Here is a 72,089-nt window from a genome sequence, read left to right as displayed (position 1 = left end):
ATTATGCATTTTCTACTCATTGTTTTCTCTATTTTTATGCCACTATAATCCAAGGTGATTGAGACTTTTGTTGGCACCCATTAAATAAATGAAACACATTTTTGTCTTGGTCTTTGTGGATAAAGTAAAAGTATAGATTTTTTTTTTTTTAATTTTCTAACAGGAAAACTTGTTGGCAGCCAGCCTCCCTTGCCAACTTGTTTCTTTTTTTTCTTTCTTTTTTTCTTTACTTTTTAAATGTTACATTAAAAAAATATGAGGTCCCCATATACCTCTCAGCGCCCTCACCCCACTCCTCCCTTATCAACAATCATGGGGCATTCATTGCATTTGGTGAATTTATTTTTGAGCACTGCTGTACCACATGGATAATGGTTTACATTTTGTTTACACTTTCTCTCAGTCCACACAGTGGGCCATGGCAGGACATACAATTTCCAGCAACTGTCCCTGCAGTACCACCCAGGACAACTCCAAATCCTGAAAATACCCCCATATCATATCTCCTCTCACCTCTGCCTACCCTCAGCAGCTACTGTGGTCACTTTCTCCACATCAATGCCACATTTTCTTCCATTACTAATCACAATAGTTCCAGAGTAGAATATCAGTAAGTTCACTCTAACCCATACTCTATTCCTCCATCCTGTGGACCCTGGGATGGTTATGTTCACTCCATCTTTATATCAAGAGAGGGCTTAGATTCCACATGGATGATGGATGCAATTCTCCTGCTTGCAGTTGTAGGCACTCTTGGATCCCTGGTGTGGTGGCTGACCTTCTTCACCTCCCTGTTAGCTGGCCAGGGTAAGTCCAATAAACAAGATGTTAGGACTTGCAAGTCTGTTGAGGCTCAGGGCCTGGCTATCACATGGACAGGCCAGAGATCCAGATCCCCTGAGTATACACCAAACTGCAATGCCAACCACAGGTCTGGTAAAAGTAACAGGAGAGGCTTGTGAACAAGGATCACATCTGAGTCCAACTCCATCACACTCAGGAACACTAACTCCAAAGTGGGTCCAATGGACATGGCACTGAACTCCATCTGCCATGACCATAAAAATATAGATTTAATGTTTTTTTTTTCCCTCAAACTGTGAAGAGTAGATTTTTATTTCTTGTCAGTCCATATAAAAGACACTGAAGATAGCCTTTGAAGAGCATCTATCATTCAATATATTTTCATTGTTTCTGGCCCAGTTTTGTCATTGAATTGAAAGACCTTTCATATAAACGGCATTAGTTCTCTTTCCCACTGAGTGCTGGCAGGTCACATAGGAATAGCATCTAGAAAGTTTTCTATCAAATTTTGATTAGTTTTATATAAGAATTGTAAATGAAGTTCACTATGAATTAACCTTAAGGTCTGAGAGTAATACATCAAATTAAGTACAGATATAATAATAAAAAAATAGGCAAAGAATTAGAATTATTTGGATTTCTTTCAATATTTTTAAAATATAAGATTTATGGTATGAGTAAACATTTATTTAAATTAAGTAAATTTACATTGTACTTTGAATGAATAAATCACAGCAACACATGTTTCTAGTAACAAAAGCTTTATACAATATTACACATGACATAAGAATTCTTCCCATGCCAGAGCAGTAGACCCTCCTTAGAGGCAAGAAGGTTGACAGTACTTTTTGATCCTTTCGAAGATACTGGTAAAAGCATACCTAACAATGGATTTGAGTGTGTTTATGCACCTATTTTTAATACAGAGGAAATAACAATGCATGCTATTTTAACTTTGACCTTTTTACTTAAGATTGTGATTATAATTGTTGTAGTTGATCTATTACCTCATCATCCCTTGTAAAGATGTCCCACAAGGATTTAGGAGTTGCCCATTATGATTTAAGCATTGGAATGCTGCTTTCAACTCAAGATTTATGTATTTTTCTTCCTTTTAGAATTGGAAAAATAGTATGGAAGGCAAAGTTACTGGAAAATCTTTGGAAAGAAGTTCAACACTTAGCCTTAGTTGAATTTCAAACATGAATTTCATTATATGGTGCTATTCTCAAAAAACAAAGGATCATGCAGTTTGTTTATAGGTCATTGTCACACAGAGAATGTTTTGGTGACTGACAGTCACTTTAACTTCTACTTCTAGAGAAGAACATTCAAAACCAAAGCTGGAAGACAATAAACTACAACCTCAATGAATTTCATCATGAAATTCATCCATGTCTACTTGTGCTTCTGTGGAAGTCTCAACCACCCAAGTCATCCACACTCACCTTCCCTCTAAAATAATCACAAATCAGTTATTTCCTCTCTAACCTCAATCACATTTATGAATTGGCTGTTCTTTTTATTGTTAAATTCCTATCTGATAACCATTTATTTTGCTAACTTCAGCAATTCAATCATGGTTATACTGTAAATCTTATCATCAAATAAAGTGAACTATCTATCTCTACTAGCACAGCATGACATATCTCACGCTTTGTACATATTTCTTATTTTTTTCAGATCACTTTATCAAAATTGCAGTACTAGACCTCAGCAGAATCAATAATTATTCAATGGCTCCAGCGCTTCTTACAACCATTAGCATTATTTTTTTTCCTCCATGGCCAGACTAAATTCCCTGACTTATAATAACGGAGTTGTAAATTATGTGAATGCCTTTGTTCCTATTTTATTCCAGATAAAGCCCACAATCTCCAGCTGATCATTAAAAAAAAAAGTACACAAAATAATCTAACTTATTTAAATTCAAAATTTCATACTTAAAACTTGGACTGGGTGTTTTCCTGAAATTTTGGTGGGAAACAATTCTCCCTATTTGCATGTTTCTGCATGACCAAGATTATCTGAGCAAAGGATTTGGGAAAGCTTGGTTAAAATGTTGGTTAAATAGAAGACATTCCCTTGAAGCTAGAGATTGTGTATTTCTTTGGAGAGATATATAGATTTATCATCCCAGGAACCGGTATTTTGTTACCCAGTGCTGTAAAGTTAGACACCTATTCTCTCTGGATAAGGATTTATTTACATTCAAAAGTGAACATGAAATGTTGGTAACTTCTTATCCTATTGCATGCTGTGGAATAACATTTTCTCATTTCCTACAGGTGGAAAAATATATTTATATCAAATGCAATGGGATAGACAATATCCATTCACATCTTTAAGGTTTGTTTCCTGGTATCAAGTAACAGGAAATACTGTATCAATGTGATTCTAGCTAGACTCAGAATTAATTACAGACATTTTAAGTATTAAGGGAATTACAGAATAGCATAATCATTAAAGCTCTAGGGTAGTGAAAAGTGAAATCCTGAAGTTCAGAGTGCAGAAATTGCTGTATCTCACAATTGAATGATTGAAATGAATTATTTAAAATGTACCCAACCAGAAACTGCTACTTTTTTTTTTTTTTATTCTTACTTTGGTACTAAACATCTGCTCACAACTGTAGGTGGAAAATAATGTCCTACACTCTGTCTTCCAAATTCTGCCCCATACTTCTCAAGCTTATCTGGATCTTTGGCAGCAAGGAATTCTGGGGAATATAGTTGCCAGACATTTCCTCTGTGATACAAGATAGTGTAAAAAAAAGAGGGAATACAATGAAGGTAGCACACTCTGCTTTTGTTGTTGTTGTTGTTGTTGTTGTTGTTGTTGTTGTTCCTTTGCCAAAAGGATTCAGAGCACTCAGTATTTTTAATGTCCAATCTTATGCATGAAATATAGTTGAATTTAAGTTTTGAGATGTGTCATTACCTTAAAGACAGGTGCTCTGCTTGCCTTTTTCCGTGAAATACAACCATAACCATCCCCACTATACTTCTTTTTTATTTTTCCTAAGATTTATTTTTTATTTATTTCTCTCCCCTTCCCCCGCCCACCCCCACCCCAGTTGTCTGCTCTCTGTGTCCATTTGCTGTGTGTTCTTCTGTGACTGCTTCTATCATTATCAGCAGCATCAGGAATCTGTGTTTCTTTTTGTTGTGTCATCTTGTTGTGTCAGCTCTCTGTGTGTTCTTGGGCAGGCTGCACTTTCTTTCATGCTGGGTGGCTCTCCGGGCCTCCTTGACCCTGTGCAGCTGGCTCATGAGCAGTGCTGATGTGCACAAGGAGTGCCCTGCCAAGGCGGGGAGTTCCCCGCATAGGGGAGCCCCACTATACTTCTTTAACATGCTGTGTGAATGTCAGTATTAAGTCCTTCCTTAGCTACTGTTGTTTAGAGATTACCATGTCTTTTAGCATCATGAAAAATACCATATACATCATACTATACTCTCATAATTTTGGGGGTAATAGTGATTGCTAAGAGCTGAAAGGAAAACTGCAAATTTGTATTGACACAGTAGAAATATGCCCTGATTTTTTGGTTCAAAAATAATATTGATGTTCCACTGAATACCTGATCTAGCCTCAATCTAGTTATCCAGTTGTAATTTTGCTTGAACCATTATCCTCCATGTAAACGTTTTCCAGAATACTCTATTTACTCCCACTTAATGGTTCTGCCTATTATATCTGAAACATATTTTGTTTGGGGTCTGTTATAATTTCCATTAACATTCCATGTTCTTTGTTCTCAACACAAAAATAACCTTGGGTTTTTTTTTTTAATAGTGCAACTCAGTAAATGCCAGGTTTGTTTTATGCAATACTTAACCAGTACAAATGGGGTTGGAGTAGTGGGTTTTAAGTTCTCCTCTATGTTTTTCTCTTGCTTTATTAGTGTGTGAAATTTTGGTCACTTTCAATCTCATCCAAATTATATCCATCAACAATCATTAAAATTATCTACATTTGGATGTATAGCTAACCAATTTTCCAGAGAATTTCATTTAATAATTTTTAATTTAAATTACTATTTATCATCTCCATAATTATTGGAGGAGTGGCTAAACATTATCTAAAGTTGTCCAGTTTGAAATATAAATATACTAAATCATTTTTACAACTTTAACAGCATTGCATCACTTTTATTCCCCATGCCTGAACTTCTCTCATTCCTCAAGTTTATATTACTATAATTCTGAACATTATCAGTATAGCCAGCTACTATAATTTCTCCTCAGTTTTCCTTCTGTCCTTAGTCAATATCACCTCACTATGTATTTTTCAGCTATCTATTCATTTGTCATGCAACATTTTTTGCAAAGTTTTATTCAGAATAGTAAGCCTACAAACATCCTATGACTAGTAGCATTCAAGCCATTCAATTTGGAATAGGAAATCCCTCTGTAGAGCATTATTACTGTAGACATATCCTTTTAGAGAACTTTTTACCACTTTTCTACCCTTCACTCTTTTCCCTCCATCATGTGTGCTGCTGGAACTATTTAATTGAATGGTTATTTTTTCTAAGGCCAAATTTGTTTCCATTTTTGGTCAGTTTCTACAATCAATCCCAGACTTAAAGTCAAATTTCAAATTTATTTTCTCATCATAGTATTATTATTTATGTAGGTCTTGTTTTAATTTCATTTTATCAGTGAATTTAAAAACACTTCAACAGCTATGACAAGAAGATTGAAATAGCATGGCAGTTTAAATTACTGCATCATTCTCCATTCCTTCTCAATAAAAACAATGTTTTCCCATGTACCTCACATTTCCTAACACCAAGGATGATGACTAGATACCATTGCTCAGTAAATTCTGGACTTCACCTAATTTCTGGACCTAACTGTCTCACATGCCATAGTAGAGCTATTTAAGACACAGTAATTTGCTTTTATGTAACATGGCTCATCTAGACTTCTCCAAGGAGAACCAATCAGTGTTGCTTCTGTCCCATCCCAAATAATGACACTATGGAGAATCATAATTTCCCTCTTAGTCTTTGATACCTGGAAGGTCAAAGAACAATGACAAAGTCCAAGCCATCCCATGATGTTCTGCCATAATTTAAACTAATCATAAGTTTCCCACAAATTTATTTATTGGGTCTAACCCTCAAGAACACTACAGTTCCTGACCTTCAAAGATACTGAATTCCATATTTCCTGCAATATTCAATACCATTTTTGGGTGATAAAGTGACCATGCTTATAGCATTGTTGATAAATATGATGTTTCATTACAGGCATTATTTGATTAGTCCATTCAAAGGGAACTTTCTCTCTCTCTTTCTCTCTTTCTCTTTCTTTCTTTTTTTCTCTCCAAGCTAAAATTTTGCCAGGAAGAGTGTCCTGGAAAGGAATTTTCTCTAAAATCCATATTTGAGTTAGTAATTATTTTTTTTTTTAGCCAGTAATGTTATCATAAATCTCAAGACCAGCCCCTAACATTCCCATAGAACATCTGGAACAGAGAAGCCAGAGTTGTTAAAACCACCACATGTGCTGTTATCATTAAATATTGATGAAATTGTATAGTTTTGGAAATGGTCTGAACCCAAAAATGTGGTTTATGCCATGGATCTTTCAATTGTTTATATTCTACCCACAAATATTTATCTGTTTGAAAGTGATACAGACTTCCCATAATCAGCCTTCATGTTAACTATAATGTCATAACCCATCTCTCTTGCGGTTGTTCAGGAACTTGTTTTTATTTTTGCTAAATAAACTCTATCACCATCCTCAGTTTACATATTCAGAGAATACTTAACTGTGACTAACTGGGAATACAGCCACCATCTACTTTCCTTCAAACCCAGGCATCTTGATTGACAGCTATACAGAATTCTGGAATTCTACCATTCAAGTTCAACATTCAAAACCCTAGTCAATTCACTGGTAAAACTTGATACTGGTAATCTGGAAAACAACAAGAACAACAAGAACAACAACAACAAACAATGACAACAACAAATTGAATGCTTAAAATAGCTTACAAACTACACACCAATGATAACTGTGGTCAGCTCTCCATAGGTGAGCCATTCGTGTAGTGCTGGATTAGGACTTTTCTCCAGGTTATTCAGGCAGGGTGTATATGGATTATGCATATATCAGCAAGAGACCATTATTTTTCCAAAGAACAGGCCTGCATGTTATTTATAATTCATGCCTTTAGTGAGCATCAGATCCGAAAGATATTATTGAGCATTATTTTTTACCCTGATGTTCTTAGAGGAAGTATGTTTACAACCCAACCTGGATTGATACCTGTTTATGAGCACTTACGTTATTGACTGTACTCTCCAACTGTTTCCATTTATGACCCGTTGATTATAGTGGCATGAGGTAGATTTCCTCTTTTTTTTTAATAACTATTTTTTGAAGATTTATTTATTATTTATTTCTCTCCCCTTCCCTGCCTCGACCCCTCCCCACCCCAGTTGTCTGCTCTCTATGTCCATTTGCTGTGTGTTCTTCTGTCTGCTTGTGTCAGTGGCACCCGGAATCTGTGTCTCATTTTGTTGCGTCATCTTGCTGGGTCAGCTCTCCGTGTGTGTGGTGCCATTCCTGGGCAGGCTGCACTTTTTTTCATACTGGGCAGCTCTCCTTACGGGGTGCACTCCTTGCCCGTGGGGCTCCCCTATGTGGGGGACACACCTGTGTGGCATGGTACACTTTGTGCACATCAGAACTGTGCATGGGCCAGCTCATCACACGAGTCAGGAGGCCCTGGGTTTGAAGCTTGGACCTCCCAATGGGTAGGCAGACACCTATCCATTGGGCCAAATCTGCTTCCTCTTATTTCTTTTGCTTGGGATTCTTTGAGTTCTTGGACGTACAGGTTGACAGTATTTTTCCAAATTTGGAAAATATTGTGCTATCATTTCTTCATTTTTTCTGTCCCACCTCCTCTCCTTTGCAGATTTCAATGAGATATATATTAGGCCTCTTACATTGTTTCACAGCTTACTGATGGTTCTGAACATTTTTTTTCCTGTCTTTTTCTCCCTTAGTATTTCATTTTGGATAGTTTCTAATGCTTTGTTTTCAAATTTGTTCATCTTTTCTGCTATTAATGCCATCCATTGTATTTTTTTAATCTCAGACTTGTCCATCCCAGTTCTCGAAGTTCAATTAGATTTTCTTAATATCTTTCATGTTTCTCTTTATCATTGAATTTATTGAATTTGCAGAATACAGACAGAATAACTAGTTTAATACTATTGTTGGAAAATTCTAACATCTGTGTTAACCTTGGGTCAGTTTTCATTTATTTATTTTTCTCCTATTTAAGGAGCATATTTTCCCGCCTTTTTTTTTTTTTTTTTTTTTTGCATGCCTGCTAGTTTTTTATTAGATTCCAACCATTGTGAATTTGTGAATTTTACCATATTGGGTGCTGGTTATTTCTTATTGTCATACATTTTCTTGATCTTTATTCTGGAGTGTAGTTAACTTACAAGAAAACAAGTTATTCCCTTGGGTCTTATAAACTTTGTTAAACAGGACCAGAATAACATTTGTTCTAGGCTGGAGCTAATTATTCTACCCATGAATTATGTGGTATTCACTTCTGGCTATTAGGAAAAGGTCCTATAAACAGCTTATATTTACGATGGTCCTTTCCTTCTCCTTGAGTGGTTTCCTCAAAGCCTGTGCTGATAAGTACTCTACTGAATTTTTGAAGGGGAATCTATAGATGTTCAAAGTTCTCTATCTGTGCAATTCTTTCTTCTCCAGTACTCTGCCCTGTGACCTCTAGTAGCTTTGATCTTCCCAAACTCTCACCTCTTGTCCTCAGTTGTGGAAGTCTGCTGGACCATACCTAGTTTTCTTCTTTCTTTGCATAGCCAGAGAACATTCCAAAGTCTGTAGGCTACGAACAAAAATCACGGGTTCACTTTGTTTATTTTCCATTTCTCAGAGATTGTATTCTTTGTTAACCAGAAACCCGTAGTGTGAAAATGTGGTACTATATATTTTGTTTCAGTTTCTATTTATTTCAGGCAGAAGTGTAAATTCAGTCCTGAAATTCAGTCTTGACTTGAAGTTGTATTCTATACACTTTCAATATGTTGTTTTAGGATTATGACTCAAATATTTCTGTCTCATTTCTTTACTTATTGTCTAAATGTCCTGTGTATCCCAGTAAATTTTAAACATAACTACATGTCTTTATATTTTAATCAATATTTTATTCATATCCAATGCTTAGAAGCAACCTTAACCTGAGCATATTTTTGCTTCTAAAAATGAACAAAATTATGCATAAAAACATAATGAATAAACATTATACAAGTTAAGATATTAAAGAAAACAAAGAAAATGGTTTTATATGCGTGATTTAAAATGTGCTTGAAATTATCCTTGATGTAATTTTTGGAATTAAGGAGAACTCTGCATGAGTTGATAAATAATGAGTTCATTTCCATTTCAAAAGAAATGTCTCCATGCAAGCAAAATTATAAAAAGACAGACTCATACTGACAAAATTGCTTTACAATGTATCATTTCTTAACATAAAAATCAAATGAGCACAGTATGTGACACAGTTATTCCTTAATTTGTCAGTTTCTTTATATGAATAGCATGAAGAGAGTACTGAAAGGACATGCTCATGGAATATTATTTTATAAACAATGGACTCAATTTATTTTTTATTTGTAAATTCATTGGCTCAAATCTACTAAATCAATATCTTAATTCTATAATTTATATAAGCTATTACTTGGGGGGGGAGTAATATTTATTAGGCACTTATATACTAGACACAGGGGATACAGAAATAAATAGCTCCAATCCTGTGTAGTTAGGTAATTTTGGAGATCAGATACATAAATAATAAGGCATATGAACAAAGGATAATAATGAATAGACAAATGACAGTAAATTTATCCTAAAAATGATAGTGTTTGTTTACTTCTTAAACTTCTTTAGACAGTATCACTTCTTAATATGCAAGTTAGTTGAAGTTCAATAAGTTTGTCCTCAGTAATATTTATTTATATAATGAACAAAGTTAACTTTGGCATCAGTACAAAGTTTATTACCGAGTGTCTGTCAAATAATAGGCTAAACATAGTATAATAACACAATAAATATTTAGAAATAAAGTTGTATACATTTGTCTACTAGAATTTTTGTGGAGTTTTAGAAGATTTAATTAATGCAATCAATTACTTAGGGAAGACTATTTTATTTATTGTAAATATACTTGCAGTATTTCTTTTGAAAATATTTTCTTTTTGTTCTTGTAAGTTGAGCTGTTTGTGACAGTCAAAAGGAGGAATGTTGTTAAAACATGTTTATACTAGGCTTTTATTTGATACTGTGCAGTTATTTTATATATGCTTTTTTGATATTGTCACAAGTTACTTCAAGATACTAAGTGCTTTTTTCTTCACACAGGAAATATTTTTTGTCATGGTTTTGATGTTCATCCAAGTGAGAAAAAAATAAACTATTGAAAAAGAGCTAATATATTAGTTAACATGCTCATATTTTTAAAACAGGCAGATTATTTGTATTGAACAACTTGATACTTTTGAACAAGGACTGAAATATTTTAGTGAATAATTAATTTAATAAAAGAACAGTAAGCAAGGGAAAGAAACTAGGCAGTGGGCAAACATCTAATTTCGGATACAGACTATACATAACAAGAAAGTAAAGACATGCCTGAATCATATTGCTCAGGTGGATCTACTTTTCCCACTTGCCTTAACTCCTTTCCAAGTCAATCCACATTCTCAACAATCCCTCCATAATATCTTTCTTTTTCCTACTCGGCTATACATGCAAACCCAGGAGCCATGGGCTCTTTGTGAAAGTGATCCCTCATTAACATCCTTTCACCCTTTTCATGACAGTAATCAAACTTTTCACCTGGAGCAATCACATGTAGCAGCTGGAAGTCTCTCTGTGCCATAAATGAATAGAGTTCAAATAGTTTAGTCCTTATCTATCCTGCAGGATCATTTGTGCTTGCTGATTTAAAAGAAAATCTTAGCGTAGAGAAAGAGAAAATAAGAGAAAGAAACATGCAAAATAATAAACAAAGAATGAAATTAAAAAACACAAAACCAAATCAGATCTCTATATGCTTAAATGTAAACTTAGCATACATATTTATTAATTTTTCACACTTGTTTAATTATCATCAATGCATTTAATTTCACAGATATGGACTGTTTGCCTCTTTTATATTGTTAACTTAATCACACCTACTCAAATTATGGTAACAATAGCTAAAAGTTACTGAAAATTTACTTTTAATTGAAAAAACATTTTATAACCATCAATCAACTGATTCCTTACCAAAAAAAGCATCTATTGTAATATCTATATTATAAATAAGTAGCCAATCAGAAAACTGAAGTAGAGAAGAGATATAAACTAGTTTTAAAGGATCAAATTCTTTAAGAAACTATTTTTCAAATACTGACAAACACACACAATTGTGTTTTTTTCCCACTATTACAAGCTATACATCATCTACACAGTTTGTTATTAATTGCCCTTCCTTAAAAGCCCCTGTTGGTCACTTGTATTTGTTTGAGAATATTTACTGGTGCCTACTATTTACTAGGCACTATGTAACTTTATGAAATTAAAGGAGAATAAAACATCACAATCGTGATCTAAAGAAAGCATATGGTTTACCAAGAAAACAATCACACAGTTGTAAATCTGCCAAGAATCCAGTGAGTAGTGCAAAGTACAAAAAATGCCTATACCAGCAAGCTGGTGTAGTCTGGGTGGCCAATGAGTGGCTCCCCTAGGGAGCAAAATTTTAATTGAAATTAAAGTAGTCATGTAAGTAAGTTGGCAAATAAGGAAAGAAAAATAATTTGACACAGTGTGGGAAGCAAATCCAAATATGCCCTGGTTGGAAAGAGCTTAATATTTTAGGAGTTTGAGGTCTTGCATGTTTGGTACTGAGAATTTATACTAGAAGATAAGAGTACATATTTTTAAAGAAAAAAATGATTAAGGGTTTAGTAAATAGCATGCTGAAATGTTTCTGATTAAGTAATAATATATCTCGGCTGTTTCATTCGCAAAGTAGAATATTTTAACTTTAGATAACAACATTTTAACCTGGGTTGCATTTTTTTAAATGAGATGTGTATAAAAGAGATGTATATAACAAAACTGCAAAGATTTTGCTGAAGTGATTTTTCAAAAACATATTATATAGGAGGTGGAAAAATGTGGCAGCAGAGTAAGGAGCTCCAAGAATCAACTCATCCTACTTGGCAGTTAGCAATCATGCAGAACTATCTAAAGCACCTGTTTGGGGGCCCCAGGAGACCAGAAAAGCATCCTGCATCATCCTTGAAATTACAGAAGGAGGAGACTGCCCATCTGCAGAGAAGATTCACACTGTGGAGGCTGGTGCCCGCTATGCAAGCTGCCTCCTGAGCTATTCCATGGCTGGAGTTAGGAGCTCCATTTCCCCAAAAGAGCAGAAGAAGATACAGTGCGGCACCAATTTCAGTTACAGATTAGTAAATTCAGGGACTAAAGTATAATCCTAAGAACAGTTAAAGTTTAAACCACAGTTGCTGCCATTTTAAATCCACCCTCAGCATGAGAGGAAGCAGGGTTGATGGAAAATCACATTGCTGGTAGTGACTGGCTTCTTTCCACCCAGATCCAATTGCAGCTCTGACCTAAACTCCAGCCCCACCCCAGCAGGAAGGAAGCTGAAGGGAACTGCACCACCTCTCTGGGAAAATGCAAGCCACACCACAGAAGCCATTGCCCACCCTACTTTGGTGGCACAAGCAGCCTCAGGAACTATTCCATGGCTGGAGTCTGAAGCTCTGTTTCCCATAAAAGGGAGAGGAAGAGAAGGTTGGCCACCGACTTCAGCTACTGACTGGTGGGCTTGGCTGGCCAAAATATAATCCTAGGAACAGCTAGGGTTTAAACCTGTCCAAGTTTTCATTTGAGGAATAATGTAAATAAATATAATGTGTTCCCAAACCAAAGACAATGCACATTTTTAAGGCAACATGTAAAAAGAGAGGGTTGTATATCATTACTATATGTGAGAAAAAAACTAAAAACTAATAAATGCAAAGATTAAACAAAATAAAAACTTCACTTTACCTACACTGAGAAGGGTCCATGGCCTAATGTTAGGGATGGTAGGAAAGTTGTGAGGAGGAGAGGTTATATGAGGTGTAGCTTGGAAAGAAAATCCCCCTCCAACAGGCACTTGCACTTCAGATGTTCTTTCTCTTTTCTGCCTTTTCTGAACTTGCACCACAGGTTCTGACACACTCTTTATCCCTTTCACTAAAAACTTATCTAATGAGGATGACTTCCGTCTTCTCTTCAGAATTCCTCAAAAGTATAAAATTGTCGGTTATTCAGTAAATCCACATTTCTGCTTGTCAGAGATTTGGATTGTATTTCTCCACAAAATTTTGCACTTTTGCCCATTTTGTACACATTTCTTTTATCAAGTAACTGGGCACATCTTCCTTTATCTCCTTCTCATCTGAAGAAATCTCTTCAGCCACCTCTTGTTGCTGCTGCTTCTGTAGTTCCTGCAGCTCTTCAGTGCTGAGCTCTTCATGATATTCCTCCACTAACTCCTCAACATCAGCAGCATTGATCTCCAGACCCATGGATTGGCCCCAAAACACAATATCTTGCACAACTATACCCTCTGTGCCTGCAGGCTTGGCAGCAGCCTCAAACTCTTCAAAGTGTCTACAAGTCATAGCTTCTGGCCACAGATTCTTCTATGCCAAATTAATTGTCCTGTAAGAGATTTCATTCCAGGCCTTTTCAATAAGATTAAGGCAGTGCTGGATATTGAAATGCTCCTTCCAGAATTCTGTGAGGGTCAACTGGGTATCAGAGGTGATCTGAAAGCAGCTCTGGAAAAGGGCCTTGAAGTCTGAACTTCAACGTGCTTCAACTTTTTGAAGTTGAAATGACCTCCTGGTCCATGGACTAGATGAGAGAAGTAGTGCTGGGGGGGCAGGAACCTTACAGTGATGAAGCTGAACTTCTCCAGGAAGTCATCCTCCAAGCCTGGAGGGTGGGCAGGCACATTGTCCAAAAGTAGGAGAGCTTTCAGAGGCAAATCTTTCTCCAGCAAATATTTTTTCACTAAGGCACCAAACACTTCATTTATCCACTTGGTGAAAAATTGCCTTATGACCAAGCTTTGCTGTTTGCCCTCCACATCACATGGGGTATGCTTTTTGAAAACTTCTGGGTTTTCACTGTGATAAACTAGTAAAGGCTTGAGTTTTAAGTCCCCACTAGCATTCCTACACAATAGAGTGAGTCTGTCCTTCATTGCTTTGTGGCCTGGTAATGCTTTCTCTTTTGTGATGTAGGTCCAACTCAACATTATTTTCCAAAGAACACCAGTCTCACTACGGTTGAAAATTTGGTAGGGAATAAAACCCTCAGCTTCTATGTAGTTTCAAATTCACTGACAAAGTCATCATCAGCCTTTTTATTAGTACTCACTGCCTCAACTCACACTATAGATGCCAGTTCTATTTTTAAAATCATCAAACCAGCGGTGGGCAGCCTTAAAAACTTCAACACTCTTACCCCTGTGTTCCAGCTTGTTTTGTGACACTTTTGCTTTTTCACTGATCATGGGTTCTGATACACTATCACCCTCTAACTGCTTCTCCTTTACCCAAATTGATAACAGCTTTTCAACTTCCTCGACTGTTTGGGAATGCTGCTTCATTCCTGCTTTAACTCCTTTCACAATGTTAACCTCTTTAATTACTTCTTTATTTTTATAAAGATGCTGGAGACCAGTTGTTCTAGACATACCATATTCCCTAGCAAGATCAGTAAAGCAAATAGCACTCACATATTTACCTATTATTTCTTTTTTTTTGCTCAATGGTGGTGCAGTATTTTTCTTTTTTGCTCAGCGTTATCACTGTTCATTTTCTTAGGATCCATAATGAGGGGAAAAATGAAAAAATACACACACTGACCACAGAAGCTAAGATAAGACCTAGATGGGATATGCACAGGACAAGACATACAATGTGACTAATGCGTGATCCTTCGTTTCAGCTGGAAAGGGTAGTGAGTCATGAGGCAACAACCAAAACCAAAAAGTCCTGGCTTGTACATTGAGTGCCAATCAAAAGATGAGTACCTGGACAAAGTTTTTGCAACAAAATGTGTTGTGTACCAAATTCAACAAGTTTCAAAGCAGTCAAGTACCAAAGTATGACTGTTGAAATAGTTTGATGATGCTCTTGCATAGATTGTAACAAAAGTATCACAGCAATGCAAGGTGTTCATGGAGCGGTGAGCTGTGGGATCCCTGTATAATGTTATGTATGTTTGTTTTATAGGTTCACAATGTTTGCTACATACTTACTATTTATGTATGTTCATGTATGAGTGATATATTTCAATAAAACATAATTGAAAAAATCTCAATAAAATATTATTTATGTTTATTTTTCAATAATTTTGGGGTGTAGAGGAGTAATCTATGAGTATAAATAAATTGCCATATATATGTGCAAAGTGAATAGAGATAAACATATTTTTTTCTGGAGTACACAGCCCTGTTCTCAAATGTTCTGTGATAGAGTGATTCAGATGGTTTTGTCTGGGGATGATTGAATTGCATCTAAATATCACTGTTATTGTTTCTTCCCATGAGTTATTTTTGACACCTTCTCTTAAATTAATTTTACTTTTGAACATCAAGATTACTAAATGTTGCACATCTTCATCTCAATGAGATGACAAAATACTAGTGAAAAGTTTTAAAAAGTAGAAAGGGAGAATTCTTTGTAACTTCTAGCACCTGGGTTTTAAATAGAAGGCATAGAGTCACAGAAGGAGTATTAAGAAAGTGATTTTAAACAATTTACTTAAGGTCTAAGAGCATCATTTACCTCATCTGAAAAAGCCAGGATGAAAAAATACCCTCTCCACAGGCATGTTATAAGAATAAAATGATAAACTATGAATAAAAACACCTAGGGCATGCCTGAGTCACATTATTGTAATCTGTTCAAAATCTGAATCTAAACATTATTATTTAAATAATATAATAAATAATATTAGAAAAATATATTCTAGAAGTGAAAAAATATAACCTTCAGAATGTTCTGAAAATTACATTGAAGAGATATTAACTATGTGTGCCTGCATGCGTGCATGTGTATATATATATTTACTTTCATGTATTTGTGAATGAGTTCTGTCTCCAATGAGTGAGAGAAAATGAGAAGCAGAGCCCTCTTTGACACAGTAAAAGTGATTATAGCCAAATTTCTTTTCCCAGAAGAAAATGACAGAGTATTTGAGAATATTCCCAGGAGTAATGCCAGCATTTTCTATTCAATACTAATGCAGGTCTTCTATGTTTACTCTTTAAGCCCTTACCTCCTCCACACTCACAATTTTCTGATCTCTGTGGGAAATTAAGCCATATTTTTCTTATAATTCATGGAATACTTGAAGAGGTTTTGCATGTTCCTGAAAAAGAGTGATTGTCTTCTTATTGTGATAACTACCCCGCAGTTGGGCTGGCATCAGCTAGGTAATTTGCTTCTAACAAAAGTACTTGTTTATAAAAGGCTTTTCTTTATGTAGTGCAACGTAATACAAGAGTCCAAAGTTGAATTGCTTCATGGTGTCACTCTATTCAATTAAGAGAACCGAAACTCTGTCTTGCAAGTAAAAGGCCTTGATTATGACATTCTCATATAATTGTAACAAATGTACACCACCAGTGTAAGGTGTTAATGATAGGGTGGTATATGGGAATCCTGTATTATATGCATGCTTGTTCTGTAAATTCATACCTTCTCTAATAAAAAATAAAATCAATAAATGAAATGGAAAGCCACTTCCGGTTTCTGGTTTTAAAAACTGGAAGATAATAAATTGGTGTTGTTTAAGCCGTCCAAAATTTGTGGAAATGTTTCAGGTACAAATTTCAGGAACTGATACAAAGGATTTTACATAATATCAAATCCTAAACTTTCTTTATTTACTTGAAGAAGAAAGATAAGGGAGAGAAATGTAACCCAATGCCTGAACGCTCCTGTTGTCAAAGCAGAAACAGAACCCTGACCTCTGCATTGGTGCATCTTTTGCATTACACTACACTTCCTCTTTCTACTCATAAAAAGATGAACAACAATTTTGGATCACACACACTCATTTCAAACTGCCCACAGTGCCCACCTTGGGGAAAATGTTATATTAAGAAACAAACTCTGCCATGAGGAGGCGTCTCTAGGCTATGTCCCTGAAAGGAACTCATAAAAGGCCTAACATATTCATTCTTTGGGAAGAAATTAGGTGTGTTGGCCCCATGAAACCAAAAAAAAGTGCCAAACTACTCTGGGAAATACTTATTAGTGTTGTTTTAGCTAGTTCCAAAGCTGTACTGTGCCCTGCTTTCCCTCTAACCTCCTTGAAATTTTTACTTCTTGCTGTGCTCTTTTTCTCACTGCTTCTAGTCACCACTTACTTTGCAAATGAGGATGTACAATCTCTAAGAAACATGTCACTCAATTTTTCAACTGTCGAGTCTCCACTCTTCAAATGAAAATAATTTAAAATGATCACACCTTCCCTGAACAAACTGGATAAAAGTATTCCTGTTTCTGGTTCTCAACCTGAATTTCAAATGTTTTCAGTCTTTTCATCATCTTCAATGGCCTGACTTCCAATCTACCACTCTCTTTTCCTATAATCCAGTGCTAGACAACACACCCCTGTATGACTGATTTATTACTTACACAACACAAAGTGTCTAAAAGAGCAGGGAATGATTTATCATCATGGTCAATCCTACAGGGAAAATTGCTTAGGTCAGTGTCCATGGATATCAGCTCTAAACACTAAACATGGGAACTTTGACTGGGAGGAGACCCAAATCTGTGCTGCCTGAGGGCAGGTGAATTTATACTCCCAGCTGGAGGGGCCCCTGCCACTGAGAGTTCCCACCCTGATAAGCAGCTGGATTCTCCTTGTTGCCAGTTTCTGGGTTTAAGTTACCATCAGGCGGCTCCTTTAGACCTGACTCCTATGGCCATGGAATGGATACTTAACTGAAACAGCACACAATAGAAAAGGGGGCAAGGAGAGGACTGGGAGAGATGTTAGGTGTGTCCCTGACTTCCCCAGCACAGACTTAGGAACAGGCTCTGGATCTCACTATTACTTAAAATTGAACTTAAACTCCTAGGGCACCAAGGCCCACCAATTTTTACCTACTTTCTACGTATTTAACCATAGGTCTGCTTATGATTTTCTTATAATTTAGTACATACCATTGCATTAACCATATATTTTCTAGCTCCATTAAATTAATTTGATGCTCCCAGTTGACCAAGTCCCATCTACTCTTCTGTCACTCCTTGATAAATCTAACCCCAATCTATTTACGAATAAACAATCTCGAACTTTTAGGTGTGAAAACTGCATGACTTTCAAATCCAGCCAACAAATCTCACCTTAGCAAATCCCTGCCTCAACCTTCTTTGCTTCCTTTGCAAATTATAATAAAGGATTTTGTCTTGCTCTCACTCTCTCTCTCTGCATTTTGACTGGTCCTGTTGTTTTCCTCATGTGGTCTTCCATGGTGTGCTGTCCTCTTCCCAGGGAACTGTGAGTGTAACAACTCTAAAACTCTTCTGGTTTCTCTCTTGATCTAAATTTGGCTTTACAAGACCTGGAAGAAGATGATATAATCAAATTACACACGCTTATCAAGGATTAAACCAATACTTCTCAAACTTTAGTGTGCTTCAGAATTGCTTAGAAGGCTTGTGAAAAACAATTGTTTGGCTCTATCCTCACAGTAAGTCCAAGCCAAATGTCTCTAGGAAAAGTTTTCTGCCATCTTCTTCGTTTCACATTCACTTCAGCATGTAGCCTGTGTTGACAGGCTGGTCCAACACTACTCTGGGTGGATTATTTCTAACATCACTGATTAACTGCATACTATTAAATCCAATCACTTTTTTAGTCCTCAAATAGTTGAAATTTCACTACTTTTAAAAAGAGTTGGCAACACTCATGCCTGCAGATAATCTCTTTCCTTGGCAGCAGTGACAATGCACACTTATTCTTCCCTTCTCCCTTGGCCTGCCAGGTTTCTATGATAAAATACCATCCAATGCAGTGGCTTAAATGGCAAGCATTTCAGAAGCTGGAAGCCCACAATCATCCAGAAGTCTCTAACATTCTAGTGTTGGCTTGTCTCAATTCTTGGTGTTCCTTGGCTTGCATGACTTCTCCTGCCATATTGCTCTCTCTCTCTCTCCTTGCATCTGCACTTCAGTTTCTGCTGATTCCTAAGACCCTTCTATTTTCTATTTTCTTGATTACTTTTATCAGCATTTCTATTCCATGTGAAATTTGAAATTTTAATTTTGAAATCCCTTGGAGTGCTCTCATGCAAGTGCTTCTCTGTTAATACTCTGATTACTCTTGGAAATACTTTATATATGTATTCAATAATTTAAAATAAGGTAGGAACTTTATGGAAAGAAAATGGAGATTGACATGAAATATTAAAAGTATTTATATTATATACAACAGAGATATAAATTTGCAAATGGACATATCAGAATTTATGCATCTTTTAATAGTACATATTTTATTGTAGCCATATATTTTAAAGAAACACAATTAGAACTAGCACATTCTCCCAAGATGCGCTAGCACTTCTCCTTCCATCTACCTCTGAGATAGTCACTATTCGGTAGCTGTAGTCATACATATGCGTATTTTGTATTTTTACCAAAAAAATGTGGTCATAAAATATATTATTTTGAGTGGTTTAAGTATTCTATAAAAAATATCAAACTCTACAAATCATAGTGAAAAAAGCTCCTTTTATTGAAAATGTTTTTGAAATTTATTTTATGTTTTTAATACACACACTCACTTTTTCTAGAATTACCAAATTGCATTTGAAAAAAATTTTACAATTTTTTCCTTTCCAAGAAAATGTGAAATCTATATGGTGTTAAATTTCACTTTAATGAAGTTTTAATTTCCTGATTAATACTGAGATCACACATTTGTTAATTAGTTTGTTTTGTACTCATTCTCCTGTGAGTACTTGTTCTCAATCTTTATTCTTTTTTTTTGGTTTCCCTCTTAAATTGTTTACTTTTTCAATTATTGATTTTTAGTAATTCTTTATTTTTCAGGATATTAAAACTTTGCTAAATATATATATTGTAAATATCTGTTCATATCTGCTGGACACTTTCTACTTTTTTAAGGACTATATAATTATGGAAAAATTTTAAGTTCTAATATAATTCTCCTTGGTTTTAATTTTTTATACCTATTAAAAATGTCAGTACCTTAAAGTCATTGCAAAAATGCCTATATTTTCCTCTAAATGCTTTACACAATTGAATATCAATTTAGATGTCATATAGCTAGAATTTTGTGCATATATAAGATAGGGATATACTTTTATTTAAGTACATGATTAGCTAAAACTACGCTAGCATGCTATAATTTTATAGGGAACATTTTCCTTTCCTAAATTTCTTGAAAAATATCATATAGTCTACCCCTTTTATTTATATACATATATATATTTAGCTCTCAGGTTTCATTAAAAAGATGGAATTTTGATTAGGATTGTACTGTACTTATAGCTTAGCAATATTTTACACCTTTATATTTAAGGCTTAACATACTTGACTATGATAAATATTTTCATTATCTTAATTTCATTATATCTTATATATATTTGTAAATATACTTTGATGAATTAAAATTTGGTTATCATAATATATTTCATTAAATTATATTTCTCTACATGTTTGTATATGAATAAAATCAACTTCGTATATTGATTGTGTAATTTCAAAAAATATTGCAACATTAACATCCTTTTTCTTATAGATTGTTTTATAGAGATATTCTATATCTTTAGTTTTAGTTTCTTATAGATTGTTTTAAGATTCTGAATAGAGTGTAATTTTATCTGTTTTAAAAATCAAAGGTTTCATTCCTTTTTATGTATTATGTATGACAATTCTTATCTTACTATACTACCTAATAACTTCATTATATTATTGAAAACTAGTAAAGATTAGAAATCCTTATAAAGAGAATACTTCTCTTTAAACCCATGTAACAATAACTTTAGTAATTTTATAATACATGTTAGAGATTGGATTAAGAAAATTCTTTTCTTGTCTGTTGTTAGTCTGTGAATTTTTTACTATCATGATCAATTTTCTATATTTGGAGATATTTTATGATAGTCTTTATTTTAATGAATTACATTAATAGGTTTTTGATATGGCATTGGTAAGTTTTCTAACATTAGTTGGGCATGGATTGGGCTCAAGTGGTTAAGCAACTCTTTCTCACAGTGAAGGTACTGGTTAGGTCCCCAGTACCTCCAAAAACAAAAAAAAAAAAACAAACAGCAATCAAACAAATGAAAAAAGCAACTCAGGGGAGCTAAAGTGGCTCAGGCAGCTGAGCGCTGGCTTCCCACATAGGAGGTCCCAGTTCAATCCCTGATACCTCAAAACAAACAAACAAACATAACGCATTACTCAGTCTTTAAATATTTAAAAAATAACCTTTAGTTTTGTGTCCACATATAACTGTATATGTAACTAATTGAATGAAAATGCATTTAGGATTTTTCTCTTGATTTCCCTAAGTTAACACTCACAATTTCTTCATTTTATCATCCCAATTATTGATATGTTTAATTTATCTTGGTATGAGGACATGCCAGATTTAGAAATGGATATTTCTCCAAGCTTTTCTATTACCTAGAATATAAATTTATTTCAGTTTAGAAATTTGTAGACTTTGCCTAGAAAATATTCTTAGACTGACATATGGCTTTATATTTATTCATTGGATCATTTGTTTTGTAAAGGAGTAGGATTTTAACTAACATTTTTTGCTCTAAAAGATTTTGGCTTCTTCAGGTTTTATACTTCTTTAGTCAGTTATACCAACTTGTGTTGATAGAAATTTAAACTTTTCTAGTTTTCCTATTCATTTAGAAAATTTGTTCATACCTTTAAAAATAACTCCTCTATTTTAATTTTGTTTAGATATATAAATACATATAGAGAGAGATACGTACATAGATATGCATATATTGTGGGTATATATGTGAGTGTGTATCATTTGTCCTTAATATATTTTGCTTTTCTTATGATTTGTGCTTGATTTATTAGTATTTTTAAAAGCAAACATTTTGTATACTCTCCTTTGTTTATCCTATATTTGTTTTCTATTATATTAATTTTATTCTTATCTTTATTATTTATTCTCCTCTCATTTGTTTTTAATTCATAAAATATTGAATACTACTTATTTGGAATTTTATATGAAAAATCTCTGATTTTCTTTTTAATTATATTAATTGTGGACAATAAAATTCCCCCATATATGAGCCGTTATCTACAGCTTGCTAATTTAGATCTGTGGCCTTTTTCTGTTGTCAATTGTTAGTAAGTATATTCTAATTTCACTAAAATATTGAATTTCCTCCATAATTAATCATAAGTATCTTTTTCCACATAAATTATAGAATTGGAATATTAAATGTTTTATTTTTTTCTTTTAAAATTTTGATTTCAGAATTCATATATTGTACAATATTAATTCTGTTATTTGTTTATATTTGCTCCTTGGGCTTGTCTTCTTCATATTTTATATGCTAATAAAGACTGTTTTCTAATTATTGAGTACAGAGTTCAATGTTTGTTCATTTGGTCAAATCTACTAAATGTGTTTCTCAAGATATGTTTATTTCTCATAGTTCTTAAAAAATATATAACATTAAAAAATTCATTATTGTTTTATGTCAATAGTTAGCTTGGGGTAAATATTTGTTGACTGTAAAATAATTATTCATTGTGCATGTATGTGAGAGACAGAGAGAGAGAAAGAAGGAGCACACTTGATTTCTCAGTTACTGGGAGATGCATATTTAAGGCTTTGACTATAATTGTGGATTTGTCTGTAATGATATTTTGTTTCCGTGTATTTGAAGCACTTTTTTTAAAAGCATATTAATTTTGAATTTTTATAATGCCCTGGGCAATAGTTTTTAGTTTATTTTTTATGACGTCTCGATTTAAATCCACTTCTTATATTAATAGAGCTATACCAGTTTTTTTTCAAATCATTATTCACTTAAAATTAGTTTTCATATTCTTGAATATTTCATATTTAGATTTCCCTATACTCATATGTTTCTGATAAAATGTTCATTATTGACTTAAAACAATTAAGAATGTGTCTTTTAAGATGGGTTTTTTAGTCCTATTTATTTTAACTTGTATTCATGAATTTCTTCTATAAGTGAATTTTCTTGTTTTATTTTGCATTTCCTACAATTTATTTTTGTTCCATTTTCTTGTTTCTCTCTCCTTCCTTCTTTCCTCCCTCCCTCCGTCTTTCTTTCTCTCTCTTTCTCTTTCTTTCTTTCTTTCTTTCTTTCTTTCTTTCTTTCTTTCTTTCTCTCTCTCTCTCTCTCTCTCTCTCTCTCTCTCTCTCTCTCTCTCTCTCTCTCTCTTTCTTTCTTTCTTTCTTTCTTTCTTTCTTCTCTCTGTCACTTCTTTCTTCCTTTTAGTCTGAGAACTCTATAGGGTTTGGAATTTATACAAATACTACCTCTCCTTTCATGGTTACTGGTATTTTTTAACATTCATATCATATTAATTAACAAATCCAAAACTTACTATTTCTAATAACCTCTTCTAAAACAATTCAAAAACCTTAATATTATTTATTTTCACATATTTAAATATTATATTTATGCCAATTGCTCATAAATAGCTACACCGCAAATTTTTCTTCTTAGTCTCAACCACATATTCAATTTTTTCTTGACACTTCCGCTTTGGTGGTTTGCAGGGTTTCTATATGAATGTGTTCAAAAATGAGCCTGGGATTAACTTCTTTCATTTTTATTTTGCTATATAAGTAAGTGGCAACACATTTGCCTGATTTTTAATGCCTGAAGATTATCAGTCTCAATTCTTCCTTCTAATCTATTATGGCATATTCATCTTTAATAATTCTAACAATAGTATGGCCGTGCCAAATGCCAGGAACAGTTGTCCGTTCATTTCATGGATTGTTATATACAATCATCACATTTTTTGATAGGACAGAGGCCCTTGAGAAGGAGCCAAGTCTGCCTGACAGCTTTAATAGCTAGAGAGACCTGATTAAAACAGGAACACTACTACTTAAGGTCTCATACTCTTTACTACCACATTATTCTGCCATTCAATCCCTACTTCCTGTTGATTTTCCTTCTTAAGCATGGATTATATCTATTTTGTTTTCATCCAAATCTTAGTCATCTCCCACATCTCCATAAACCTCTTAGTTTCACTACTTACCACTGCTATGAGTTTCAAGCCCTTGCTATCCTTTCTTTACAGTAATTTGCATCATTCTTTAAGATCAAAAATATGATTATATTACACCCAGGCATGAAGATCATCAGTGTGCTTTTAATTAAGTCAAAAGGATATCATCTTTAACAGAAACTAAAAGTCCTTGCATGATATGATTCTTGTTCATTAGCTATTCTATTATCCTTAACAGTGAATCATCCCAAAGTGTCCTCCCTAACACTCAACTCCCTTCAATTTTTGAAACAAGCTCAACTCCTTGATTAGCTTAATGTTTTCATATAGTTCACTCTTTTCTTTCTCCATCTTTCTTTGTTCATATACCAATCACTCATCTATTCTTAACTTGAATATTTATTTCTCCGGAAGAGGCCTTTATGATTAGCCTCCCAACCTTGTTATGGATTATATCCCCAAAATATAGCTTGATGTCCTAATCCCTAGTACCAGAGAATGTGATCTTATGTGGAAATAAGGTTGTTCTGCTTGGCATTAAGCAAGTTAAAATGAGGCCATCCTGGCATGGGATGGGTCCCTAATGCCAAAAGCCTGGTGTCTATAAGAAAAGGAAATTTGAACACAGAGAGATGGGGAAGAACACCGTATCATGAGTAAGAGAATACTATGGAGGTCAGCAAATCACCAGAAGCTAAGAAGAGTCAATGAAAGATTCTCCCTTTGAGGTTCAAGAAGAAGACCACCCTGCTAACACGTTGAGTTTAGGCTCCCAGGGTTCATAACTGTGAGACAATAAATTTCTTTTGCTTTAAGCCACCCAGTTTGTGGTCCTTTGTTAGGGCATTCCCAGGAAACTAAGAACCAACACATCAAAACAAAAAAGTTCTCACTTAATGGTCCTCAAAATACTCTGCAATCTCCTTTATATAAAAAAATTATTACAGTTTCATATGATTAACCACATATGGAAGAACTTTAATAAATGGCAAACTTGACGAAAACATGCCATTTGTCTTATTGAAGAATTCAAAGTCTAACCTTTAAAGGTCGGTTAGTCTCTCCCTCTTAAACTCTCTTGCTCCCTACCTGCATATTCTTGTTTATACACATATATTTCTCACATGAATATCAAATTTATAAATATGAACATCATAAAAATATTACCTTGCAAAATTTAAAGATATAAAAAAATGTTCAGAGCTCAGTTAAGTTTCATTATTTAAATTATTAAAAGTGATTGATACAAAGGCAGTGGCCACCAGAAGTTTTGAGGGATGGAAGAGGGAAGAATAGGTGCAATATAGGGGCATTTTTGGGATAATTGGCATTGTCCTGCATGACGACATTGCAGTGACAGAGACAGACCATTGTATATTTTGTCATAACCTACAAAACTGTGCATGACAGTGTAAACTACAATGTAAACTGTAGTCCATGTTTAATAGCAATGCTTCAATATGTGTTCATCAATTGTAACAAATGTAACACAAAATTGAAGAATGCTGTTAATGTGAGAAAGTATGGGAGGAGGAGGGAGTGGGGCATATGGGTACCCCTTATATTTTTTACATAACATTTATGTAATCTAAAGCCCCTTTAAAAATTAAAAAAATTATATAGACCTAGATATAGATTATAATTATAGATATATATATATAAATGTATATAAACATTAAAAAATTATTCACCATAAAAAAAGTATTGAAAATATCTATCCTTGAATTGGGTCACTCAATTCAATTAATCAAATGCCAGGCACACAAATAAAATATCTTTAAGTCATACAAAAGCAAAATGCAAAAATTTTTATTGTAAAATCCTAAAGCCACAGATATGACACTATGCTACAGCTATGAGTTAGTTCTATAGGAATGAAATTCAATTTAAATCAATAGACTCTGAGTTAGACACATAGATAGGTAGTGAGAGATAAAAATGTAATCAATAAAAATTGTACAAAACCAGCTAAATTGATAAAATCAGAACATTTTAATATTTTGCTACACTCAGGAGACTATATTTTTAAGAAATTGAAGAAGTGCTTAATAGAGTATTTGCATAAATATAATATGAAAAACATTGTGCCTATAAATATAATTTGTAAAAAATATATAATCTACAAAGTGATTATTAATAGTGAGGGCTATAGCATTTTAAATAAGTTTGTGTTTGTGAAAATGCAGCACAACCACAAACTTATTTAAAGTTTAAGCTTTCTCACACATGATTTCATGATATTTTTAGAAATTTGCAAGGAGTGACTAATCTTGAAAATCTGTAACTTAAAATTAGAAACAGATAAAGAGAGTGACATTATTGGGATGACAATATGAAAGCTGTATGTCTCTCTGTTAAGTTTATACCCCATTAAGAAATATCCATAAACTAAAAGAATCATCCCTGCTCACATGGCATTTGTCTGATCCTACTTTTTGTGTATTTCAGAATTTAAAAGCTGACTTTTCATAGTCAAATTGCTTGAGTATAAATAATAATAATATTTTGGATCTTTTGGAGTAATCTAAATGACTTGTGGTATATATTTTTCCATCATTTCACTTTCAATCTAATTGTGCCTTTGAATTTAAGGTGAGTCTAAGTCTCAGAAATGGCATGTAGTCAAGTCTTGTTATTTTATTTATTCTGCCAATCTCTGCTTTTTGAACAGAAAGCTTTATCCACTTACATTTCAAATAACTGCTGATAATGTAGAACTATCTTCTGACATTTTGCTAGTCTTTGTAAAGCTTTACAATTTTTTTGTCTCTCAGTCCTTCCCTTAATGCTTACTTTTCATTTTTATTTTTAAGTGAATCATTTTAAGTACCTTCTCATTTCTTTTTGTATATATTTTCATTTTTTTTTTTTAAGATTTATTTTTATTTATTTAATTCCCCTCCCCTCCCCCGGTTGTCTGTTTTCTGTGTCTTTTTGCTGCGTCTTGTTTCTTTGTCCGCTTCTGTTGTCGTCAGCGGCACGGGAAGTGTGGGCGGCACCATTCCTCGGCAGGCTGCTCCCTCCTTCACGCTGGGCGGCTCTCCTTTTGGGTGCACTCCTTGCGCGTGGGGCTCCCCTACGCGGGGGACACCCCTGTGTGGCACGGCACTCCTTGCGCGCATCAGCAGGGTGCATGGGCCAGCTCCACATGGGTCAAGAAGGCCCAGGGCTTGAACCGTGGACCTCCCATGTGGTAGACGGACGCCCTAACCACTGGGCCAAAGTCCGTTTCCCTATTTTCAAATTTTTTGTGCTCACTATGGGTCTTTCACTTAACATCCTAAATTTATAACAATAACATTTGATTTGATACCATCTTTACTTTAATAGCACAAAATTACAGTTTCCATATGTCTTCTTTCTTCCTTTTTTGTTTTGCTTGTTGAAATTGATTTTTACACAATGTATGTACAAAGGTATAGTTTGCCATCACTTTCTATGCATTTGCCTTTTAGAACTTGTAAGAAGTAAAAAGTGGAGTTACGTATCAAAAATGTAATAAAATAGTATAAATTCATTATAATTACCTATGTTGTAACCTTTACTAGAGGTCTTTATTTCTTTATGCCACTTCGATTCACTGTTGTCCTCTCTTTTCATTCTGAAGTACTCCCTTTATCATTGCTTTTTCCGCAGGGTACTCCCTTAGCTTTTGTTCTTCTGGTATTGTAATTATCTTAGTTTGCCTGGCAAACGGCTGTGATGCAAAATACCAGAAATGGATTGGCTTTTATAGTGGAGATTTTATTTAGGGTAAAAGCTTATAGTTCCCAGGCCATGAAATGTCCAAATCAAAGCACCATCATAGATACTTTCTAACCAAAGTCAGTAACTGGTGATCCTGGTATCCTGCCATGTGGTGAAGATAGCACTCCCTGCCTTCCCCTCCAGAATCTACTGGCTCTAAGAGATCAGCTGTGGGCAATCAGACATAGGCTTATCTTTAATCCGACCTCCACTCTCAGTCTCAGCTGTTCTGCTTTCCTCCCATTTTCAGCTGTGGGCTATCAGACATAAAGTCCATAATCTTTTTCTTTTTGGGATTCATAAAATAACTCAAACTTTTTCTCCCTCAATTTTGAAAGAGTTTCACTAATATAAAACTCTGGTTTGGCAATCATTTTCTTTCAGTATTTTAAATCGCTCATACCACTTCATTCTTGACTACATATTTTCTGATGAGATTTTGGCCCCTTGTCTTATTAGGACTCCTTTATGCATAACATCTTGTTTTTTATTTTTCTTCAGTTTTCAGAACTCCTTGTCTTTCACATTCAACAATTTACTTTCTATGTTTATGGGTGTGGTTCTATTCAAGTTTATGTTGTTTGGGGTTCAATGGGCTTAAGTGTGCATTTTCATGTCTTTCAGTAAACTTGGGAATTTTCCTGACATTATTTCTTTGAATATACCTTTTGCTATTTTCTCACTTTCCTCTCCACCCGGGACCCCCATAATGCACATATTGGTATGCTTGATGTTATCCCACAGGTCTCTTAGACTCTGTTCCCTTTTTTTCATTTTTTTTCTCTCTGCTCCTCAGCCTGAGTAATTTCAATGGTCTTTTCTTCAAGTTCACTGATTCTTTTTTCTGCCGGCTCCAAGTTTCTGGTGAAACCTCTAGTGAATTTTTCATTTCTGTTATTGTACTTCAACCCCAATATTTCTGTTTGTTTCCTTTTTAAATTTTGTTTCTTCATTATTCTTTCTTTTCCTGATATCCTTTAGTTCTTTGTGTTTACTTTTATCTGTTTGAGCATATTGGGGATCATTTGTTTTTAAGTCTATTTTTTTGCCATTTTATCTATTTTTAATAATTTTATCAAGGTATATCATTCATACATGAGCATATATAAACATAAGTGCATAGTAAAAGGTGCAAACTTACAAAATAAACATGCATAACTTCACACAGTGTCCCATTCATCGATTATTACCAAAACCTTACATTGTTGTGAAACATTTATTACAAATTCTGAAAGAATATCATCAAAAAAAAAAAAAACCACCTAACTCTAGTCCATATTATATTTGGTGTATTTGTCCCCCAACCCACCCTATTATTATTTTCAAAGTCTGTTCTTCTTTCATGGTTTCTGGATTTTGTCTTATTCCTTTGAATGGATCATCATTTCCTGTTTCATTGTTTGTCTAGTATTATTTTGTTGCATGTAGTGCCTTTTAATATTTTAATGTGTTAACTCAGGTATTTTCATTCCTCAGCTCCCTGTTACTTAAATTTGCATCTGGCAGTGATTTGACAGTTACTTCTTTGAGTGTCAGGATCTCACAGAAACAATCTAACTAATGCAAAAAACACTTTCCTCAATCTCTGCTAATTGTCTCTGTCTAGGATGATGTTCAGAGTTTAGCACTCTTATCAAGAAGATGAGCCTGAGGTGAATGTGAAGTGCAACATCCTCCCCTCTCTCCCAAGTCTGTGTCTTATCCTGAACTTGTACTTGCTCATGGTCGTAGGAATTGTCCTATTTAGAGAAAAACAAATGTCCACTACAAATCCTATGAAATGCACATATTCTCCTTCCCTGGTACACTATTATATGACTTAAGGTTTGTAAATCTTTCTCCCAGGCTCTTTTGACTTAAATTTTTAAAAATATTGCTTTACCTGTTTGCAAGCTGCTTCTGTCATAGGCAACATATGGTTTGGCGAGCAAGAAGTGAGCTTCCTGGTTCAGTCACTCATGTTACCATTCCATAGATGGAAGAGATGGTATGGATATACAGTCACTCCATTCTTTACATAGGAATTACTTTGCTCCTTCTGCAACATGGTCAGGGGCTCTCAATGGAAGAACAGGCTGGCTCAACTCTGCACATGGAAGCAGTGGTGAAGGGGATGGCAAGGCTGACACATGCTTCTCCTCTCATTATTTTTTTCTTTTTAAAATTATTTTATTATTTTCAAAAGAGCTTTAATTTACATAAACGTTATATCAAAAATATAGAAGATTCTCATTTACTTGATACTGTCCCCTCCAACACTTTCCCCCATTAACAACATCTTTCATTAGTGAGGAACACTTGTTACAATTAATGAACACATATTGAAGCATTGTTACTAACCATGGAATATAGTTTACATTATGATTTATACTTTGAACCCCACAATTTTATAGGTTTTGACAAAATGCCTAATGGCCTGTATCCATCATTGCAATGGCATACAAAAGAATTCCAATGTCCCAAAAATACCCCATGCTATACCTATTCTTCCCTTTCCCTCCCCTCAGAAATTTTGGTGATCACTGCCTTTATATTAATGGTACAAGTTCTTCTATTGCTAGAATAATAAAGTCTACTTTAGTTCTTATTTGTGTTCCTCCTTTATGTTTGTTCATGCCTCAAGCTTGAAGATTTTGGGATGGTGATTTCTATACTACTTCTGACTGGGAGGAGGTTGAGAGCCCATGGGACAGATGGGTGCAACTATTTTGCCTACAATTTTAGATACTCTGTTTTTTGGGATGAGCATTGTGTATCATCATCCTTTTGTTACTTTTCTTGGGTGAGTCCAGTGAATTGAAGTATAGGTGTTGGCTACAACTATGCTGAAATTCAGGGCTTAACTGGCATATGAACAACCAAAAGATTTAAGTCTCTGGGACAAATATTTGATGGGTACAGTGAAAATTATAGGTTCAAATAAAGGAGCATAAGAACCATGTGTAAGAAAGTTGTAAATAAGTCCAACTCCAATACACTGGAGTCAAGGTGAGCATATATTCCATAGTAAGGCCCACTTTTGGGGTGTTGAATTCCTGCGGTTGTCTGCCATGCCTACAGTGTCTAGATATCTCTAGAACTCTCAGGAGTCACCCTGTTTGAGGCAATGTTTACTTCTGCAGTCCAGTGAGGTTCTCTAAGATGGGCATAACGTAAACTCTGGAATGACCTCCTGACTCACTATGAAATCTCTTAGTAATACAAACTCATTTTTTATTTAGTATTTCCCCTTTTTGATCAAGATCATTTTCTAAATCATTGCTAGTTGACACTTGGTAATAATCCTTTAGTGCCAGGGAGGCTCATCCTTGAGAGTCATATTCCACACTGGGGGGAATGTAGTGAGATTACATGCTGAGTTTGCCTTAGAAAGAGGCCATATTAGAGCAACAAGGAGGCTTTCAGGAGGTAACTCTTAGACAATATATAATACTTGGCTAAGTTTCAATTTCATAAGAACAAGGTTCATAAGTACAAGTCTCAATAACAAGGACCTAGTGTATTGGTTTGTCCCCCCTTCGCTAGTCACTGACCATGTACTCTAAGGATTCTTGCCACTCTATTAGAGAATGTAGCAAGACTTCCCAGGCTTGAATTCCAATATTCTTTGGGTTATTGTGTGGGTCTTCACCCACTGAGACAATACCCCAATACCACTTGAGCACATTCACATTCCATAGAGGCATGTCCCAGGTGTACTCTTGCCCAAACATAGCCCTGCCACCAACACCCTGCACCAGTGATCTTCCCCTGCCATAGTTGTGACTCTTTTGTAATCCAAAATCTCCCACAAAACAAATTCAAAATAAATAAAGATAATACAATTTTTTAAATTTGTGTTTTCTGGGTTCAGACTCACTCTATTACTCAAAAACTTAAATTTTTTCTTGAACTTTAAGAAAGATGCATCTGCCAAATTTACTAGTTGTTCAAAAATTATTTCATGTAACAACAGCCCAGAGTAACTTCTGCCACCATTTTGTTTGATGGGAAGGCTAACCAGTCATTTTTAGAACCTAAGAATTTAACATGCTTCTTTAAGTGGCAAAAGAAATTCTCTGCAAACCAGGATTTTTTTCCCTTTTTCTTTCATGCTTTAAAATGTCTTCTGAAATTGCACAAAAATTTCCAGATCAATTTGAATATTCCTGATCTGGCTTCACTAGTCTCATGGAAAAAGAAGGAACAGAATTAGTACCTATATTAGAATGCTGATATTGGTTTTCAAAAGACCTCTTTTACCTATCTTTTCTGAGTTTAGTGGGTTAATCAAAATAACAAAGTCTCAGAGTTGCAGAGATTGATATGGAAATCTGGCAGCAGATATCATAATTATAAGCCTAGGACATTATTATAAGGAGAATATATCCAAGGTAAAATAATATCAAATCTTTTGATGATATATAAATAATAGAAAATTACACTATTTCTATAGAGATGGAAAAAGGTCCAACAAATACTTCCCTTCACAAAAGTTATATGGAATCCTGAATGAACAAAGTAATCACAATGGGCATTCATTTGAATAGCTCCTATTATAATATTATCCATGCTATTCTTCTCTAATGGTTCTTTCTGAGAAATATTGGTTATCTCTTAAGAAAAAAAGAATCTATTTTTAACTTGTGGCTTGTGGGGAATTCACAGACACACTCACACGCCATCTCCCAGTCTTTGCCTTACCCTCTCTTTTCTTTGTGTGCAGATGCTTCAATATGTTTTTTTTTTTTCCCAGTCTGGGAGAGACTTTAGGTCTAATGGCCTGCCTTTGAACCCAAAACTGTTGCAGGGCAGGAACTCTGCACAAAGGTTGTTTGATACATGCTCTTTGCTCAGTAGCAGTACCCTCTTTCCTGGGTTATATAAACACCCTTTCCTTAGGCAGTACAAGCATTTCTCCTTTCCGAATGAAAGTGAGGCATACAGGGCTGCCGTTCACCGACAGTGGCCTGAATAGATGGCCTCCATGAGAGACTGGTCATGAGGGAATATTTTCTTCTGCTCTTTTGGAACCTTCGTGCTATGTAAGTAGTTAAGTAGTCATTTGCTGAAAGGTTCTGTTGTGCCCGAGTCTGTGTCCCACAACATACCGTATAGCAGTCCACTCCATATGGCTTTATGTCTATATTCTTGCAAATCAACAGTAATCATGAGCTTAAAATATGGAAAGAAAAATTTTGGTTTCTCCAACTGCAATCATAACATGTAAAATATATTAACTTGTTTTAAGAGTAAAAGATAATGATGGCCAATATTACTTTTAAGTTAGTTTACTGATGTTTTAGGAGTCATATAATTATTTTTAAGTTTCAAAAATATGTGTATGTTTATTTGTACAGAAAGGATTTTTATTTTATAAATTTAGATATAGTAGGATTAGGTCACAGAAGTATAGAGTAACATCAGAGTAATGAGTTTCAATTTTTAGGGAACTTTTTTGAGTTAGGGAAAAAATCCACCTATTGAAATCTGATAAGAAAAAAAAAGAAAACAAAAATGTTTGTTTGGACCATCCAGTCTTTTAAACTTAATTTAGACTTAAAGTACTTGAAACAGGGAAATGCTAACAAGTAGATTCCAGGGAAATGGACTTGGCCCAGTGGTTAGGGTGTCCGTCTACCACATGGGAGGTCCGTGGTTCAAACCCCGGGCCTCCTTGACCCGTGTGGAGCTGGCCCATGTGCAGTGCTGATGCGCGCAAGGAATGCCTTGCCATGCAGGGGTGTCCCCCGCATAGGGGAGCCCCACGCGCAAGGAGTGTGCTGCTGTAAGGAGAGCCGCCCAGCGCCAAAGAAAGTGCAGCCTGCCCAGGAATGGCGCCGCCCACACTTCCCCTGCCGCTGACGACAACAGAAGCGGACCAAGAAACAAAATGCAGCAACTAGACACAGAGAACAGACAACCGGGGCGTGGGGGGGGGGGGGGATTAAATAAATAAATAAATCTTAAAAACAAACAAACAAACAAAAAAACAAGTAGATTCCAGAAAATAAAACACAGTCTTTTTAAAGTGACAAGCAGTTTTAAATTATAAAATAAGTTAAAGATTGTATATACCAGAGTGAAGGTTTGTTCCCTTGTTCTATGAAAAATACATTAAGGAAAGTTATTTATACAAATATATAATAAAATTTCTAATTGTAAAAAGAGATTTTGTGAACTCCTCACAAATACCCAGTTATAAAGTAATATGAAAGGTTGCTTACAATATAGGCAGTGATAAATCTCTAAAGATAAAATGCTTTCCTGAAAGATTTTGTCTCTGTCTACCTTTAGATTTCACAGAATTTGCAAGTGTGACAATTAAAGATAATTTTATGAATCCCCAAAAGAGAATTATGTTTATAAATGAATCTGTTGTTCTGGGTGTGACAACCTTTTGTTTATATTGGATTCAGCTGGGGGGCCTCTGATTAAGTTTACTTGATAATATCAATTTAGTGGTTCTGATTAGGCTATGTCAAGATCCTATAACTCATAAAAAACTCAGATTGAGTCCCTGCCCTCCTGGTAGAGTGATATAAATGGACACTCACTCAAGAAGATGCAGGGGAAAGAGATAGTTCTGTTGTGTTTGATCCTGGGGTCCTGGGGAGAGATGAGTCATTCACCTGATAGTTTGCAGCTGAGACTGATATAGGACTGCGACACAAGCTCTATGACAACCTATAGCTGAGATTGGGAAGACTCAATAGGAAAATGAAGCCCAGGAAGGAAAGAGCAGGCAGAGATCAGCAATCACCTTGCTTCAGCACATGCGAGCTGACTTTGATGAGAAAACAACCTCAAGATGGACTTTTTAGGGCCTTTTAAAATACCCTTTATGCAGTTACCGGAAATTGTATGTCCTCTCATGGCCCACTGGGTGGACTGTGGGAGAGTGTGGGCTATGATGTGGGCCATTGACCAGGTGGTGCAGCGGTGCTCAGAGATGTATTCACCAAATGCAATGAATGTCTCATGATGATGGAGGAGATTGTTGTTATGGGGGGAGGAGTGGGGTGAGGGGGTGGGAGGTATATGGGACCTCATATTTTTTTAATGTAATATTAAAAAAGTAAATAAAGACAAAAAGAAAAGGAAAAAAAAATACCCTTTATAAAGCCACCAGATTTCTGGTACTTCGTATTGACACCATTTTGACAGGGAGTTGTGAGTATTGGGTATTGTGTTTGCCTGATTTTAGCTGGTACCTGCTTCTAAAGTCAGAAAATTTATGTGACCTCTCTCTTTCTCTCTCTCATTTTCAAAGAAAGCACATCAGCAAGAGTAGAGACAAGTCTTTGCTTATCTAGCTCAATATCAATAGAACTGTTCCTATCCTTTATTAAATGTTAATTTTTAAGGGTGGAATAATTCATATCTTGAGGAATTAAATTGCTGTAGTACTCTGTCTAGACTCTTTTTGGCAAGAACAACCTGGTTGTATGTGGGAGAATACTTCTGATAAGCCAATTATCTTTCCACTGTCAGTTTTTCTGTGAAAGGGAAGATTTCAAGAGTAGAAATAAGAGCATATGGACAAAAACAAATTATACAAAGCAAATTATACAAAGAGAATGTTTTATTACAAAGGAAGCTAATCAAATAGATCTTGTTAATTTCATGAAAGAATTTATGATCCAAAAAGGAAGTTAGATCTAAATGTATGCATATAACAAAAGGCATAAGAACTAATATTCAGAGAATCTCCCAAAATATTTAGAAATAGAAGCTTTAGGATTTAGTAGCATACAGGAGAAAAAATTACACCACTTTATTCCTAAAGTTGGAACAAATAGAAAAAGTAAGACACAGGAGTCAGAAGCTGGGGAAGGTAAGATATCAGCTTATTACTACTAAATAGTAATGAGAAAGTATTTTTAGATGTATTGCCATTGAGATTAATAAAACAGGACTTTGATTTGAGCTGGCTTGCATTAAATGTTCACTTGCACAGCCAGATTAATTCTCGGACTAACTCAGATGAGAATGCAACCCTATGCCAGGAGTCAAATCCAAAAAAAGCAAACCTTGGAGGAGTTGCATTTTGGATCTTTTCTTAATTGTGGTGTCATAGAAAAGGGCACCTTTTTCTTATATGACAGCACTGAACCATTCCAAGATTCTGACAAGATCATAAGAGACAGCCACACTAATCCTGTGATGGGTCGCCTTTCTGTTCAAGTCAACTGACAACAAAAGGTATAATTTTCTAAGACATCAACCACAGGCTATACTTATTACCAGGTTTCCTAAGTTATCCTCTTAAATAGAAGGTCTGCAAAGAGTAAAGTCATGTACATCTTCCTGCTCTTCTACAGTTCTTCTTTTGTTAACTGAATCCTGGTTCTCCAAAAGGGCCAAATTTACCTTGAAATATCTATGATAAAGACATATTTTCCTTCTACACTTTATGTATCACCAGAATATGTTTTCTTTGATCATCATTACTAGTCTAAGTATGTCCTCTTCCCTCTTTTCTCCCTCAAGAAAATCCAACTGTTTTTGACACTTATCATCAAACAATACCTCCTCGTTCCTTTCCCACATTCATTATTTTATTATATATAATGATATCTCTAAAATATGACATTGAAATCTTAATGGTTTCTCCTTTTATGTAGAAGATCCATAAAAGACTTCAGCCTCTAACTTTTTAAAACTTCGTAATTTTTACAATTGTTTCCCTCCACTTTGCCACCCACTTTTGTGAACATGTTTTAAATCAGATCCATTCCACTTACCGTATCTTTTCTAAAAGCTTCGTTTCAAAATTTTCATTTTTTTGTCCACAACTTGGTGTACTTCCATGTAATTCATATTCGAACTTCCAATTAAGCAATTATTTTACATATATATGTTTACTAACTTGGTGATCTCATTATTTTTCACGGAAGCTCACTTCCATATATTCTTATTCTCATACCAGTACAATGAAAATTCTGAGTTCCATTAGTTAATTCACTTATTTACTTATGCCCAAAATTCTTTGTCCTTGTTTCTCACCATATTTGTTCACACAATGACCTCTCCTTCAGAGTTGAACATGTTTGAATCAAAATATATTGCTATGATGATTACTCCTTTATAACATTTTTTGTTATAAATCTCAGTAAGGCACTAATCACTACCCGCCATTATTACTCATATCACTAATCAATTTACTTCCTTATTCTCTAAAAAGTTTATTTCATATGTTCTCCTTTCCCTTAAAAATTATACTCCTTGCGATGCCTGCAACTATGTTTTACAGGGATTATATAAGTGATCAGATAATTTCTTAACTTCCTCACATCAAAGCCATATTCTTATCTGCATCTGATTCCAATGCACTCTACTTTTTCTCCTCTTACAAGGGGCAAACTATCCCTGATCCAATCTAGATTCAACCCCACCGATATGTCTTGGAAATCATTTTCTGGTCTCTAGCATGATAAAAAAATAAAATAATAAAGAAAGGATTTACCATATATTCTATGCGCTTGCTTTCTTTTCACAATAATTTTCTAACTTGGATGAAAACAAGTACCTAGACTGCAAAAACCTAATATGCCTTCTTCATCCTTTCTTCTCTTCCAAAGTGATCTGAGATGCTGTTGCATAATTTAGATGGCTCAGCTGAAAGATCAAGTAGCCAGCCTAGACCTAAGACACTGACTGGTTATCTAGAGTAGAAAGCCCTGCTGATGCCTGAGGGGGAAAATCGTTATCGTTATTAAGCTACTGGGATTTTGAAATGTGTTTGTCTTGAAAGACAGTGTTAATTACTCTGACCACTATGTGATGACTAAGTCCTTATTCTTTGTAGTTATTCTATTCTCTCTTCTCTATTCTCTCTACAACATCCTGTATTATTTCTGAAGGCTTGGAAACAAGTGTTTCATCTTCCATCTAAAAATAAAAGAAAAAATTGAGACAAAGAATCCTCTGTATTTACATTTCTTCTAGATTTCTACCCTATTTCTCTAATATTCATTCAACTTAAAATTATCTTGAGTTTAGTCTCTAGTAGATGTTGCTTTTCCTTACCTCATATTCATTTTTAACCTCTCCTATGGGCTTTTGTTAACATGATTACACTTAAACTGTTTTCTCAAGATCACCATCCACCTCCGCCTTGCCAAATTCAATGGTGAATGTTTCTCTTCATGACTGACATTGTAAAATCAAAAGGGAAAGATGGCCTTACCTTTCTTCTGAGAAAATTTTGTTTATTTCTAGCCCTCTTTCCACAGGCTTTTCCTTTACAAAATGTTGGCCCCTCTTCCTCGTTTAGACTCACACACATTGGAGTGTCCCAGAATTCAAGCTTTGGCACTTTCCATACTCTGTTGGCCCCTCTTCCACCTTTAGACTCACACACATTGGAATGCCCCAGAATTCAAGCTCTGGCACTTTCCATCCTCTTTCATTATGTGATCTTATTCTACCCATGGTGGAGCATATATCCACACACACTAAAGCTCCATTTATTTATCTCTTCATCCCCAAGTAATCCACAAAGAATGAGAGTCATTTAACCAACCAAAGAATGGATATTTTCACTCGGATATGCAATAGGCATTTCAAGCTTAATTCAAAAGTAAATTCTAAATTCTTATTCACGTGCCCCCAAATCCTGTATCTCCCAATACTACCTGAGTGAGGAACCATAAATCAACATATCAAGTAAATTAGCATCCTAGCAGTCATTTTATTTACTCTATTGTCTCTTATTAAATTTAATAAGTTTGTCTTTATCTCCAAAACCTATATTTAATCTGGATATATATCTCCACCTCAACTATGAGGTTATTCCAAGCCAATAAATTCTTTCTCCCTAAATTTTGCAATAACCTTTCAACCTCCCTGGCTACTTCCACTCTGGTCCAATTATAGTACCTCCTTCACACAGAAGCGCAAGTAATATTTGAAAGATTTCATTATGATACTATTACTTTTCCACTTAACTCCATCCTCACAGTGGCACCCAGTCATTAGAGTAAAAATCCACCTGCCATCTCTCTGAAAACAGCTCCCACTTCTTTCTTCCTTGTTTACCCTGTTTCAGTTGCAATAAACCTCTTGCTCTTATCATGATCTCATGTAAAGTGTTCCTTTACACTACTCTTGACAGTTATGCTCTACTTCTTTATATTTTCATATTTTTCAGAATATTATTATGTAGCAAAATAATTTATTTTATTTTATTTATTTTGTATTTACTGAATACCTTCCCAACTTGAGTGTACGTACAATATGAGCAGGAATTTGCTTTGTTCACCACTGTGTCCTAATATCCTAGAGGAGAGCCCATCAAATAATAAACTATTAATCAATATTTCTTGACCAGAGGAAAGGAGGGAGGGAAAGAGGAAGGAAAGGAATAATTGAGGAAGAAAGAAAGAAGGAAGGAAGGAAGGAAGGAAGGAAGGAAGGAAGGAAGGAAGGAAGGAAGGAAGGAAGGAAGGAAAGAAGGAAGGAAGGAAGGAAGGAAGGAAGGAAGGAAGGAAGGAGGGAAGGAGGGAAGGAAAGAGAGAAGGAGGGAAGGTGGAGAAAAGAGAGGCTGACTTGTCTTATGTGCCACAGTCTTGCTAAATTTTATCAATGGGTTTGGAACTAGTAGGTGAAATATTCTCAAACTCTGTATAATGTATGGGTGTGGGGTAATAAATACTGGTATAGAAGAGAGTACATGAGAGGAGAAGAATGTTGAAATGATCTTGTGACAATTACCTCCAAATTTTACCTTTCAAAAGTTGTCAATGCAACGTTTTATGTTATATTTGGTATCCCTGGCAAGATAAAGCAAATGATAACATCTGCAAATAAACAAACCTAAGTAAATTCAGTTATAGTAGTATGTGTTTAAATATTTTGTAGTGTATAAAATGCTGTTAAAGGAAATGTTGAAAATTGAAAATTTAACATGAAGAGAAGTACTATATACTATGCCCGTCGTATGGCAGATTCCAGGACAAGCACTACTCATTCTTTTCTCAGGAATGCTTTATATTTACCTTCTCCAATTTACATTGTATAAATTGAAGACCATTGGTGGAAAACTCAATTTTGCAATTCCACGTGACTTATAGATGTCAATCCCCCAATTTCAATCTATGTTTGCCTGTTTTCACATACTGATGTTCTATTTTGTTCATCAGAAAGTCATAAACAAGCTATTGCTTCCTGAATTTTTGTTTTGATTCTTTAATGACTTCAAGTAAATAAAGACTTTTAAGGGCATTTGATAATCATCTCAAATTATATTACACATCAAAATGTATAAAAAACTCTAACCATGCATTCATTTACCAGCAGTGTACAGTTGACTCAATGTTAAGAAGTGAACAAAAAGGATTAATTCTATATATTCAAGAAAAGTATAATCAAGTAGGTATCAATATCTAAATCTTTACAACTTTTTATAAAAAACAGAAAACAAAATATGCATATCCTGAAATGCCATTTTGGTATTATCAGACACAACATGTGGGGCAACATAAATAGCACAAACATGTGCAGTTGATAGGTGGGTATGGAAAGATTATTTCAAACAGCCTTGGTCATTCTGGCTAACAATTAAGTCAGGATTATAGCTAACCATCTTACAATTATCATATATCTCTTAAAATGAGATATAAGATATGCTATGTGCTTATCTCAATTCAAAAATTATATAAGCTTTTCCACATATCATTTTGGTAAACTACTATATTTTATTTATTTTGAGATACAGTTTTGTTCCTTTTGAGTTCTTCTAGTTCTACATTAAAAACTTTGTGAATATTAATGTTATTTTCTTAAATTAAATCGAAAATATAAGAAAATTTTCATTTATTTTACTGGTATCTGATTAAATCTGATTTTTAAAAATTATTTTTGCTTATTTTTTATGATTCTGGGATTCTGAATGTTTTTCATGTTTTTTTTTAAATCCCAGGATATAGTAAATTGTTACTAAAATAACTTGGAATTGGCAAGTTCTACATCTTAATAAATTATTTTTCTTAAAAAGTCAAATACATTATAAACATGTCATTGATATTTGTCATGGTATTTGTTAGAAACTATCTGAAATGATACAGAAGATATTTTATGCTGTGATTCATTTATGTATATAGGTGTTTAATTAATGGAAATGAGCATCCCTGAAAGCTTTTTACCATTACAGAAAAATATTCAATAAGTACACAATAGAAGTTTTAGGCACATATGAGCATATTTGTATTATTGTTTATGCAAATAAATAAAAATTATTTATCATAGTTAATATTAAGTTTAATAAAATCTCAGTAATGTAGGTTTTTATGAATATATAAATTTTTTACCAAATCACTTTTAATTCTTGTTTCATTTAGGAGACTAATTATTTGGAGAAGCTGTCATAAAGAAGGTTTAAATGGCAAAATCGTCTACTAAATTCACAGACTTAATTCATCATATACTGTGTGGTAATTAATAGAGTTAACATAGATAATCAGTATTGTTATCTGTTTATTGACCCGACCCGGGGATCAGTCAAACCGAGACCTGAGGGAGGGAGTGGGAATGAAAAAGGGACAAGAGACACAAAGAATGGAGGCAAGACAGGATTCTGATCAAGCCTCGTTTATTGAGGGTCAGTCAGGGGTTCTTATAGCCAGGGATGAATGAAGTGGTACATACTGACAACACATGTGTCAGTAAATAATTGGTTAACTAGATTTTGATTCTCGTGCATGCAGATGGTTATTTGGCAATGTCTGTGGAAAGACTTTTGTGCTCTTTAGGGAATGCCTAATTGGAGCCCTGGGGAGTGGCATAAGAATAGAAACTTAATTGAAACTTAACCTGTTAGTATCTAAAAATAGCTCTTAGCAACAAGATGGCCAATACAGCACCTGTGCCAGAGGCAGCTTCCCACAGTGTATTGATAAGGAAATAATATCAATCTATGAACACAAAATAGGTTAGTAACACTTGTTAATATTCTGTGCACTGACTTTTTTTTTCATTTACAATTACATCTCAAGAAGAATTGCATGCAAATAAAAGATCAATTCATAAACAGATAATTTTTTTTGGATGAATAGAAACTAGATAATACTTGATGTAGGGTTATCTATTATTAAATTAAAGACATCTCTTCACATATCTAGTATCCGAAAGCAAGCCATTTCAAAAGTGAAGGAAAATCATGGGAAGCTGATTTGGCCCAAAGGATAGGGCATCTGCCTATCACATGGGAGGTCTAAGTTTCAAACCCAGGGCCTTCTGACCCATGTGATGAGCTGGCCCATGCACAGTGCTGATGCATGCAAGGAGTGCTGTGTCACAAAGGGTTGTCGCCGGCATAGGGGAGTCCCACTTGCAAGGAGTGCGAAAAAAGTGCAGCCTGCCCAGGAACGGCGCTGCACACAAGGAGAATTTACGCAGCAAGATGATGCAACAACAAAAAATGAGACACAGATTCTGGGTGCCACTGATAAGAATACAAGTGGACACAGAAGAACACACAGTGAATTGACGCAGAGAGCAGACAACTGGGGGTGGGGGTTGGAGAAGGGGGGAGAAATAAATAAATTTTTAAAAATCTTTAACAAAAAGTGAAGGAAAATCAAATCCATATGAAGAGTGTCTCTTCCAGTATGAAGAAAGCTGATGTAATCAACCACAGCCAAGTAACTGGTGGATCATTCTGGGGAATGGTATTTTATATTGAGAAATCAGTGTTGGTCTTTGCTGCTGGCAGAGTGGGCACTTAGCAGTAGCTATATCCAGGTCTGCCTTGGTGAGTGGACATTCAGGTTTCTACATCCATACACAAGCTCCATTCCAGCCACCATGGCCACTTTTTCATAAGCTCATGGGCAATGACAAAATAACAGGGAGAAGTGGCTGGCTGGTATCCACAGAACAGTTCATCAATACATTAGATTATTAAAATCTTACACTGTCTATGCCTGCTAATATAAGACCTTGATGCCCTGCACTCATAATTACACTTACTTTGATAAAACAAAAATATGAAATATTATTTTACCAATGTTTTGTAAGCTAAACTATAAGTTTCCTGTGAATGCATTCCTTGTATGCAATTGCATATCTTGCTCTCTTTATATTTGGCTTTTAGTCTTTCTGATGGTTTTTAGATCTTGTAGGCACTTGTTAATTTATGTTTCTGACAATGTCTTCTTTTGCCTTTATCTTTCAATTTGCCTTTAATATTCTTTTTTATAAAGATATGTTTGTAATCATTATTGATATTTCATTTCAGTATAAAATTATATCTAGTTGGAAATCATGACATTTTCATCTATGTTCTCTAAACTTTTTAAATTTTAATTTGATTGGTTTGTTTTTTAATCTCACTTGCCTTTATTATTATATATAGTGAAGACTTAGGATCTAACATAATGTTTTCTTTGTTGCTAGCTATGTTTCTCAGCTTAAAGTCTTCCCATCCATATGATAAGCAATTCTTGGGATATAATATATGAAATTGGCGTAAGTCTATTTCTCCTTCTCAAATGAATAGTTTATTTTACTGTTTTTATCAATTAAGATTACAGGTAGAGATTTAGTTAATTTGTTGCATGTCTTTAATATTTTGAAAACATTTTAAAGGTTACTTGAACTTTTAAAACTACATATATATATTTTTAAAAATCATGATGACATACCATGGATAAAATGTGAATGGTTTTATTGTGGAGTTGAAATAGAGTTGACAAAGAAAGTATACAAAGAATACTCATTTACTTTTTTCCAAAAGATCAGCCAGAATTTTGTTCCACTATACAAAACTGTAACAGTACTAATTGATTACTACATATTTCCTAAATATGTCATATTAATTTAGGAAGAGAGATTAAAAAATATTAATTCTTAAATAATAATGTTCATTTTAGGGGCATATAAAAGAAAATATTAATTTTATTTATTATTTTATTTATTAATATATCAATTCAATATGTAATCACATTTTTGTGCTTTGATCTATTATTCATCTATTATTTTCTTATATGTTAAAGGCATTATTTGCAATAATAGCTTGAATACATCTTCTTTCTTATTTGGGGGAGAGATGTAGAAATGTATTATTGTGAATTACTTCTTGAAACATAAATCAAGATATCATGTTTTCTTAGGGGAAAATATTCAAGTAGTAACTGACTGATTTATAATTATTATATATGTTTTTATGAATAATGTTATGTAATTAGATAAGAGAGTATTTACGTTCCTCTTTCAGATTTGAAATGTCTCAGCAGAGTGATTCAAAAGATTTTTGTGCTGAAAATAAATTTTTAAAAAGTGTTATTCACAGTATAATCTACCTGCTTATAAAAAATCATGGACTCACCCAGTGAGGACATGGTTTTACTTACCTAAAGTAGAGGAAAACTCTGGTGCCAGTTGCTTTTCCTTGGCTTATATTTTTGCAAGAGTGCAGTAAAAAGATTTCATATAATAATAAATTCATGCATTCATTTTGTAAATAAAATATTTTGTCATAAAATAATGGATAATTTTCTGAACTTAATATAAGTGCTTCTATTTAGCGTAACCTGCTTAAAATATGAGAAATATACATTATATCTAAGATCAATGCTGTTATTCAATGCTGTGTTATTATTCAATGCTGTGTAACTTTTTTCGTTGTTGTTAAAGCAAAGTATATTTAAGAGATGATGACCTTCAAGGAAACACCTTGACTCTGTGTAAACTGGATTATTTCATAAAATATTTATTTTTATAAAATTAATGAAATGCCTATCAAAATATAACTCGTAAATTCAGAATAACCATTTAATAACCAGAGTTTAAAAAGGTCTTTAATTGTTTACATATTCCAGTAGTTTTGAGAGCACACTAATGATACTTCTTGTTAATGTTAAATGCATATATATGTGGAAGGAAAAATCATAATCATGGTAGGAAATTAAAACTATTATACGAAATCAAGATATTCTTAAAATGCATTTTAGATCCTTCTCATTAATCAGTTGTTCTTCAAATGTAAATCATCCAAGAAACATTTGATTGACAACTGTGTTCAAGACTCTTAACATTATCCTGGTATCTAACTTTAGGTTTACCTGAAAGTGGAGCCTGGAGACAACCTTTTCAGATAGTTGCTTTGGAAATGATCTCAGTATGCAGGCAATATGCATGTACAGAAATTGAAGCAGGACTTCATTAAAAGCCAAAATGAAAGTGATTGTTGTAGGTCATGGAGAAGATCATTGTTAAAAGTCATGGAGTTTTCTTTCTGTACCTGTGAAGAATGAATAGAGAATGAAATGAGAAGAATCTACTTGAAAGATTGATGGCTAGGGCATTTATTCATAGGCTCCTGTGACCCACTGTTTGAGGTTTGACACTACAGGGATTAGCTTCTTCAGGTGTGTTGAGTTCAGTGTTCTTTGATTGTGCAAAGGACTTGCTCCTGATATCAGAAAAGGCCCCAGAGTAAATGCAGAAAGAAAATCAATGGGCACTCAAAGGGGGTGCTGGCAATGCAAAATGAGTCCGAAGTGACATATAATTTTTCACTAGATAAAACTGAAATCAATTGGGAGTTAAGAGAGGAAATGCAGATGCCAGAAGCAACTACTATACCTGGAAACATAAATATGAGTACAGAAACATCTCGGAAGGAACAATTAAAATCTAGAAGAAAAAAACTGACTGTGTATAAAGAATTACAAAAATCAAATTATGCAAATGAGTTATGTCATGTAATAAATTAAATTAAGTTCCCAAGGGTAAAACACCTGTACCTGCTTGATAGGGAAGTATTGTTTATCGGTTTCCAGATGTATTAATATCCTATTGTTTGCTGTCACAACAGATTACTGTAAATTTAGTGCACTAAAAGAAAGACACACACAAAAATTTCTCTTAGAGTTCTGGAGACCAAATGTCTGAAATCACTTTTACTGGGCTAAAATCAAGGTGTTCACAGGACTGGTTACTTCTGGAGGCTGTAGTGAGAATTCCTTTCTTTGCCTTTCCTGATTTCTGGTGATGCCCTACATTCTTTGGCTCATGGCCCTTTCATCCTTCTTAAAAATCAAAATAGCTTCCTTCTCTTATGACCTCTTCTATCTTGCATTTCTCTGTCTGACCCTAACTCCAGTGCTTCCCTTTTATAAAGGAATTAGTCTGTGCCCAATTGCAAAATCCCGAATAATCTCCCCATCTCAAGATTATTAATTTATTCATATCTAAAACGTCCTTCTGTCCATATAAGGTAACATATTCACAGGTTCCTGGGATTAAGATGTGAGCATTTTGGGGGGTCATTATTCATATTACCTTACCAAGTAAAGTCTGATTCATAGATATAATCTAATAACTTCAACAGAGAAGGAATGAATAACTTCTAGCTAGTATTAGATATTGTGTTGTTTTGTTAAATTTAAATTTAGTTCTACATACTATGTAAGTAATTTAAAAATTCTTATTCAAGGCAAATTTTCTATGATGTACAAACATTTCAAAAATACAATGAGAAACAAAATATGCATGACTTACCTTAGATCCATTTAATTATTCTCTTTAGGCAAGAATAGTTTCTCTGTGCCCACCAAATCTAACCTTGGGTATAAGTATTTGTGCAGCATATTCTTTAAAGCCTCTCAAAAAAATCTCTCCTGCATTGTCCAGATAGCTGGTTAGGATTATTTATACATTTTCCCATCCTCTCAAGATATTGTATTCCTTGTTTATTTAATAAATGCTAATTTAAATTATTACAAAAATTTTTTTCTTGGAGTAAGGGGAAATGGTTCTCAACAAATATCCATAAACTGGACTTTTTGGAATACCTATTTATGAAGTCAGGGTGAAACAGTCTTAGTTGCTAGAAATATATTTCATCTCTAAATCTGATTAACATAGGTAGATGTCAGGAAAAAAGTGGTTTTGAGTGTATGTTCATATGAGGCCTGGACCTGTGCCATGGATTTCATTATCCGCACAGAAAGGCTGGTTTATGTAGTAGAGACTCAATGACTCAAAGCAGGGCTATCCTTCAGATTTATAGTTCTGATCATTAAGAGGTTCTGCATGAGCAACTAACCTTTTCATCAGAGAGTTCTCAGTTGTGCCATTCTCTATCTAGAATCTAATCTGTTTCTGAAGACAGAGATTTAGGAAAGCATTGAAAACTTTTCAAATATATAATACTAAATCTATAGCTGTAACCTACACTGTCAGCAGATTTAAAGGTTGCTATTTGAATTTGCTAAGCAAAAGTGTTTCCTTATCTTTTCTGATCATGACACACACATACTCAGACACAACACAAACACACTATTATTTCTCCAAGTGATCCTTTATCATTAAATCTTACCCAAGAATTATCATTGAATGTTATCCAGAAAATTTCTCAAAAATTTACTGCTGAAAAGAATGTATAACAGATGATGAAAGAGCAAATGATTCATGATAAAGAATTGTGCAATTTAATAGTAATTAAAATATTTTCATTTAAGAAATAGATGAAAAATGTAATCTAAAACTGCATTTGTATATCTGTGTATATACATACATGTATAAATTAAAAAATAAATAATAGATAATGAAGTAAAATACTCCATACCTGAAAACATGGCATTTGGATAGTGTCCATGAGCATAAAATGTTTAATAAATAAAATGTGTTAAAAGAGAAGAGGGACTATCCAAGGTGATGGAGTAGGGAATGGTAAGCTGCAGTTCTCCTCCAGAAACTGTGAGAGGGTAGGCAGGTTTACCTGGGAGAAAGGAAGCCATGGGACCACAGAGACATTTAGAGAGAGCAATTAGAGAGGGGGACCCACTAGTTATGAGATAGGAAGCTGTGGGGGATAGGACAGGCAAGATTGCAGTCAGTCAGCTGAGAGGGAGAGGGAAGCTGGGGAATTGATTTGGTTGGAAGAACAGTGCTCAGTCTGCTCCAAGAGTGAGGAAAGCCACCAGGTGACGGAGGGTGAGACACAGTGCCCGGTAGGCTCTCAAGGCTGGGGAGTGGAAGGGCAAACAGAGTGGGGACTGACACCCGTCTGGCTCAGGGGGAAGAGAGGATTAGGCAGAAGGGAGATAGGATGGGCAGTGGAACAGACCTCAGCCTGGCCTGGGAAAGGAGAAACACCAGTTGCACATATTGCATGACCTCACTGATATCACCTAAGCCTATTGAGCAGACTTAGAGAGAGTCTGGTAAGTAGGTTACCAGGAGACAGAAAGGAAGTAGAGAGTGATGGGACAATGCTTAATCTGGACAGAAACTATGATATGGTTTAAGGGAGTGTGTTGGCAGTGGATGGGACTGATGGTGGTGAAGGAATGTGACTGGGGTCAATGGTTCTGGACTGTGAGGATAAGCAGGGTTGGGGTATGGACTGGATGCTACATGGAACTGGGGGAAGGGCTGAGGAAGGAATAGATGAACTCTGGGGAAGTAGAGGACTGCAGTTGAAAATACAATTATGGGAATGATCTTTTGGCAAATATGGCAGGAGAAGGTCACTGGTGCAGAGTATCAGTGTGTCCCCTGCTCCCACCCTGCTTTTCGCTTCCTTAAACTTTACCTGCCTGTTCTTCACAACCTCTCTGTATTATGGCCCTTCTCGGCAGCAGCTTATGCTGCTGCCTCCCTCCGCCCCCCCTCCCAGCCACTGTTATCTTCCCCCTCCCAGCCGTTGCTGTTCTCCCCGCCTCATTCCAACCGCCCTCATCCCGCATCCGCCCCGGCACAACCTCTGAAACCACCTCCTCTGCCATCAACTGCTTACGGCCTAAACCGCAGGTCCGCCCTTGCCTCTGCAGCCAATCCTCAGCTGCCCCGCGGACCTGCCCCTCCCACAACCTCCCCGCCTCCACAAGGCTATAAAACCCCATGTACTTCCTTAAATAAATCAGACCTGCGCATAGACCTCGTCTCCGTGGTTTCTTCCACCTAACCGCGTGTCCCCACCAAGCCTTGAGCCGCCCGCTGCCGCCCCGGTCCGGCCGTGAGCTCGGCCCGACCCCCGGCAGTGACCCGCCCGCGGTACCGCAGCGGCGGCCACATCAGTGGTGGGGGGAAGTATAGGAAAGGCTGCACCTGGGGCATACTCCTATGAAATACAGATGTGTTCATCCTATCATGGGGTGTTACCTCAGTGAGTGGAGACCCACACTATAAACAAGAAAATATTAAACTGCCATCCTGGGAAGTTCTGCTACATTCTCAAATAGAGGGGCAAGAATCTCTTGGATAGGCAGTGCCTAATAAAAGAAAACAGACAAATATATCAAGTCCTCAATATTAATGCATGTAATTATAAATCTCATTATTGTATAATTGAAACAAAGCCTAATAATTATTGACTAGGTGTTACCTCCCCAAAATTTCCTTGTTACTCAAATGTGCCTCTCTTTAAGCCAAACTCAGATAATAAAGGGACTACCTTTCCCCATAGCCTGAGACATGACTACCAGGGATGAGCCTCCCTGGCACCAAGGTATTAATACCAAGCACCAACCAGCAATGCAATTGGAAAAAGACCTTCACCAAAAGGGGGAAATATCAGATACAAAAGAATTTTTACAGCTGAGAGATTTCAAATGAGTACTGAAGTCAGTCAGTCTAGAAGTTACAGTTTTTCATGTCTGAGGCAGATATCACTAACTGTCACTGTGAACAAGGCCTCAAAAAGTGGTGCTCCTGAGGGCTCCAGTGTCACCTGGACACTGTAGGCAAGGCACACATCCCTTGAAATCATTGCCCTGTTGGTGGGTCTTACCTTGAAATATTTGAAAACCAATTTCTCCAATGTAACAGAGTTAGGTCAATTTATAACTTCCCTACACATGATTCTTCTTCCTCTTTTATTTGAGCCTATAAATAGCACTATACCCATTAAATATTTGGTCTATTCCTTTGCTGGTTGAGCCCTGAATCTCAGAAGAGTGTTGGTCAACTCCTACTCTCCACATCATCAGACTTTCTCAGGACAAATGACAATGATAGACAATCCCCATCCCTAGAAACTGAGAGTATCTACAACTGCAAGCAGAACAGTTCCTCCCATCTTTCCCATAAGATCTAAAAGTCTCTCAATCTGAGGCAGAGCAGGCATCACAAACCCAAAATCCAAAAGGTTGATAAATAAACAAACTTAAAGGGAGAATGCAACCATGGACAAAGTAAACTTATTAATATTGTAGTAATGGAAGAACATGTAAAATTGGTTTAAAAGTAGTATTTACCAGATATTTAGATGTGAAGGAGGGGGAATAATAGGTGGTCCAGAGGACATTTTTAGAGCATTGGAAGTGTAAACCACAAAGTAAACTATAGATCTCAGTTAGTAGCAATGCTTCGAAATTTATTCATCAATTGTAAAAAATGCACCACACAATTTTAAAATGTTTTTAATAGGGAAGATGTGAGAGTAGAAGGGAGTAGGGAATATGGGAATTCCCTATATTTTCTATACAACTTTTCTGTAATCTAAAACTTATTTAAAAATGTAAGTGTAAAAAATAGCTCCAAAACAAAGTAAAATAACAGACAAAAAAGATGGTATTAATTGATGAAAAGAAAAATTTCAATGGCAGAGTTGAATTTCAGTTACTTTTCCTGGGCCAGCTATTTTTAGTACATCCTTGGGGAAAGGGTAGAGCAAAAGAATCTCTACTGCTTCAGAAATGAGCTTTACTTTTTCATACATAGAGGTGGCCTATGTTTGTCTAGCTTTCTTATCATACCTACTTTACCTCTCCAAATATTATGGCACTCGAAAGATATTTCCCTGGACCCTGAACTCCTAGTTCCCTTACCAGTCAATGCATTACCACTATTCATGGATTTTTTTTTTCCCTACGTGCAGTGCTACTTTTCTTTTTTTAACAATTACATCTTTTGCTGTTACACTGTTCGATCATACTTTCTGCACCTTCTTTCTGTGCTTTCCATTGAATGCCCACATTCTGCCAGATATTAGCACAGTCAGACATCAGCTCTCCACCCTTCAGCTCCAGGCTTCACCCTTCAATTGGCTTTTTCCCTTTAGTGAACAGATATTTGCTAGCACTTTCTGAGCTCTGTGAACGATCAACCCCCTTGTCACTCATTGTGATGCTCCCTGTGCCACTGGGTGCTGTGTTCTCACTGACTCAAGAGACACTCTTGGGAGGAGGGGGTAGTTTTGTTCTTAGCTGCCACCACATTTATGCCACCGTATCACAGTGTTAGTTGATTTTTAAAATTCTTCATCTAATTTCATTTTCTAACTGAAATATTTGAGTGCAAATATTTCGTGACAAATACGCAATTTTGATTTTTATAAACTACTATTTCCTATAAAGATAATTCAGTCTCTATTTTAATATAAAGAGTTCAGTTATGGAAACAAAGTTTCCATATAAATTTTTAATTATTTTATTTTTAAAGAAGCTTTAGATCACACAAATATTACATAAAAATATAGAAGAGTCCCATTCACCCACTCTCTCCCCTTCCCATGCTTTCCCACATTAACAATATCTTTCATTAATATGGTACATTTGTTACAATGGATGAACAAATTTCAAAGCATAGCTACTAACCATGGAATATAGTTTACATTACAGTTTACACTCTGTCCCTCACACTTTAATAGGTTTTGACAAAATATATAATGGCCTGTATGTGTCTTTTGTGATGTCATGCAGGACAATTCCAATGTCCCAAAAATGCCCCCATGTTACATCTATTCTTCCTCTCCCTCCTCTCAGAACCTTTGGTGGCCACTGCCTTTAAATCAATGATACAAGTTCTTCCATTGCTACAATAATAATATCTATAAAAGAATAATCATAAACCTACTTAAGTCCATTGTTCATTCCTCAGTTTTAAGGATTTGGGGATGACCATGCCCACTCTGTTTCTAATTGAGAAAGGGTTTACATTCTATGAGGCAGGTGGATGGAACTGTCTTGCTTGCAGTTGCAGACACTCTGTTCTTCACAATGGGCATTGCGGTCACCCCTCGGGCTGAAGTGTGGTTTGCTGGCCTGGCAGGGGAGCGGCCGCGGCAGGCCTAATTCCGCTGCCCCCATAATAGGGTGGCTGGTCGGACTCACCGCCACCCCTGAAGGAAGCTCGGCATGGGCGCAGAGTGCCCTCGGGTCTCCCCTTCTCGGCAGCCATGCTTCCGCGGCCGCCCCTCCTCCCAGATGGCGCCACCCGATGCCTTGTGGGGAGGCACCCTTCTTCCTTCTCCCTGCGCAGGCGCAGGGCAGAAAATTCCAGTCTGCCCTTTTCCCCTCCCCCGACAGCAGCAACAGCCAGGTGTGGGCGGAAAAATCCAGCCCGCCCTTTTCCCTTCCCCCGACAGCAGCAACAGCCAGGTGTGGGCGGAAAAATCCAGCCCGCCCTTTTCCCTTCCCCCGACAGCAGCAACAGCCAGGCGTGGGCGGGAAACTCAAGTCTGCCCTCCACCCCAGCAACAGCAGCCACCAATCCCTAAACCCTGCCCCTTCCCCCAGCAACAGCGACAGCCAATCCCTAACCACCACCCCTCCCCCGTCCAGTACCGTACCGCCCACTGACCTTTCGCCGGCAACCAATCAGAACAGGGTGTGGCTTCGACCAATCAGCCTTCCCCAGCCCCTATAAAACTGTTGCCTCTCCCTCAGTAAAGTGGACTTGCGTGTTTACCTTGTCTCTGCGGTAGTTCTTCTGCCGTGCGCCCTCCAGTCCTGAGAGCCCCCGACAAGGGCCTGGCCTCCCTTGTCCCCAGTTCGTCGCCTGCTTCTCCGGGCGACCCCTTCGTCACCTGCTTCTCCGGGCGACCCCGTCAGCCGAACCGCGCAACCCCTTGTGAGACTGATCCCTCATCTGCTGCTGGACCGACCCCTCGTCCCAAGTGGGACCAACCCCTCGTCCCAAGCGGGACCGACCCCTCGTCCGCAGCCAGACCCCACCTCTACCGACCGAGCAAGCCGCCGCAGGGCATTGTCCATCATAATGTCCTTGTTAGTTGTCCTAGGTGAGTCCAATGAACTGAAGAGTAGATATAACAACTTTTCTGAGATTCAGGGCTCTCTCTCTCTCTCTCTATATATATATATATATATTTGTCCCATATCTTTTGAAAATCACTTCAAATATGTAAATGATGTGAAATATGAAGTAGGACAAATAAATTTTGACAATATTTTGTATTCTTATTTTATTGGTCACATTTATTTTATTTTATTGGTCTCCTGCTACTGTTACTTCTACTTTTCCCTATGTTAATTACTGACAGTGGGTATAATTCACAAGCAAGAAGGAATTGTGAGTTTGTGGGGGAAACACACATCTTTCCTCTTGATTTAGATTTAATTTTTATGAGCTTAACTGTAAAAAGACAAGTTTCAGTGATCTGGGAACTATAGAGTACTAAAACACAGAATAGCCTGGGTAAAGGAAAATAAAGTTAGCCACCATTTTTGCTATAGAATTAGCTAAAATATGTTATTTTTTAGGAATTTTATAAGTAATTGTCTAGAAGGTTAATAAGTTTCATATATACTAATAGTAAATAGAAAACAGATAACCTCTACCAGTGATAAAAGAATAGATTGGTTCTAGAATAGCTTCTTTAATATTTTATTTATATTTCATGGAAATGTTTGAGAAAAATTTTATATTGTCAGTTGGAAAACCTGGTTACTTGTTCTCAAATATATATAGCTTCATAGTTAACTAAAAGTCTAATACAAAGGAATTTGATCTACTTTAAAGTGACAAGTATTTTTGCTTACTTGAATGATAATCTGATATATTGATAAGTATATATATTTTTATAGTAATTTTTTTTACCTCTTTGAAGTAAATATATTTTATGGATTAGTATATATTACTTACTTTCGACAACATTGATAGCAGTCTCCTAATCACCTAGATGGTTTCTCGTCTCACCTTCACAAATGATTTATACCTGTTCACTCTGGCCCTTAATGTAATGATAAACTACTTGGCACCATTTGGAAACTGACTAGCACCATATCTGTTAGCTTCAGGAACATGTCTTTTCTGGGACCCACAAAAAGTTTCAAACTGTCACAATCATAAACCCAAATGATGTCTCCAAGTAGTGCTAAGGCCCAGTTATAATCCCAAATCTTTTTTTTTTTTTCAGGAATGCCAATTTTGATATTGTTGATATACTTTAATTAAGGAATATTCTGAATGAATAAACACTATTGATAAGGTTGCTTTTCAAAAATATCAATATTGATACATGTAATTTATCTGTACTTAGTCATATAATGTATATTATGCAAAACAGTGAACCTAAATATTTTTGATGTCATATCACAAAGTGTGTGTGTGCTCCTATAATAAATTAAACTTTATGAAGATGGAAAAAATCTATCTATAGTCTGGCTACCTCAGGTATCACCCAAATATTGACGGTAAGTGAGATCAGTAACTCAGGTATACCTGTTATCAATTGAAGGCACCTGAGGGTGCTCTTGCATCACCATTGGGAACCTCTTTTTTAAAGCTATGCTACTCAGAATGGTCTGCAGATAGACCATCTTTCAAATAACCTATGAACCTGTTTGAAATTGGTAAACCAAGGCTGTTACCCACCTTAACTATACTAGCTTACATTTTCATAAGATTTTGGTGATTCTTTTGACTAATATAATTTTAGAAGACTGCTCTAAAGACTGTAAGAGCACTGATTGTAAGTTTTGATATGAAATAGGAGAAATAGGATATATATATATATTTCTTTGGTAGAATGAAATATAATAAATGCATGTTGCTATTTTATTTGGAATTTAATACAAATTTGGATTTTTAAAAAGAAACAATCTGTTTATGAGAAACAGCTTAGCAATGGAATGTGTGCATCTCTTTCTTTCCCCATTCTGTTTTGTCTGTGAAGTTGTCTAGAACAGTTTGGTTAATTTAGTCATTGGAAAAGTAATTTATCTATGTTTTATTAAAAATATTTAAAGAGTGGGATTAGGTTTAAAAAGTCATATTTGGATTTTCTGTGATTTTGTTCTCAGATAGAGATGTTCTTTCTTAATCTTTTTTAGAAATCCACCTCTTTTCAATTCACTGTCATGATTCACAGTGTACCTAAGAAAAAGAGAAAACTCTATTATCTTTGTCTTTGGAGAGATCCTTAGGTAATAGCTGCATCAAGGAAATGTGTGTACTGCAAGCAAAGTAAATTTGCCCATTTTATGAAAGTAACTATTTCAGATGTATTTGCCAATAAACCCTGGGGCACTGTTAACAAAGCTGCAGCATGTCTCCTGGACGTTTTGCCCCCCCCTGCAGAGTCCAATGAAACAGATACATCTGATGCTACCACTGGTTGTCAGATGCAAGATCAGGCCCATTAATGCTCAGAAAATGTTTATATTTACCTTAAATTACTCATGAATGTCCACAATCCATCTCTTTTTTCTTGACTATTGACATTTATCTTGAAGTTATATATTTTGGTTTATCAAAGTACCTAATATAATGCAAATTTTCCACAAAATATATGGTTGGAAGAAAATCTAAAAATGTGAAATGATCTATTTCAAGCAAATAGGAGCAATGTTGTATGATCAATGAAATCATACAATATTTTTGCCTTTTTGCATCTGGCTTATTTCACTTAGCATGAAGTCTTAAAGCTTCATCCATGTCATGTTGAATCTATCTAAACATCACTCCTTTTTATGGCTGAATAATATCCCTTTGTATGCATATATCAATTTTCATTTATCCATTCATTGGTTAATGGAAACTAGGTTTGCTTCCATTTTTTGGGAATTATGATATTTGGACAAAAGTGTGTAAATATCTGTTTGAGTTCTTGCCTTCAATTATTTTGCATATATACTGAATAGTAGGGTTGATGGATTATATTGTAGTTCTAAACTTAAGTTTTCAAGGAATCACAGAACTGTCTTCCTCAGTGGGTACACCATTTTACATTGTCACCAACAATGAATGAGTGCTCCTATTTCTTCACAACCTCTCCAACAGTAGTTGTTGTCCATTTATGTAAAGACAATCATTCTAATGCATCTGAAATAGTATCTCACTGTGGTTTGGATTTGCATTTTCCCAATGGCTAAAGATGTTGAACATCTTTTCAAATGCTTTTTAGCCATTTGAATAAACTATTTTGAGAGATGTCTATTCAAGTCTTTTGCCCATTGTTTGTTTGTTTGTTTGTTTATTTACTTGTCTTTTCTGTTGTTGTTGTTAAGTCTTTCGTTATATAGTCCAGGTATTAAACTTTATTAGCTTTGTAGTTTCCAAATATTTTCTCCTATTATGTTGGCAATTGTTTTACTTTCATGTAAATTCCTTTCTGGTGTTAAAGTGTGACATTTTAATGAGTACCCCTTTATCTATTTCTTTTGTTGCTTGTTCTTTGGTTATAAATTTTTATAAATTATGGCCTAACATGAGGTCCTGAAGATACTTCCCTAAGTTTACTTTTGGGAGTTTCAACTCTTATAATTTGGTCTTTGGTACATTTTGAGTTGACTTTTTATAAGGTATGAGATAGATGTCAGTTTTTTATGTAAATGAAGATTGAGTTTCCCCAGCATGATTTGAAGAGACGATTGTTTCTAAATTGAGTGGTCTTTGTATCCTTGTAAAAAATCTGTTGGCCATAAAGGTGAGTGTTGATTTCTGAGCTTTCATTCAATCCTATTGTTCTCTCTATCTGCATTGTGCTAGAATTATGCTGATTTGAAAACTGTGGATTTATAATATGTTTTATGATCAGGAAGTGTGAGTTCTCCAAGTTAATTCTTTTTGAAAATGGATTTAGCCATTTGGTGTCTCTTGCCATTCAATATAAATCTGATGATTGAATTTTCTATTAGTGCAAAGAAAGTTACTGGAATTTTGATTGGGATTGCATTGAATCAAAAAAAAATTTGGGTAGGATTGACATCTTAATGATATTTACTCTTCCAATTCATTAACATAAAATGCCCTTCAATATATTTAGGTTTTTGATTTCTTTTGGTAAAGTTTTGTAGTTTTCTGGATTCTACACATCCTTAATTAGATTCATTGTAGATATTTGAATTTTATAATCGCTATTGTGAATCAAATTTTTTAAAAAAAATTCTTCTTCGAATTTTTCATTTTTTGTGTTTAAAAATATTACTGATTTTTGGTTCTTGATTATGTACCCTGACACTTTGCTGAATTCATTTATTAGCTCTGGTAGCTTTGTTGTATGTGGGATTTTTCAAGATTTTATGTATATAGGATCATAATACCTGCAAATATACAAGGTTTTCCTTCCTCCTTCCCAAATTGAATTTTTTTTTTTCTTTCCTAATGGTTTGGTCAAGAAATTCCTATACAATGTTCAATAACAGTAGTTACAGAGGGCATCCTTGTCTTGTTCCTGATCTTAGAAGGAAAGATTTCTATCTTTCACTATTAAGTAGGATGATAGCTATGGGTTTTTAAAAATATGCCATCTATCATATTGAGGAAGTTTTCTTTCATTTTAGTTTTCTAAGTAATTTTTTTTTTTTAATCAAGAAGAGCTACTGAATTTTCTCAAATGACTTTTCTACATCTATTAGGAGGAACATAGTTTTTTGGTGTTTTTGTTTTTATCCTCAATTGCCTTGATACTGTATATTACATTAATTGATTTTCATATGTAAAACAAATCTTCCATGCCAGGAATAAAGTAGAATTGGCCAAGGTGCATAATTCTTTTTCTTTTTTTAAATTTCTTTCCTCTTTTTTATTTTAAAAGAAGCTTTAGGTTATATAAATGCTATATCAAAAATGTAGGAGATTCCCAAGTGCCCCACCACTCCCTCCCACACTTCCCTCATTAGCAAGATTGTTCATTCATGTGGTACATATGTTACAATTGATGAACACATGTTGAAGCATTGTTACTTACCATGGGATGTTGTTTACATTATACTTTACACTTTGCCCTGCACAATTTAATAGGTTTTGACAAAATGTATAATGGCTTTTATCTGTCTTGCAATGTCATGCAGGACAATTCCAATGTCCCAAAAATGACCCATGTTATACCAATTCTTTCCTTTTCCTCTTCTCAGATACTCTGGTGGCCTCTACATTTATATTATTGATACAAGTCCTTCCATTTTTAGAATAATAAGACTATTTTAGTCCATAGTTGCATTCCCCTTGTTTGGTCATTCTTCATTCTTGAGAATTTGGGGATTGTGATCCCTACTCTGTTTCTGATTGACAGGGTGCTTAAATCCCTTGGGGCAGATGGATGGAGCTGTCTTGCTTGCAGTTGTAGTTAATCTGTTTTGTTTTTTTTTTAATGCAAATGATCCATCATCATCCTTTTTATAGTTGTTTTGGGTGAGTACAATGAACTGGAGAGTAGGTATTACAACTCTGCTGAGATTCAAGGCTCAACCAGCAAATGAACAGACTGAAGAATTAAGTCTCTAGGACATATATTTAATGAGTATAATGCTTAATTATTATAGGTTCAAATAAAAGGGGCAGAAGAGATATGTGAGGGAAAATATAAATGAGTCTAACTCTGTTACACTGGGAAGCATATATTCCAAAGTAAGGCTCACTGACAGAGTGGTGAATTCATAAGATTGTCTGCCCTGTTTATAGTATCTAGATGTCTCTAGATCCCTCAGGAGCCCCACTGTTTGTAACATTGTTTACTGTGGCAGTTAATGAGATCCTGCTGAGGCATGCATAAGCATAATTTCTGGGATGACATACTGACTCACTTTGAAATCTCTTAGCCGTAAAAACTCATTTGTATTTAATATTTCCCCTTTTAGCTAAGGTCTTTTTCCAAATGCATCACTGGCTGGCACTTAGTAATAATCCCTCAGTGCCAGGAGGCTCATCCCCGGGAGTCATGTCTCAAACTGGGAACAAGGTAGTACATTTATACGCTGAGTTTGGCTTAGAGAGAGGCCACATTTGAACAAAAGGAGGCTTTCAGGAGGTAACTCTTAAGCAATATATAATACTAGGTTAAGTTTCAATTTCACAAGAAAAGGTTCATAAATACAAGCATCTATATGAAGGACCTGGCATAATGGTTTATCCTCCTTCGCTAGGCACTGACCATGTACTCAGGGGTTTCTTGCCACTCTATTAGAGAATGTAGCAAGACATCCCAGGATGGGTATGCAATATTCTTTCAGGTATTTTGTATGTCTCCACCTGCTGAGAACATGCCACTTGAACATATTCATATGGCACAGAGGCATGTCCCAACTACACCCCTCCCCACACATTCCACCATCACTGGTACCCTGCACCAATGATCTTCCCTGCCACAGTTGTGACCCTTCTGCAACCCAAACCTCCTCAAAAGTAAAGCCAAAAATAAAAAATAATTATAATAATAAAATAAAATAATTATAAATAACAAATAAAATATAAAAATAAAATAAAATTTTAATTGTTTTTCATCACTGTGAGATCTGTTATCTTTTATTTACAGTGACAATTTCTACCATCTATCCTCCTAATGCTTTATATTTTTTGCTTTATTTTCAAAGAAGCTTTAGGTTACAGAAAATATAGAGGATTCCCCTATACCCTGCCCCTCTCCCTCTCTCCTGTCTTAATAACATTTTACATGTGCATGGTACATTTGTTACAAGTGATGCATAAATATTGAACAATTGCTGCAAACCATGGTAAATGATTTACATTAAGGTTTGCATTTGCACCATAAAATTACTCTTTTGAAAATATTTTAAATGGCCTGTATTTATCATTGCATGATCTTGAAGAACAATTCCTCTGCCCTAAGAATACCCTATATTCCTTTCTTCTGTTCTTCCCTCCTCCTCCCCTCAGAACCTATGGTAACCAGTAAGTTTCAAATTTTGAACAATAAGGTTCATAGTCACGTGCAATAAATTGAGCACTTGACATATTTGTCTGTTATCACTCATTAGGTACTGACTGTTTTCAAGAGCTTCTTGCCCCTTTAATTGAGAACATAGTAGGGTCCACGAAGGTGGGGGTTTAACATTTTCTTGTTTATTGTGTGATTATCCACCCATTGAGATAACACAGTATGACAAGATGAACTTTCATATTACATAGAAATATGCCACGAATATTCCTTATTGCACACACCCCTTGACCCAAGACACCCTGTACTATCCCCTCATGTATTTGCCAAGAAAACACATTCCCACCTTTGGAGTTTAGACCACAGACCTATAAATCCCCAGAGTTCACTCTTCCTTTCTCCAGCCCTCCCCCCAGATCAATGGAATCCAACCCAACCCACACACTGGACTCCTCCACATTTTCCAGTCCCATCAAACCCAATCACATCACTGCAACTTTATCACTCAAATTCACTGCTCAACCACACCTTCTAACTTACAGAATTTGCCCATATTGAGCATCTGCTCAATGCTCTCTACTCCCTTTCTGTCTTCTGTCTTCCAAACTCTAGCTCTGTGATTCTGCTCAATTTGCTGAAATCATATTAGTGAGGTCATGTAATATTTGTCCTTCAGTGACTGGCTTAATTCACTCATTGATATTCATCCAGATTTTCCCTTGTGTTAATACTGCAGTCCTTCTTACAGTGAGTAATATTACATTGTATGTATATGCCACAATTTGCTTATACATTCATCTGTTGATGGACAATTGAATTGCTTCCAACTTTTGGCAATAGTGAATAATGCTGCTATGAACATTGGTATGCACATATGTGTTTGTTTCCCTGCTTTCAATTCTTCTAGGTATACACCCAGAAGTGGGATTGCTGGATGATATAGCAGCTCTATAATTAGCTTCCTGAAGAACTGCCAGTCTGTCTTCCACAATGGCTGCACCATTCTACATTCCTGCCAGATGGATGAGTGTTCCCCTTCCTCCAAATCTTCTCCAACTCTTGTAGTTCTCTGTTTTTATAATAGCTGCCAGTCTAATAGTTGTAAGATGGTATCATTGTAGTTTTGATTTGAATTTCCTTAATAGGTAGTGATATTAAATGTCTTTTCATGTGCTTTCTAACCTTTTATATTTCTTCTTTGGAGAAGTATCTATTCAAATCTCTTGCCCACTTTTAAAATGGGCTGTCATTTAATTTTTGAGATGCAGGGTTTCTTTATGGATGCGGAGTATTAGGCCCTTATTAGATGAATTGTTCCCAAATATTTTCTCCTCTAGAGTAGGCTGCCTTTTCACTTTCTTGACATACTCTTTTGAATCACACAAGTTTTAAATTTTGAGGATGTCCCATTTATCTATCTTTTGCTGCTCACAATTTAGGTGTAAAGGTTATGAAACCATTTCCTTCTATAAATACAAGATCTCAAAGATGCTTCCATACATTATTTTCTAGGAACTTTTTAGTCTTGGCTCTTATACTTACATCTTTGATCCATTTTGATTAAATTTTTTAATAGGGCATGAGAAGGTGTTCCAATCTCATTCTTTTGCATATGGATATCCAGTTTTCTCAGCACCAATTATTGAAGAGGCCATTCTGACCCAGTCGAGTGGGCATGGTGGCCTTTTTTAATACCCATTGATTGTATGTAAGAAGATCTACATACATACAGAACTCTCAATTCAGTTCCATTGGTCAGTATGTCTATCCTGTGACAGTATCATGCAGTTTTTCCCCCTATCATAAATGGAATTTTAAAAAAAATTCCTTCTCAGATTGCTCATTTATTTATGTACAGAAATGCTACTGATTTTTGTGTGTTTATCTTAACTTGTTTATCAGCTCTAGAAAGCTTTGTTGTAGGTTTCAGGACTTTCTAAATATAGCATCATGTAATTTGAAAATAGTGAAATTTGTATTTCTTTCTTTGCAGTTTGGATGCCTTTTATATCTTTATCTTGCCTAAGTGCTTAAGCGAGTATTCCTAACACAATGTTAAATAAGAGCAGTGACAGTGGGCATCCTCATATTTTTCCAGATATTAGAGAGCAAGTCTTTAGAATTTTACCATTGAATATGATGTTAGCTGTGGGTTTTTCATATAAATCCTTTATCAAGTTGAGGAAATTTCCTTTTATTACTGTTTATTCAAGTGTTTTTCTCAAGAAAGGATGCTGTCTTTTGTTAAATGCTTTTTCTGTATCAATACAGATTATGTGATTTTTTTCCTGTTGATCTGGTAATGGATGTATTGCATTGATTGGTTTTCTTATGTTTAACCATCCTTGCATACCTGGGATGAAACCCACCTGGTAATGCTGTATAATTCATTTGATATGTTGCTGAATACAGTTAGCAAGTATTTTGTTGAGGATTTTAGCATACAGCTTCGTTAGAGAAATTGGTCTGTAGTTTTATTTTCTTGTGGTATCTTTATGTGGCTTTGGTATTAGGGTGATGTTGGTATCATAGAATGAGTTAGATAATATTCCCTGCACTTCTATTTTTTGGAAATGTTTAAGCAAGATTGGCATTAGTGCTTTCTGGAATGATTGGTAGAATTTCCCTCTGAAGCCAGTTGATACTGGGCTTTTCTTTATTGGGTAATTTTTGATGGTTAATTCAATCTTGTTATTGTGATTGGTTGGTTGAATTCATCAATTTATTCTTTCAACAATGTAGCTGCTTGTGTATTTCTAGAAATTTGTCCATTTCATCTAAGTTATCCATCTCATTGGTGTACAATTTTTCAAAGTATCATCTGAAGATACTCTTCATTTCTGTGGGATTAGAGGTCATATCCTCTTCCTTGTTTTTATATATTTTTTTAAATTTTATGTACTTGCATCTTCTCTCTTTTGTATTTGTTAGTTAGCAAAGGTTTTGTCAGTTTTATTAATTTTCTTAAAGAACCATATTTTGGTTTTGTTAAGCATTTCTAGCATATTTTTATTATCAATTTCATTTAGAATTTTTTAATATAGGTATTTATGGCTATAAATTTCACTTTCAGAACTACTTTTATGCATCCAGAGGTTTTTATATTTTGTGACCTCACTTTCATTTATTTCAAGGTAGTTACTGATTTCTTTTGCAATTTTCTCCTTGACCCACTGATTGTCTAAGAGTATGTTGTTTAATTTTCATATCTTTTTGCCTATTCAGGTTTTCTTCCCCTTTTTGATTTTCAGCTACTTTCCTTGTGGCCAGAAAAATTTATGTGTATAACTTCAACCTTTCTGAATTCTTTGAGAGTTGTCCTGTGCCCTTGCATGTGGTCTGTCCTGGAGAATGATCCATGAGCACTAGAGAAGATGTGTTTTGTTGTAATTTTCTGTATGTCTATTAGGTCTAATTCCTCTAACATATTATTCAAGGTCTCTCTTTCTTTATTGACCATCTATCAAGATATTCTGTCTAATGTTGATAACGGTCTATTAAAGTCTCCCACTATAATTGTAGAAGCATTTATTTCTCCATTGTTTGCTAATGCTTGCCTCATCTACTGTGAGCACCCTGGTTAGATGCATAAATGTTCATTATTGTTCTTTCTCTTGATTTATTACCTTTTTATGAATTTATAGTGTTCTTTGTCTCTTATAATAGTTTTGCTGTTAAAGTCTGTTTGGTCTGATATTAGTATAGATTTCAACCCTTTATTGGGGGGTGGGTTATTATTTACATGTAAAATAATTTTACAGCCATTCACTTGCCATCTCCTTGTATCCCTGTGTCTATGTCTAAGGTAAGTTTCTTATAGACAGTATATAGAAGGGTCCTATATCCTTGTCCATTTAGCCAAGCTACATCTCTTGATTGGAGGGTTTAATTCATTAACATTCAATGTTATTACTCTCAAGGAATTACTTACATTAGTCATATTTTCTTTAGACTTGTATATATCATATTTTTTATTTCTCTTCTTATATTTTTAGTTATTTTATTAATAATCTTCCTTTCTAAACTCTCCTTTAACACTCTCTCTACTGTTTTTTTTTTTCCCAATCTGCAGAACTCTCTTTTGTATTTCTTGTAGGGCAGGTTTCTTGCTTACAAACTCTCTTAATTTCTGTTTATCAGTGAATATTTTGAACTCATCTTCATTTTTGAAAGCCAGCTTTGCTGAAAACAGAATTCTTGGCTGACTGTTTTTTCTATTATCACTTTAATTGTGTCATACCACTGTCTTTATTACTCCCTGGCTTCAGATGAGAAATCAGCGCTTGATCTTATCTAGCTTCTCTTGTGTGTGATGGATCTCTTCTCTTGCTGATTTCAGAACTCTCTTTGACTTGAGCATTGACAAATTGATAATTATGTGTCTTGGGATTATCCTTTTTAGGATTTATACTGTTTGGAGTGTGCTGTTCTTCTGTACATGTCCATCCATGTACCTTGTAAGAGATGGGAAATTTTCAGCCATTGGTTCTTTCTGTCCCTTTCCCTCCTCTTCTTCCTATTTGATGCATATAATCCATGTTTGTGTGTTTCATGTTATCATTCAATTCCCTGAGTTCCTGCTGGATGTTTTTGTATTTTTTTTTCATTTCTCTGTTCTAATTCCTGTCTGATTTCAGATACACTATCTGTGACATCACTAATTCTTTCTTCTGTCTGTTCAAATCTGCTGGTATGTGCTTCCAGGATATTTTAAAATTTCTTTCATTGTGCCATTCATCATCATTAGTTCCATTATCTTTTTATGTATGCTTACAATTTCTTCAGTGTGTTCCTCCAGTGTCTTAATAGTCTTTGTCTCTTCCTTCATTCCAGTAAGTTGATTCATGATATTTGAACATCCTCTATTTGTTTTTCCATTTTCTGCATCTTCCTGTATTTTAGCTTGTTCATTAGATTGGACCATGTCTTCCTATTCTTATTAAGTCATACAATTTTTTGTTTGAGTCTGGGCATCTGTTTATATTGATGGCTTATTCAGATGATACCTTCTCTTTCTACTCTAGGGTTTTATTTTGTTTCTTTTTTGTTAAGATTCCTTTTTGACAACCATTCCCTTTATCCTATATGCTTGTAGTTGTCTGTGTTTCCTTGAAAAAAGACTAGAACTATAGAAAAAGAAAGATAGAAGAGAAAAAAGAATAATAGTAATAATAAAAATAAAAATAACCATGAAATAAACAGAAAAAATATATAAGTAATGAGTGAAAAATCTTAAAAAATACAAAGGAATAAGAATAAAATAAGGTGGAATAAAAAATGAAAATAGAATAAAATAAAAGACCAGAAAGATGAAAAAAGAAGAACAAGGAAAAATAAAAAAGGTCACACAAGAAAATGTGGAATGAAAGACAACAATTGAAAGAAAAAATGAGAGAAAGAAAAGAAATAAACTATGTAGAAAAAAATGAGAAAAAAAAAAGAGAAAGAGAAAACACAATAAACAAATAACAAATACCAGCCCAGGAAAAAGTCTCCCCTCTTAGGCCCTAAGTACCATCTCAGAATGCAGTGCTCATCAATTAACCACCCTGCAGCCTGCCCTTCACAGGTAAGGAACCCAGTTTTAGGGAATAAAATAAAAATAAAAATAAATAAATAATGGGAAAATTTAAAAAAATAACAGATTGATAAACCTAAAACAAACAAACAAAAAGTCTCAGTCTTTAAGTTCCCTATAAGGTGCCAACTGGGTGCCTGACAACCTGGTAGATCATTCTCTGGATCTCTTCTCTTAGTAGGTACAGGAAGTAGAACGAGGAACCTATTACATGCAAGGCAGACATTCCTACACTGAGCTATACCTACTCCACTGGTTAGGCAGGCTTCTGAATGTTTATCTGTCTCTTCTGCCCAATTTCTCTCAGGGAAATTTGACTTCTGATATTTTGCCAGTTATCTCTAAAGGCTTTCTTCTCTACCTGACTGGTTAAGAGTCTGTCTCCACCTACCGTCTCGCTGATCTAGGTCCTCTCTCCCAAGGCAGTTGGGTGTGAAAGCCTGCTTGATCAGATACCCCTACCCTTTCCCTGGGGCTGCTTCAGTGCTGACTGGGGTCTTTTTTGGTATTCTCAATGGGTTCATGGTTAAACTTACTGGAGAGAAGCCACTCTGTGCCTTCTAGCAGAGCCCTCTTCTTCCTGGGGATCAAAACATTCTTTCCCACTCAGTTGACTAGAGTGAGCCATGGGTTTTCCCCACAATATTAAACTTGAGGGTGGGATATTTGTTCAGTTCTCAGCCACAGGGAAGAATAACTCATAGTTTTCATTTGGTCTCTTTGTCTCTCTGTTCCCTTCCCTCTTGGATGATGTGCAGGACTCTTTTAGTCTGCAGATCCCCAAAACAGCTCCCTTGGAAAGTTTTTTGCCCTTTCTCTGTTGTTCTTGTGAGAGAGTTGAACCCTGCCTACATACTTCAGTGCCATCCTCCCAGAAGTCCTACATAATTCATTTTCTTTTTTAAGTAACAAGAGGGAAGATAGGGAATCTTTATTTTATTTTATTTGGGGGGGGGCGTTGTTTCAGATTACTGATATATTTGCTATCTTTGTTGTATTTCTTTCTTTTTTCCTTCTTTATTTTTTTTTAATGCTACATTCAAAAAATATGAGGTCCCATATATCCCTACCTCCCTCACCCCACTCTTCCCACATTTACAACCTCTTTCATCATTGTGGTCCATTCATTGCATTTGGTGAATACATTTTGGAGTACTGCTGCACCACATGGATAATGGTTTACATTGTAGTTTACACTCTCTCCCAGTGCACCCAGTGGGCCAGGAAATACAATGTCCAGCATCTGTCACTGCAGTACCACCCAGGACAACTCCAAGTCCTGAAAATACCCCCACATAATATCTCTTCTTCCCTCAGCAGCTACCGTGGCCACTTTCTCCACATCAATGCTACATTTCTTCCATTATTAATCACAATAGTTCCATAGTAGAATATCAGTAAATCCACTCTAATCCGTACTCTGTTCCTCCATCCCATGGACCCTGGCATGGTTATGTCCACTCCACCTCTATATTGAGAGGGGGCTTAGATTCTGCATAGATGATGGATGCAATTCTGCTTGCAGTTGTAGGCACTCTTAGCACACTGGTGTGGTGGTTGACCTTCTTCACCTCCCTGTTAGGTGGCCAGGGTAAGTTCAATAAACCAGATGGTAGGAGTTGCAAGTCTGCTGAGGCTCATGGCCTGGCTATCACATGGACAATACAGGGATTCAGGTCTCCTGAGCATACACCAATCCCACTGTCAACCACAGATCCAGTAAAAGTAACAGAAGAGGCATGTGTAGAAAGGTCATATCTGAACCCAACTCCATCACACTCAGGAACACAAATTCCAAAGTAGGGCCAACTGACATGGCACTGAACTCCAGAGCCATCTGCCATGACTGTAGAACCTGTTGGTCTCTGTAGCCCTCAGGAGAACCAGTGCGTGGGTTTCCATCTACTTTGGTTGTCTCTGGGACCCTGCTGAGGCTTGTGTAAGCATTACCCCTCTGATGACCTCCCGACTCTTTTCTGGAGACTCATTGCCATATAAACTCAATTGTCCTTTCCATTTTCCCCTTTTATCCAAAGTCATAAAGCAGCTTTTAACACCTGATATTACATGTAAGCTGAGATATTCTGCTGGTCTGAGTTAACCCTTTTATTCAAGATCTTTTTCTAGTTACATCATAAACTGGTGCTTGGTAGTATTCCCTCAGCACCAGGGAGGCTCATCCCCAGGAGTCCTGTCCCATGCTGGGGGGAGGTCATGCATTTACATGCTGAGTTTGGCTTAGAGAGTGGCCACATTTGAGCAACATGGAAGCTCTCAGGAGGTAACTCTTAGGCACCCTGCAGCTCTAGGCTTAGTTCATATTTCAGGCACACAGGCTCATAATCATAGCCATCAGTATCAAGGGCTCATTGTTGGACAATTCATCTTTTTTTTTTAAGATTTATTTTTTTATTTTATTTAATTCCCCTCCCCTCCCCCGGTTGTCTGTTTTCTGTGTCTTTTTGCTGCGTCTCGTTTCTTGGACAATTCATCTTTATTGTTCTTTGCAATTGCACTTGGGGGGTTGTTGCTGTTCAATTGGGGAATGTGATAGAGCTCCTCTGGCTAGGAACTCAGCACTCCCTCAGTTGTCATTTTTAACTGAAACCACTATGAAAATATCCAAACATTTTTATATTCCTTGTGTACATGCCCTGGAGATCTCCCTCCCAACCATGTGTCCTCTATCAATAACACTCCACACCCATGTCCCTCCCCTGCCATAGTTGAACCTCTCTGTGGCCTGAAACTTCTTTAAAAATGAAGCCTAATATATTGCCGAGTTCCATTATTAGTAAAATGAAATATAGTGATTGGTTTAAATGTTAGATATAGAATATATCTTAATTTAGAAAAATTAAATAAAGTAAAAATAAATTGGGGTATCAAAAAATGAAAAAATTAAAAAGATTTGTTTTTGACATTTTGCCTTTCATCACTGCTATAGGTGTTGCCCTGTATGGCAGTGGCAAGGCAATTTCTTCCATTTATTCCTCAGTGTCTACAAACTTTTTTTTTCCTACTTATTAAGTTTGTCTTCACAAAAGTTTTCGAGTTCAGTAATTCACATATATAATATATGGTAATCCCACATATCCAACATCAAACCCTTTGTCCCTTCCCCAGCAATGATCTTTTTACACGTTCATATTATTTTTACTGCAACTGATGGACAGATATTGAAACAATAGCTCTCAAACATGGTTCCATTGGGGTTTACATTATAGTTTATATTTTAGACTACACAATTTTCTAAATTTTTTGTTATCTTGTTTTATGTTATGGCTTACATTTTAGTCTATACACTTTTATATATTTTTGGTGTCATTTAACATGTCCTATATCCATCATTGCATGATTTTGTGGAACACTTCCATTGCTCCAGAGTTACACTGATTCCATCTATTCAATACCTCTTTCCCCCTCTCCTCAGGGCCCACAGTGACAATCAATCTTCATTACTTCAAGGACCATATTCAAAGATACTTGCTACAATGTTGAGGGTTTGCCATACTCTACTGCCTTAACCCATTGGGAGCCACCAATTCTCTCAAGAGCTACAATTCCCTCTAATTGAAGACATCAGTCCTCCCCAGGATTTGGGTATGCCTTCACTGTCATTGTATGGGTCTCCACACAATGATATAACCCACTATGACAAAATGAGCACTCACACACTCCCTAGAAGCTTGCCCGTATCAGATGCCCCCCTTAAGCTTCTTAAACAGGTAATCTTCCTTCTTATATTTTCTAAAGAGTTATCTCTACATTATAATTCCAACCACATACATGACACTCTCCTATGTTCAAAGAGTCCCCCACCCTCCCCTCAATTTCTTGGGTCATCTGACCCATCCTTCCATTCCTAGCCCCTTTCAAGCCCACAAAGTCCCACCCAAAGGTATCCCTATGCCCCTTTTTTATCCCTTCCCTGCACAAATACTTACCTGCAGCTTATCATAGATTTCATCCATGTAGGTGTCAGGTCACAACCTTCCTCTACCTCCTTTCTTTAAGCCTGTCATCCAGTCTCTAGCTCTCTGAGACAGCTTGGCTTACTTATTTCATATCAGAGAGATCATGTAGTATTTGTCCTTCAATCCTGGGTTGCTTCACTCAACATAATGTTCTCAAGATTCATCCATGTTATCCATATGTGCTTGTACTGTATTCCTTCTTATAGCTTAGTAGTATTCCATTTTATGTATATTCTGCATTTTATTTATCCATTCATCTGTTGATGGGCATTTTGATTGATTCCAACTTTTGGCAATAGTGAATAGGGCTGTTATGAACATTGGTGTGTATATATCAGTTTGTTTCCTTGTTTTCAGTTCTACTGGGTATATACCCAGCAGTGGAATTGCTGGGTGATATGACAAATCTATAGCTAATTTTTTGAAAAACCACCAAACTGTCCTCCAGAATGGCTGGATACTTCTGCATTCCCACCAGCAGTGCATGAGTGTTCCCATTCCTCCACAGCCTCTCCAACACTTGTAATCTTCTGATTTTTTGATTTTTTACTCTTATGGGAGTAAGATGGTATCTCATTGTTTTGATTTGTATCTCCCTAATAGCTAGTGATTTTGAGCATTTTTTCATGTGCTTTTTAGCCATTTGCATATCTTCTTTGGGGGAAGTATATTTTCAAATATTTTTCCCATTTTTTAAATGGGTTGTCTTTTTATTTTTGAGACATAGGAATTCTTTATATATGCAGGATATAAGTTTCCTATCAGATATATGGTTACCAAATATTTTCTCCCATTGTGTAGGCTCTTTTTTTGCTTTCTTGACAAAGTCCTTTGAGATGAAGAAGGGTAATTTTAAGGAAGTTCCATTTATCTATTTGTTCTTTTGCTGCTCGTGCTTTTGGTGTGAAGTTCATGAAACCATTTCTTTTACAAGGTCTGATAGATACTTCCCTATATTGCTTTCCAAGGTCTTTATGTTCTTGGCTCTTATATTTAGGTCTTTGATCCATCTTGAGTTGATTTTTGTATGAGGTATGAGTTGGTAATCCTTTCATTCTTTTACATATGGATATCCAGTTTTCCAGGCTCCTTTTGTTGAAGAGGCCATTCTCTCCCAATTGAGAGGTTTTGGTGACCTTGCTGAATATCATATGGCTGTATATATGAGGATCTATATCAGAACTCTCAATTTGGTTCCACTGGTCAGTGTGTCTATCCATGTGCCAATACCATATCATTTTCAGTACTGTAGCTTTGTAGTATGTTTTGAAGTCAGGTAGTGTGATTCCCCCAATTTCATTTTTATTTTTCAATATGTCTTTGATTATTCAAGGCCTCTTTCCTTTTCAAATCAATTTCTTGGTTAGTTTCTTTAGTTCATTTAAGAATGCTGTGTTGATTTTTATTGGGATTGCATTGAGTCTGTAGATCAGTTTTGGTAGGATAGACATCTTAATAATATTTAGTCTTCCTATCCATGAACAGGGAATATTCTTCCATTTATTTAAGTCTTCTTTGATTTCCTTGAACAGTGTTGTGTAGTTTTCTGTGTATAAGTCTTTTACATCTTTAGTTAAATTTATACCTAGGTATTAGATATTTTTATTTACTATTGTAAATGGTATTTGTTTCTTAATTTCCTACTTATATTGCTCATTATTGGTGTACAGAAATGCTACTGATTTTTGCACATTGATATTGTAACCTGTGATGTCACTGAACTCATTTAGAAGTTCTAAAATCTTTGTGGTAGACTTCTCAGGGTTTTCTATGTATAGGAGCATATCATCTGCAAATAGTGAAATGTTAACTTCTTCCTTTCCAATTTGGATGCCTTTTATGTCTGGTTCTTGCATCAGTGCTTGAGCAAGTACTTCTAAGTCTATGTTAAATAGTAGGGGTGATAGTGGGCATCCTTGTCTTGTTCCAGATCTTGGAAAGATTTTAGGATTTCAACATTGTAAATGATGTTAGCTATGGGTTTTTCATATATATCCTTTGGCATGTTCAGAAAGTTTCCTTCTATTCTGAATTTTTGCAGTTTTTTTTAATCAAGAATAGGTGCTATATTTTGTAAAATGCATTTTCTGCATTTATAGATATGATCTTGTGATTTTTTTCCCTTCAATCTGTTTATGTGGTATATTACATTCATTGATTTTCTTATGTTGAACCATCCTTGCTTACCAGGGATGAATCCCACTTGGCCATGGTGTATAATTTATTTAATGAGTTGTTGAATATGATTAGCAAGTATTTTGTTGTGGATTTTTGCATCTAGTTTCATTAGAGAGATTGGTCTGCAATTTTCCTTTCTTGTGGTGTCTTTGTTTGGCTTTGGTTCTAGAGTAATATTGGCATCATAGAATGAGTTAGGTAATGCTACTTCTGTTTCAACTTTTTGGAAGAGTTTAAGCAAGTTTGGTGTTAGTTCTTTCCAGAAAGTTTGGTAGAATTCACCTGTGAAGTCATGAGGCCCAGATATCTTCTTAGTTGGGAGGTTTTTAATGACTGTTTCCATCTCTTTACTTGTGATTGGTTTCTTGAGATCATCAATTTCTTCTTTCATCAATATAGGCCGCCTGTGTGTTCCTAGGAATTTGTCCATTTCCTGTAAATAGTCCTTGTTGGCATATAGTTTTTCAAAGTATCCTCTTATGATAGTCTTTATTTCTGTGGGGTCAGTGATGGTATCTCCTTTCTTATTTTGTGTATTTGCACCTTCTTTCTATTTTTCTTTGTTAGTCTAGCTAAGGGTTTGTCAATTTTATTGATCTTCTCAAAGAACCAGCTTTTGGTTTTGTT

This window comes from Dasypus novemcinctus, chromosome 15 (assembly GCF_030445035.2).
Source record: "Dasypus novemcinctus isolate mDasNov1 chromosome 15, mDasNov1.1.hap2, whole genome shotgun sequence".
NCBI lineage: Eukaryota > Metazoa > Chordata > Mammalia > Cingulata > Dasypodidae > Dasypus > Dasypus novemcinctus.
Note: the sequence above shows the minus strand (reverse complement) of the source record.